The sequence below is a fragment of the Amblyomma americanum genome, chromosome 8 (assembly GCF_052857255.1).
Source record: "Amblyomma americanum isolate KBUSLIRL-KWMA chromosome 8, ASM5285725v1, whole genome shotgun sequence".
Taxonomy (NCBI): Eukaryota; Metazoa; Arthropoda; class Arachnida; order Ixodida; family Ixodidae; genus Amblyomma; species Amblyomma americanum.
The window spans coordinates 70,277,290-70,348,633 of record NC_135504.1 but is presented as its reverse complement, the minus strand read 5'-3'; the positions used below and the strand labels follow the sequence as shown (position 1 = coordinate 70,348,633).

General features: G+C 46.8%; 2 protein-coding genes and 1 pseudogene across 5 annotated transcripts; 2 read left to right on the top strand and 1 right to left on the bottom strand.

Moving 5' to 3' along the window:
- The first annotated feature begins 13,259 nt into the window (after nt 1-13,259).
- On the top strand, nt 13,260-15,873 carry LOC144101878 (uncharacterized). Its single transcript, XM_077635100.1, has 2 exons — nt 13,260-13,395; nt 14,475-15,873. Exons 1-2 carry the CDS (start codon nt 13,359-13,361, stop codon nt 15,425-15,427), a joined length of 990 nt encoding a protein of 329 aa, XP_077491226.1. The 5' UTR covers nt 13,260-13,358; the 3' UTR covers nt 15,428-15,873.
- A 110-nt stretch (nt 15,874-15,983) lies between these two features.
- On the bottom strand, nt 15,984-33,139 carry LOC144101881 (methionine-R-sulfoxide reductase B1-like; annotated as a pseudogene). The gene is made up of 4 exons (XR_013308083.1): nt 32,920-33,139; nt 25,423-25,571; nt 21,498-21,618; nt 15,984-18,926 (listed from the first exon to the last, which is right to left on the bottom strand). The product of XR_013308083.1 is annotated as a methionine-R-sulfoxide reductase B1-like (transcript).
- Nucleotides 30,892-61,454, top strand: LOC144101879 (ubiquitin domain-containing protein UBFD1-like). 3 transcript variants are annotated; one of them, XM_077635103.1, is made up of 10 exons: nt 30,892-30,913; nt 38,316-38,468; nt 44,096-44,266; nt 48,062-48,097; nt 51,162-51,308; nt 52,778-52,806; nt 53,074-53,139; nt 55,704-55,809; nt 57,213-57,295; nt 61,080-61,454. In XM_077635103.1, the coding sequence occupies exons 1-10, from the start codon at nt 30,907-30,909 to the stop codon at nt 61,176-61,178; spliced, it is 897 nt and encodes a 298-aa protein (XP_077491229.1). In that variant the 5' UTR covers nt 30,892-30,906; the 3' UTR covers nt 61,179-61,454. The 3 variants fall into 3 exon arrangements, with proteins under 3 accessions (XP_077491229.1, XP_077491228.1, XP_077491227.1); XM_077635102.1 differs by lacking the exon at nt 30,892-30,913 and adding an exon at nt 33,199-33,343; XM_077635101.1 differs by lacking the exon at nt 30,892-30,913 and adding an exon at nt 33,384-33,438.
- Nucleotides 61,455-71,344: the final 9,890 nt, after the last annotated feature.

The window sequence follows — 71,344 nt, the reverse complement described above, 5'->3', positions numbered from 1 at the left end:
TAAAATGACTCCATCTGAAATGAAACTGATTATCGTGGCGAAGTACAGTCCCAGGAAAGTAACTTGGCAATTACAGAAAGGTAATCGACTACTGTTGCGTCACTTTCTTCCCGACATTTATATTACCATAAAGGGCCAACTCAAAGGGGCCCTTCCTGGGCGTACGCGCTCAGCATTGGCGCTCTTGGCGTACGCCAGAATCGGTCTGCGCATGCGCACTGCAGGAGACGCCAGCAAACCTCATCTGACCATGCTAGATATCGGCGCCAGCGCACGGGCGCTCGCGTACGCGTCGAAAGCGGGTTCTGGTACGCGTCGAAAGCGGGGTCGCGGGGCTCTCGGTGGCTCTTTTCTTCATGGCTTTAAGCGTTTCAGCCCCCCCCCCCCCCCACACACACACACTTTTCTTCGCGGTTTAAGCTGTCCTTTCATCGCCCCCCAACCCCTTCTCTTCACGGCTTGAAATTTTCTCCGTCGGCTCGAGAGGGGAAGAGAGCCTGCGCCACGAAAATGGAGATGCATGCCTCTTTTCGACGCCCGTTCGGCGTACCCCAAGAGCGCCGACGCTGGGCGCGTACTTCCAGGAAGGGCCCTTGTAGTTTGCACTTAACACAAATTTACTGAGACTGGAGTGAACTACAGCGGCCTGCTTGATAATTTGTCCTACGCTGTTAATTTCCGAGAGGAGTTGTTTGTCGAAGCTGCGGTCGATAACCTTCCGATGTTTCCTTGTGAAGCGGTCAGCTGCTGCACTGAACACGCCCTCAATTCATGCGCTACACGGAAAAGCCGTACTATAAGTTAACATATGAACACCTTGCGCCGGTGTTGGGTGTAAGGGGGGGGGGGGGGGGGGGGTGTACAGGGCGGTCACATGATATTCTCGGGTGGAGAACTCCCGTCGACGGCGGTGGTAACCCGGATGTGGTCCGGACATGATCGTGCGCAATGCTTCTCTGCAGCCGGTTCGTTGTCACTCGATCACAAAGAAAACACGTCCCCTAGCACCAGTGCCGTCAGGAAAGCTGCACCGTTGGTTACAACTAATTTTTGAAAAAAAAAAATAGCTGATTACGTGTGATGAACTGCAGAAAAAGTAACTGAATTACCTGAAACATCGTTTGAAAGAAGCAATCGATGCACACAAGTTGGGCTTCTACCGCACGAGCCGGATTTAGGGTTGCTGGACGGCGGAACTTAGCTCTGATCCGCCTTATCTCTGATCCGTCAAGACAGCGGTTTGGCCCAAGACCCTTTTCCCAAGCATCTCACCCTATAAGAGCCGAGCACAAGGCCGGGGAAAATCTTGTAGCCATCAAAAAACAAGCTAGTACCCGGTGGCACTGCGGATCGAACCCAGTACCCCCCGAATGTTAGGCTGATGCTCTACCACAAGGACACCGCTTCGGTACGAAGAAAGCACATTCCAAAGTAACACGAAAATGCAACTGCTTACAAGTAATCAATTACATGTAACGCGTTACGTACAACTTTGGTACGTATCATCAGTTCTTCCATACTTTACGTAGTCTTCTAAGCGCGATTTATTAACGTCCAAGAGAATGTGACAGATATCAAAAGAAAGCAAATCTCAGGACAGCGAATCAAGCCAAATGTATTAAAAATGCAGGTACTTGTTTACTCTCAGACACGAAGACTTAAGCACACATACATATATTCGAAAAAAGATGTATGAATCGATGGTCTAATGGACCACAGGATGTGAGACACACAGAGATATGTGCGCTTATATGGACGCATTGAAATTTGCTCAATCAAATCATATATACATTTATGTCAATACATCCTAGCGGCAACTGCATTTGACGTCATCCTCGCGGAGCAACATGTAATTAGCAAGAACATAGATATAAAACATAAAACAGTTTCACAACGTCTATTTCATGCATTGTTTGCACATGATCTAGTATCCACACTGACTTGCGCTAGCATTACCACATCAGTCAAAAAGTTCGTAATGCGGGATAACTTCAAACCCCTGACTGTACTCGTACATGTCCACCGCATGATTGTCTAGTTCTTGTCCTGGACGCAAAAGCAAGTCTGTTCCAGACGGCGACACACCATAGCTTTGACGATGACGTGAAAATCCTTTTGTATGAAATTTCTCCAAGCAAAGAAAAAGGCAATTTCGAAAAATCAGCAACTTTTTCACTTCAGCAAAGACAGGAGCTTCATTTTCCCAGCCTATGTGTAGAACATCTGAACACCTGTACGAGCAAGCGTCGACGCTGGCATTTGCCACAGAGAACATTTTCACTTCCTGATCTGTGATGCCAAGTTCAATGCGCACGAACTCTGGTACATCTGCTGGCTTGACCAAGGACGCATGAGAAGTGCTCAAACTGTCACTGACGACCATAGCTGACTGTTAGTAGCATGCTCGCAGCTGATGCCTTTCGCACAAAGTACGACAGATGTTCCTGAAGTTCCTGCTGCGCGTGCCGATAGTCTTGAAGTAAGCATGCTTTGCTTCAAACCGCATGCTCCAGTACCGGCGTGGAGGACCGAACAGTGAAATGAATCTTGGGTAATGGATTAAGTAGTGAATCTTGGGAATGATATGCACATTTGGATATCTGGTTCCAAAATTCTTTAAAAAATAAGAAATTTGGACCTCCAAATAACTGCAGCAATCTTCAGGAATTTCTTCTGCTAAGACTATATTAACTATCTCCCGGAACTGAAGATATATCTCCCAGTCAGGGTCACCTTCTGGCACTATGTCGGCGAAAAACTGCGACAGTAAACGGAATAAGCACTGCTTCTGGCTTGCTGTGCCTTTGAGCACGATGCCCTTCCGAGAAATGCTGATTGCTACTGGGCGATTTCTCTTATCATTTTGTTGGAAACTATAGTTACAAATGTTCTTCAACTGCTCGGTCTTTAGCACACCAGAAGACAATAAGCCCTGGAGCACATGTTTAACCACGAATCCTATTCCTCCCTCCAGAATATCGTGCATACAGTCGGGAAGCAACTGTTGTGTGACGTCGAAGTCAGGGATTTTCAGGAGGGAAGACTCCTCATTAACGCCATACAGTTGCGCATTGTCTCTGTCAAGCGTTACAGCCGTGAGGTGGCTGCTGTGTGCAGCTGCTGTTCGCACAGTTACATCTGCTTCCGACAGTAGTGTGTTCAACTTCTTTTTGTGAGCAAGGCAAAATCGGCAGACCCTGCCGTTTGCAAAAGATGCGCGGAACCCGCCTATCTTATGCAGTGACAGGTTGTCTCCAGTAAAACCAACTACAAAAACACGGAGTGCAATCTCGGAACTGTTGAAAAGAAATGTTAAGCCCTCCTCGTAAAGACGCTTTATGTCATTCACTAGCGGAGCGATTACTTGACATATGCCAAATCTTCGCACACCGGTGTATTTGGCAAGGAGCAGCAGGTGAATAGAGCTCAATTTGCTCCTGTATTTTGGGTGGAGATTCAGGATCGAAAAATACACTGCCAATATTTTTTGCGATCCGGCAGCCGAGCCGAGAGGATTGCAGATTTCGAATTCGTCAGTATACAATAACAGAAGCACTGATTTCGCTGAGCCTTCTATGAGTAAAGCGTGCTCTTTAACAAAAGCGCCGTCAGAAAAATCCCGAAGCTTTTGGCTGGAATCAATTCTTGCCTGATGCAAAACTGCTTCAACTACTTCATGAGACGTCAGCAGAGCTTTAAGGGAACGTTCCAAGGGTACATAAAAGCACACACCACAGACTCTCGGGTCAGTTTCTCCTGAAAGCTTAACTTCCTCTAGCTGAACATAATGAAGCCTTTTCTGCACGTATGCCAGAACGGCATGATCACTTTGAAGGTCAGCCCACAGAAAATCGACAATGTCAACTCCCAAAGTTTCCACTTCATCACACAGACTAGTGCGGCCGTTCTGCCCGGCCTTCAAAGTGCGCCGCAGAACTGCAGATAACAGAAGTTGCACAAACACTTTAATATCATCAAATATGTCATGCGCAACACTCCGTGGCAAACAGCGCGTCTCTGTCGTCTTCAAAAAAAAGAGCATCAAATAGCGCTTAACTTCGTCGAGATCATATTCAGGGCTGTCGTCAGTAGGTGGATTTCCATTTGCTCGCCGAGTCTCGTCGGACGTGGTCTCGATGGAGTGAGGTGATGGGCCTTCGTCCACGCCGGTATCCGATGCTACGTTGTCACTGCCGCTGCATGGCTTGTAAACTTCGGCGGTCTTGATAAATTCAGAGTGCTTTCTGTTGAGGTGCTGGCGGTATGACTTGTAGGAGCCGTAGACGTTAGGACAGCCTTCTATCCCGCACACTACTTTAAAGTTCGGCTCTTGAGAGTGAACCTTCCCTATGTGGTTCACTACGCTCGCGTAGCTTGACGCATAGTAGGGACATCTCTCACAGCTGAAAACCATGACTACTTTAGCATTCCACAGTGCTCGACTTGTACATGCCTGTATTGACCAAAATGATCGTCTCAGCGAAGGAGAAATACGTTCTGGGAGTCAGCACAGTGCACGGACAGCAAGGTAATCGCACGGAGAGTGGAGAGCACGTAGCGGGTATGGGGGGTGAAACTAAAAGGCTCTCATGAACAAGAGGGGTTAGCATGGCTCCCAAGCTGCGCGTCCGCGTCTCTTTCCCTCCTGTGCTATTCTTTAGCGATAGAGTGCTTTGAATATTCGTTCGTTCTTTATTCGCCCCATCTTTATCGCTCGTCTTTCCTGGGAGATTTTCGGTGTCACTGAAAACTGCTGTTCCAAATGTGTTTTCTCTGGAAAATGTGTAAAGATTGTGAGAAGTCCTTCATCGTGGCGACCAGTTGTATGTAAGTGATTATTTATTTAAAATAACAAAAGGAAGGTAAAAGATGTTTGCTCACCCCGGCATCTGCCATCACTAATCGGTGGCACCTGAGCTGGGGTAGCGGAAATAAAGGATAGCAGGTAGTTTGAAGAAGTGAAACGAAAGAGGTGAGGGGATAGTAGGAAAGAGATAGGGGTGAGGGCGCCAATGAACATTGCGACCAGTTCTGGGAACAGAAATTTGGCCCGTTTTGTTCTTTTTCCTGCCTAGCCTTGGCTGCAGAGCCACAAAAAGCTGTCCAGGAGTACAATGGACAACTCGCAAAACTGCAGGAATGCTGACTTACAGGAAGATATTTTCCAGCCAAAAACCATTGTTCAATTACCGCGTTTTCACTTCCTGCTCTGCTGACTGAAAGAGTTAGCGCGAGGGCAGATGAGTCACCCAGTCGCCCTCCACTGTATTCTTCGTCCAACAGGTGAGGGGAGAAACGGAGGAGAGAATCTGAAGCACGACGCTCGCCGCCAGATTTGGAAATAGAGTGTAAAGGCATACGCCAGAACAGGCGTCGAAAAGGGGTATGCATCTCCATGTTCTTGGTGCTGGCTTGCTTCGGCTCTCGAGCAGCCGGAGAGGATTTCAAGCCGGGGAGAGAAGGGTTTGGGGGCATTGAAAGGACAACTTAAACCGCGAAGTTCGTGGAACCTGAAAGAGCTTCGAACTGTGACGAAAAGAGTCATCGAGAGCCTCGCGATCCTTCCATTGCTGTAAACAGGACCCCGCTTCAGTCGCGCTGGCGGCGCGTGTCCCCAGGGAGCGATTAACATTCTTTCGTGTCTATTGAATGTGCCACGCCTCGAGTAGAAGCCTTCACGGGCGTTTCGAATGCCTCGAATGCCTTCCAAACGAATGTCATTCGACTCGACTGCCATAGCTGCGCTGCTACACGACGTCTTTTAACGGCATTCGGTTCACATGAAATTCGAGTCGACGGAGGTCCGCGGAGACATTCGAAATTTTGGAATGCCTTCGAGGCGCAAGCGCGACTACTCTCCACCGCAGCGTCTTCGCGCCATAGGTGGCAGCATAAGTTTTGAAGAGCAAATACGTTCGTTAAACAATGAAATTCTAAATACTATTTATATACACTACACGGATCTTTTCCAGACGTTTTGTTAGCAAGCAAATATTTTCCGCATATTCTCGTCGCAGCGTTTTGTTCAGTCTATCATGTCTTATCTTAATGTCACGAAGGCATTATAACCCTCCCCTCTCTCTACTTCTTTGCATCAGCTCACTGCGAATATCCTGGCGCCAAACCTATCTTCTGTGCGTCAGTAAGCAAAGAAGTCGTGGCTGCGTGACGCCAACAAAAGGCGGATTTTTCTCCAGTAATGGTTTATTTGCGTTCCTTTTCGTATCGCTTAAAAAGAATCTACAACTGGAGAAAAAGGCTCTTTTCATTTCCGCCATGCAGCCACATCAGCAAAATTCGTCACACTTGTTTCTGGGACACAACGTCGTATAGATTACTCTTTTTTTTCCCCTCAGCTTTCGATGCAGTGGGGATGAGAGCTTGTCAGTCATGTTCACTAGCCAGCGTCTTCCTGCGCGCTTTACCTCAAACGTGGTTTTCCTACTAGCCCAGACCCATCTACAGCCCTGCCCGACGACTAATCGAGTTCGGCAGTAAGCCAGCGTCTTTTAGCAACTGGAGCAGACGGCTCCGCGGAAGCGAGTAAGGCGGCCTGTGTTGCGTCGGCTTCTCTTTGTTAGTGTAGCCTGGCGGGGACAACGGTATTCAAAATAAGTAGTTATCAGAAGCTGATTTGGGAAGTGTCTTTGTGAATCAGTCGATTTGAATGATTTTTCTTCGTGTTTTGGAATGAAAAAAAAATTGTTTAAATTTCCCTCGAATAAAGCGACTTAGTCGCTTCGAATTACGAAGACGTCGTCGCATCGCATCATGAGTCTACTTGTAGTCAAAACCATCCAAAGGGAAACGCAACCATCTGAATTATTTTGTTGCGGTACAAGCCGCTAGAGAAGCAGTTAAGAAGATATGGTCATTTGGTTTGAGACGCGTCCTCAGTTTGAATTCACTCCAGAGCAGTGCCACGACGGACCACTTGGAAGAGAAACTTGACATTGTTACGTGGAATACTTTTCACATACAGTGCAGTAATAAGACAAATGCACTTCAGATAAATCTGGAAAAGTGGGTGTTAACTACGCAAAAGTATTACATTTGGCAGGTCATCCTCCGCGTTGCTTGTATAAACGAGAAACTCGGGGCTTTGCGAAAAGTCCGTACGTTCAAAACAACAAAAGCCGCATAATTTAATGGAATTTGGTGACCCTAATATAGTCTATTTTATCACTATCAATGAAGAACAAATAACTGCCGTCGATTTTCAATGCAGCCATTAAAGAAACACAGCAATCCGTCATATCTTGTCGATTGTCATGTAGTCGGAGCGAGTGCAACATGCATAAAATACACTCAAAAGTGCTAAAACGCTACTGCCACTAGTGAAACAATTGTGTGCTATTTCCAGTTAAGTCGCATTATTGAAGTCGCCATTCGCATAGCGCGCAGTACGCGACCTGCGAGTGGGAAACATGCCGCGGCGAGGGGGGAACGGCGGCGCGGGGTGGTACAAAGCGCGTCCTCACCCTAAAAGCGGAGGTGAGCGGGCGTCCAGGCACCCTACACAAAATGCTCTACGAGCGCCCCGTCGTGACATACGAGCAAACTAATCTTCCCGCTGTTTTAGGGGCGGGAACGGACGCGCAGTTATCAACACTGGTAGGGAGGGTAAGTAGAGAGTAAGTTTTCTAAAAGGGGGTAAGTGATCAGGAGCATGCTATTGACGGGTGCAAAGTTACTCCTAGGGTCCTCTAAAGGGTGTAAAAGTCTTTTTTACCCCCTTCTCACACCCTTTTTTCTTAGAGTGTGGATGCAGTTAGGCTGATCACGATGATGGCGGCGTGGAGGGTCCCTTGCAGAATGGGTCCTCTGATGCGAACCTGTCCAGGGCAGTGTGGTGCCGGAGGCAGGCACGTAGACAGAATTTTTTTCGGGAGGGGCCCGAGGCAGTTGTATAGGGCGAAGGCGGGGGGGAGTCAGTTTCTAAGGGTCAGCGGTCGAAGGCGCTGGCACCGCCGCGCCCTGTGTCGACTGTAGGTGGGACCCCGAGACCTTCCTTGTTCGTGTTTTGGGCGGCCACTCTCGAGCGGTTCGTTTGAAGGGACCGAAGTGGTGCTACAATTGTTAGGCGCAATATTGGACATATCAGCGCCTCAGATTTAGAACCGTGCAGCCTGCTTGTGATTGTCCAGTTCGGTTGATGTGCAAGGCTATATGCCTCGAAAACGCCACAGAGAAAAGACATGGTAACCGAGTACGTTTTCGGTCCTGTGTCCTTTGTTCCGGTGTCGTTTTGTTAGTGTGTAGCGCGTTATTCAAACCAAAGTGTACAACTAGCCCACATTGCTGCCTTGCTTACGTTTTTGGTGCCGACTCGGCACGTACTTCAGGGTTGGCTGGTTGGGAGAGCAGGAGATGCGCTTTTAACCTACTTTTGTCCCACTGCCACTCTTTCGCGACAGGGCCGATCGCCGCGAACAATGCGTGTTCACGGGGCGGACCTGGCGCTGCGAAGGCTATGCGTGCATATACGTGTATACGCTGATGGAAGGGAGCTTACCACGAGAGACGCCGAAGTGGAAGGTTGTGGACCATTCTCGATTTCCTGCAGCTGTATAAAGTGCATTGGCATCGCACAGCACACGGGTGTTTTTTTTTAAAATATATTTCGCCTCCACCGAAATTCACTCGCCGCGGACGGCTGGGGTTCGATCCCGCGACCATGAGCTCGGCAGCCGACCGCCTTAGCCACTAAGCCACCGCGGTGGGTGTTGCCTGCAGTGTTTTCCACACTTCTGGCTCTCGAATTAAAGCATTTGAATCGTGCAGCGCACAGCAGAACATAATCGCCATGCGCAGCTGTGCTGTGGAAGGTTCTGTAGGCGTTTGTCATACATGGCACAATGTTTTAACTCTGCGCCATTTATGATGAAGAGCGAAGAATACAGGGCGGGCGCTTACACGCAGCTGTGGTTTATTTGGAAAAGGGGAAAAAAAATCATGGAATACGTGTGGACGTCATTGCATGTGTCGCGTTCTATTTTGGGAGTGAACATGGTCTCGCGTAGGCTTATTTTTACGTCTTGCTCCTCAGCACGAGCTGGCGACTGCACATTTGGCGGTGATATGTATCGTACTGTGAGGTTGCCATAGCTGCAGCTTTTTAGCGCGAAAGCGATACTTCACTAGCAAAACTGAAAAACCCGAGGTATATGCGAAGCCTAAACCTTTGACCATTGACGGGCCAGGGGCGGAGGCCTTGCGCAGCTGCTCTGTCAACGCGCGGAACTGGCACCCCCTCCCTTCCCGCGCGACTGCTCCCCGCCGCTGCTCACGCAACGCCGCAGGACCTCCTTCACCCCGCGACGTCACGAAAATGCGGTGGCGCTGATGTTAGCAGCGACTTTCGCATGGTAGGCAAAACAGGTTCCGCCTGCCCGTGCCTACCGCAGCTGCCGCAGCTACCGGCGGCTGCTTCAAGCCTGTGCACTGCAGAAGCAGCATATATTGACCAGCTGCGTCACTGCTGGATCCGCGTAGTAGCATAAAAAATATTAAATTAGCCTCGATAGGTTCCTCGCGCATAAATGCCGCATTCGGAAACTGGCTAACAGGCATTGGGCCACGGTAGTAAAGCGCGAAGTCTGGGAGTCGATAGGCACTGCCACTCAATGCACTTAATAGCATGGAAGTTACTGCGTTCATTCACCTGAACTTCAGGATAGTAGGCTGATAATTGCTCAAGGAAAAAAAAAAGACATGTAGCTGCACACGTACTTATCACCTTGAGCCGGAGTGTACGGGGCGCCGACAGGTTCACTCGCCCCCAAGGAATGCGTTTTTTTGTTAATAGCACACCATGTTTAAATGGCGCGTTTTGCGACATTTAATAGTTACTTGAAACTGTTTCTTGATATGACGACGTAATTATTTCGTTCGAGTAGAAAGAAGTCTGGTAAGTTGTGTCAATCTTGCGCGGTCGCGTTGGTGTGCTTAGAATAGCGTACCTTAAGTGTGCTAAACGCCATATGCTTTTTCATTGCATCATGCATGTGTCATGTTTCATGAGGTAATAATACATGATCGCGAAGCTTGTTTGGAAAGAAGCAGCCGCAGGCGTGCTACTAACAGACACGTGGCGAGATTGAGGGGACGCGGCATGAAAAGTGTTTTCGTTATTCATGCATGCGATATGTAACTAAACTTGGTGCAAATATGAAATTCCTACGCTAGTTTCAGTCATTCCTTTTATTTATACCTATACCTGGCGCAGTTCTGGGTAATTATAATTAACACCGTCGTCAAGTCCCCCCAAGCTAGGTCTCAAATAATTGAGTAGATAGTGCGCAGTTTTTTTTTATGCCAGCATGTGCATAAAGCCCTGTTCTGTATGATGACGCGATTAGTTGTTCTTCTATATGATCAGTACTTATGCATGGATAGTTACATGAAAACGTTTCTTACAAAAAATAACTAACACAATACTGCACGTGTAGGGAAAAAATCGAGAGATTTATTACGCTCCTCAACGTCTCAGGAATAGTTTGCGACAAATGGAATCATTTGATTTTCATGCGAATTACGAAGGTGAGTGATCCAGTCGCAGAAAATGTGAGAGGTCAGAAAACGAACCTTAAAGTTTATTCCCTCGTTTATGGCATCTTCGCTTTCGCTTTGGTCAAAGAAATGCGGCACTGAAATCAAAGAAATTACCTGACAATTTTTGACGACCACACTTCTAAAAAGCGTAATTTATAAATTTGTACTCAATATTTTGCTATAATTTTTCGTCACGAAACTAGACTTCAGGGCTAGGAAAGGAAATAATTCTAGAAATCAAAAATTTTCACCAAATCGACCAGCTTAACAAGAGGACAAGTCGGCCTGGCTGGTGCGTGGTCATGCGGCTAAAAACAGCGCTAAGCGAGACAGGAGATCGGGGACACGACTCTGTCCCCACTTTTCGCGCAGCGCGACACGTACGTATGTCAGCAGACGATGAGCGCATGTCTGCTCCGGCGAAACAACGCCAGCACTTCCCCTCACTACTGTCCCGAAGTAAAATCATTCCGGCTAGTGCAGAGTGTCAAAACTTGTTTTGTTCAATGCCTAGCGCGTAAATAAACGGCAGGAACGCTTTTTACATGTTTACTACTAACCATATATACAATACACAGTGGCAAACTATTTCTCTTTATAGGCCGCACGTGGACAACGCGAGCTCGTGTACTTCGACAAATTACTAAGTTGGAAGCATCGACCATTGCTGTGATTCGCAGAAACCGGAAACGCGCCTACAAGCCTTGAAAACCCGCGCACAACACCTATCCGCGACGCCACTCCCCGACCTTTTGCCTACCACGAGCTCGCTAGCGACTGCAGCGCCACCTCGTTTGTTTACAAACATGCAGGAGGTCCATACGAGAGGTGTGGGGGGAGGCTCGCGCTGCCGCCGGTAGACCGGCTGGGGAGCTTCCTCTTCCCTCTCGCGGTCTGCCCGCCGTTGCTTCACGAACGCCTCGCGTCGCCGGCGCGCTCCGCCGTCCCCGCTCTCGACGCCGGAATCGCGCCAGCAACTGCGCGGTGGTGATGGACGTGCGCTGGTCGTGCCGTTTCTCATGCGGTTTCCTTTGAGGCGATGTTGCATCGTGTTTTAGCGCATCCTGCTCGGTTTAACCTTAAAAAAAGTTTTTTTTTTCGAAGGGCGCTTATTTTCCCCTGCTATTGATTTTCAAGATTTTATGCTCCCGAAGCAGAAACCCATTACTTTCATATGATAAAGCTGCATTGTTTCAGGAGTTCTGAAACCACCAGTTTCTAGGTTTCACAGCGCTGGCTGTTTTAGCTTCATTCCTCGGGTTTCGCGTAGTCATCGTCGCCGTCCGTTCGCTGGGAGGGGGAACGTGGAGAGGGGAGCACAGAGTGAAGAGGACACTGGCGTAGCTGCTGGAGGCGCGCACGGGGAGAAGGGTTGTGCACGCAGGTGTTGCCGATAGGCGGCGCTGGCTCACCTCCCGTGGCGCCACACGTGACTAGCAGCTGTGTGTTCTTTTTTGGGCGGTAGCGGTGGCATGTACTATAGACTAACAGAAAGTTGGGATAGTCGGCTTTGCGTATGCATAGCGCATGAAAACGAGGACAACCGCCTAACGTGACTAGACAAGCGCTAACTTGCAACTGAGGGTTTATTCGCACAGAAAGGGAACATGTACATGTTGGAGTGGTGATGATATCCAGAGATGCTCATGGAATGCTAATAGCAGAATCTCAACCTCCTGTAGTGCGACAGAAGGCATACTAATGCACGTGGTGCCAGCCTTATGAATGTGATAAGCTTCTGCTATGTTCCCTTTCTGTTCGGACAAACATTCAGTTGAAAGTTAGTGCCTGTCTCGTCTTCTAGTCTATTGTCCTTGTTTTCGTTCGATGTATATGTTCGCGACCCCACCTGTTGACTGGTAAACTGTGGGGAGTGCTTAGGGGAGCTTATTCCTAACTCTTCCTGTACTACGAGCACAGTTGTGTCCAATTGAAATGGCGGCACACCTCGACCTGTTTATGAAAAGGTTTGCAGTGGCTGCCGCAGTGATTAACTGCTAGTGGCACGGGCCGGGACACCTTTTTTTTTTCAATTCCTTTTCTTGGTCCCACTATAGTATTAGTGATAAACCGCAAGCAACCACATGTCACGTCAGTTGCATTGCGAGCAGGCCATGGATGCAGCCAAGACGGAATGCCGTCATGCTCGGAATGCTGCACGTACGAGTTAGGCCAGAGCCCGAGACACGCATGCGGCGGGTGGAACAGAGGAGAAGCACGCTCGAAACGCTGCCCGCAAACGCGCGACGAGATTTGCGAGCCCGCGCCACACATTTCTCAGACCATAAACCACTCATTGTAACCCGCTCATAACCTAAGTTATGCCTGTCATCATCGTCGCTTTGTCATTTCGCAAAACCAGCTGGCACAGGTCGCTCGTAAGTGTCGGGGCATTTTTTATTGCATGTGTTCAACAACTCGACGCCCGCCGATGCTTTGGCTGCGCCAGGATAACTTTTGTAGCGATAGCTACACTACGCCAGCCACTTCGTGAGGTCAGCGTGGCTGCGCGCTGAGCCGTGGCACCAAGGCTCCGCCAGCTGTGCGCATGCGCGGAGTGGTGTCATAACCCACTGCTGGTGTGTGCGCCTCGCCGCTGCGCCGCAGACGCCGCCCGCCATGTCAGTTGTGCGCATGAGCGGAGTGACGTCAGAGCACGCAGCTGGTGTGTGCGCCTACATTACGCAAGCATTTCGAGCCTTCGGCGTGGGGCGCCATGGCAGCTCCCGGCGGCGCGCCGGCGAAACCGAGTGGGGAGGAGTGAATCCACGTCCAGAGACGAAGATGAAGGAACGCCCAGCAAAATGCAGCGGCGAAAGACTGACTTTGCAATTCGACTGAGTGAGTTCCACTCGGCCAGCTGTAGCTATCGCATCACTCCAGGTTTAACCACAGCCATTTTTTATTTTTTGAGTCAATGAAAAGAGAGGTTTAACGTTGCGCGATCTGCAAGGGGCCGCCACGGTGGTTCCGTGTTTATGGCGTTCGGCTGCCGACCCGAAAGACACGAGTTCGATCTGGCCGCGGCGGTCACGATCCGATGGAGGCGAACTATGCTAGAGACCCGTGTACTGTGCGATGTCAGTGCACGTTACAAGAACCCCGGGTGGCCATAATTATCTGGAGTCCTGCTCTACGGCGTCCCTCGTAGCCAGAGTCACATTGGGACGTTAAACCCCATAAGCCAAGCTACCGCAGTCCGTGCCACACCAGTGCACACACACATTGGTCTCGACGCGGCAGGCGTGCGTGTGCAGCTGGCCGGCACCTGACGCCCTTAGTGTGACCTGCACATGTGCAGGGGCTCCTTGCAGAAACCAATCGCGGTAGTGGCCGCGGATCGTTTTGTGCTCAGTCTATACAGAAATGCCACCACACACTGGTTTGTTTGCGCAAAGCAAAAGGAGAAAAATGAAGGTTTTAGCACAGCTGTACTGTAACACGTTGGCGTTAATTGCACGGTCTATGATGGTGCGCTAAAACTAATTTCTCATGCGCACCGTCCATAATGAAAGGAGACCAGCAGCTGTGATACTGCACTGTTGTCATGCACGTCTCATGGTGCAGGGAGTCATGCTCAACTGGTTACAAGATGAGACGAAAAATACACAATGGTGGTACAGAGCACACACTCAAAACTGATTTATTGCATTGAACAGAGCTCATTTTTACATGTAACATAGATGTGATAGGAGGTGCAACACCAATGAAAACCAAAACAGTTTGACCAGCTTAGCGTGTTTCCCTGCACCATGAACAACGAACTAGACTCTATTCTTGACTTGTTCCTTGTCCCAGCCTACCTGAAGGGGAGGGACTTAGAGAAGAGGTGACAGCAAGCTCAATGAAAAGTACTTTCTTGGTGTGACCATTTGCGAGCATGGCTTTGGTGAAACCTTACTTGATGTTCATCGCCACAGGTGCCAGCGATCCGTGGGTCCCATCTGAGTACACGAAGATCTGCAGCAAGCATTTCAAGCCTGAGGACTACCATCAGGGCACCAAGAGGCGCCTCCTGTTGGCACACGCAGTGCCTTCCCAGTTCCAGGAGTCTACTCTGCAGGCGCGCAACTGCAGGTTCCGGCGGAGGAGGTGCCAACGGCCAGCGGAAGAAGACTGCGGTCCTGCAGTCTTCAGTGCTGTGCCTGGCAGATCCACAGAGCACGGCAGCAGCAGCGGGCGGCAGCGGCGAAGCACTGATGGTGTGGCTGGGCCTCCTGTCAGGGCCACGACCTCACCAGTGATCATACGACCTCTGAAAGCCAGTTCCTCGAGATGCAATGGTGAAGGCCAGCAAAGCACTGGCAGTGAAGCCGGAACTTTCATAAGGGTCACGGTGGCACCGGTGGTCAAACAATATATGAGGGGAAATTCTTTGGGGCGCAATGGTGAAGGGCAGCGAAACGCCGGCAGCGAAGTTATACCACCCGTTAGGGTCACGACCTCACCAGTGGTCATACGACCTCTGAGGGACAGTTCTTCTGGGTACGATTGTGAACGCCAGCGAAACACTGGGAGTGAGGTGGGACCTGCTGTCAGGGCAACGAAGACGCCGGTGGTGGTGATACGATCTCCTGAGAACAGTATTACGGGGCTGGATTGGGAAGGCCCAGAGCCCGAGGAGGCGGGAGGTCAGAGTAAGGCGAGTGACATAGGCGTTACGCCTAGCAGTGTGGCCAATGAGGTGCAGAACTGTGTGGAAGCTGTCCCTGCAGGTGTCATGGCGACGTCGTCTGTTGCCTGCCAGACTCAGGTGTCAGGGTTGACGATAGCCGAGTATGAGGAGCAGATAAAGGCACTGAAGAAAGAGTGCAAGCGCTTGCGGGGAGAACTGTGCGAGCTGCGAATACTTCAACTCAGCACAGAAACGTGACATGACGGTGAATTCTGTGCTGCAGCTGCAGCGCGTCAGCATCACTGATTAGTCCCGATGTGATCGAGGGAAGCAGTTTTGAAGATGTTGACAGCTTAGCCATCATGGCAATGAAGTACTTTATTGCCGATTACAGTTTTGAACATGTGATAACACATAGGTGTAGGTCACCGTTTAGTTTCAGTGTTATGCTCCATAATTTTTATGGCTAGGTAACAGTCTCAGTGGGAAAAGCTGCCTTTATGTCACTTCAGCCTGCACAATGTCTTCCTTCTGGTGCACTATGATCCTGGAGTAAGACCTCAGACCAGGTGCCATATTGCGAAGCATTTGGCTTTGAGTTTGATTGACGGGAGCTGTTACCGCGCCAAGGTGCGCGCATCAACTCCCCCATACGATGACATCTACGCTGCCAATAAATCACGCAAGCCAGTTACGACCAGAAATTGCGCCTTGCCAGCTCTGTGAACCCAGGCAGTGATCTTTTGTGGTAGCTTTAATAACTAGACACTCACACGCATCCCTTGAAGAAAAAGAATTTCGTTTCTGAGACATCTGTGTGCACAGGAACTTTATTCTGATCACCAGCACCAAAGGGTGCCAACACTGTGCAAAAGGTAACAAGAGTAATTGCCAGCACTCAAAAAAGACATTTTGCTCTCCAAACGCCTGAACACTGCCACGTGCAACTCATCAGCAGCACCGCGCCTGCCGTTTCGAAGGCTTTACCAGCACCGCATCATTTGTGCAGTGACCAGGGTGTGGTGCAAGACTCTTTTGAATGCCAGGACATTTTAACATGAGAAAGACAAAATGGGGCAGGTATAAATACATAAGGTTCTTCAAGAATACTTGTCGAAAATAAGGGGGCAGGTCCTTTGGCAAAGAAGGTCAACATGCAGGCCTTGTTCAACCTTGACTATACATGCAATTTTAAATACAACCTTTGTCCGTAAAGTTCCGAGACTGCGCCCATTAAAAAAAAATGCGTTTAACATTGAAATCATTTGTGGAGCACCCCTTCGAAATAGTCTCGCTTGCAGTCTATACACAGCTTCCAACGCTTGTTGAGGTCTTGGAAACAGTTGGAAAATGCTTCTTTTGGCAGGGCTGTCAGCCCCTTTGTTGTGGCGTCTTGAATGGCCTCCACGCTCCCCATCTAGCGACCTTTTAGGGCTCTCTTCACACGAGGAAACAGGAAAAAATCGCATGGGGAGAGGTCAGGCGAGTATGGCGGATGGGGAAGTACAGTAATGCTGTGCTTGGCGGGAAATTTTGTCAAACTGAGAGCAGTGTGCGGCCTTGCATTATCGTGGAGAAGGCTCCATTGTCCAGATACCCATAATTCAGGGTGACGGCATTGCATTGCATCACGCATGCGTTGGAGCACACGGATGTAAAACTCCTGATTCATCGTCTGCCCTTGTGGGACGAACTCGTGGTGTATGACACCTCTGGCATCAAAAAAAAAAAAAAAATCAGCATAGTCTTTGTTTTGGTCTTCTGTCGTCGCAGCTTTTTCGACGTTGGAGAGCTTGTGGACTGCTATTCAGCGCTCTGCCTCTTTGTTTGAGGATCGTATTGAAAACAACATGTTTCGTCTTCAGCAATGATGCTGTCGACGAATGCAGTATCCTTGCAAATCAGCGCTCACTGATGCCCGCATGTCTGCCATTCAGCTTTCGTTTCCCCAAGTTCTCAAGCAAAATTTGGTGGCATGCTGTCTTACTAATGTCGAGAGCATCTGATAGCATGCGGACTGTAATGGTGCGGTCTTGCTGTACGATTTCCCTGATCCGAGCCACGTTGTTTTCATGCTGTGAGGTTGAAGGGCACCCCTGCCTTGTGTCGTCTTCCACCGACGGTCTCCCCGAAATGAACCTCTTGTGCCACTCGAAAACTCGCGCCCGCGATAATGTCTCGTTGGCGTAAGTGTCACGAAGGAGCTAATACATCTGTGTGGCTGTCTTGCCAAGCTTCACACAGAATTTTATGCTTACACACTGTTCGAGGTGGACGTCCATCTCTCCACATTCACTCACAGTAGAATGCGCAGACGACTAGTGACAACGTATTTTTCTACATGCAGTACCATCTAGCAGCTGCCACAGCAATTAACATAAATAGCTCAGGTTAGCCCGAAAAGATGGCGCTACATATACCGACAAACATTTGTTTTAGAGAATCATTTCTAGAGAAGAAAATAAATCAGTCTCGAAACTTTACGGACAAAGGTTGTAACTTCTTTGCACGGCACATACTACATAAACGCATCTAAGAGTCTTGTACTCTTGCAAGACACGCTCAGAGCTAAGAACAGATGAGAATTAATTCTTATTCCAATACCACCAACATGACCTGTTAAAACTCTATGTGAGTAAATTATTTGTTTCTGTGTTCATTGTGGGTTCTGCACACGATTTCATGGTTTCATTTCAAGTTGGTCATGACCTTGGGAAATTTTACTAAATCAACCAGATGCAAAGTTGAAATTACAGTAGTCTTTCAAAAGCAACGGTAAGTCATTGGAATGTAGTGTCTAAAGTTGCTAAAGGTGTACTCTTAATGACTGCTGCCATCGTACCACGTGGATGAAACAGCGGAGCGTTTCCACAACATTTGAATGTCATTTTACACACAACGTATACATAGACACTAGAAAATATTTTCATTAATAAAGGCTTTTAGCATAGCAAAGATGTACTAGCATACATGCATACCGGTTTACTGGACACCAATTGCACACGCGCAGTAACCCCTCCTGGGTGCACCCCTACCACTGCACGTGTGCAGCCAGTATCCAGTAAACTAGTATACATCTACATTAGTATGTACCCGCTCTGGTAAAAGCCGCCAATGTTGCTCAAACAGGCAGCACAATTATGAGGTATATTACCTTTCATACATTCTTTTAATCTCTGCTGGTTTCGAACATAATCAGTTGTCCAAACCTCAGTTTGACCTGTATTAACACGTTCACTGCGTTATGGGTCACGTCCTGTAGGCAAGCTGTGCAGTAATGAATGCTCAGTCATGCAATGAAGCAGTGGGATAGCTCAGGAAGTTTGACGAACTCGCGAAAAGTATGGACACAAGGCTTCTATAGCCATTTGTTGATGGCTGGGTCATGCTGCATCCAAGAAAACTTAAGGGTGGCCCACCGGTGCACAGGAATTACATGGTGCACAGGACCCTGAAAATCACTGCCGCAGTGAACGTGTTAAGAGGTAGACAAGGTAGCATATGTTGATAAGTACAGTACTTGGCATACACGTCTCGTGAATGTTGCAGGCACATTGTGAATAACTTTCATGCAGGGCTTGCCGTTGATTGGGCAGTGGTTGACATTTTTAAGTCACACTGCACTCACTGTGGACGGGCTCAGACAGTGTTTAGGACAGGTTGCAGCGATACAGCAGACCCAGAGGTTTTGGTGTCTGTTGTTCCAAGTTGCCACCATTGGGCACGTCCTCCGCTTTTGTCGCATCAGCGCCTGGCACTGAAGTGAAAGTGAGTCATGGCTTGACAAATGTCCAGGCAATCACGGTAAAGTGGAAAGGAGGGTCAGGAAGCCTCTGGAAGTTTAACGCACTGCTACAGACATGAGGCCATAGAACACCAGGCCATTGAAGGGACCTCCAGACATTATTTCCAGCTTTAATCTCTACTTAACGAATCAGTATTAGCCAATCAAATTTAAACTGGTGCAATTTAGTTGGAAGTGATTATTTACCAATTTAATGCACAAGATTTCCCACCAATGACATCAGACCACAGAATACTAGATCATTAAAGGGTTCATGAAGCATTCTTCTCAGCCTTGATCTCTCGTTACAAAATCAGCATTCCTTAATAAGAACTTAAATTTAAACTGATTAAATTGTTGAAATTGGCAGATCAAAAGAATTAGGTTTAACTGTACCATGGGACAAGGTTTTGAATGCGTAGTTCTTGTTACTATCTCGCATATCTTGCCAGTCAATTATCCAGCTGGCAGAAACAACGAAATTGCAACATATCAGTACATGTGTCACTGTCTGCAGTTTTGATTTGCATGCTAGTTTTTGTTTTGGTATCAGTAGCGAGAAATCCCCAAATGAGGTGTTCTGCTGCAATATTTGATTAATATAAGCTAAAGAAGGTAACATGGCAAGTAAAGTCACCTGGAAATGGAATGGAAATACTAGGAGATCATTTGCTACCCACACCAGATGTTTGTCTGAAAGCAATAACCCTGGTTACTTGTACTGAAGGGGTTGCAATGTGACATGTACTATCTATAACACAGCAATGTAAAATCTGAGTAGTAGTTGCAAAGGTACTCAACGCCATCAGGCAGTGATCGAAGCCAAGCATTTGCAAAGGAGGTTAAAAATTGCAAGTAAGCCACTGCTGTGAGAGAGATTCTGCCTTGCGATATCTGCGACACTGCATTCTTGCATAAGCAATGGACAAGCCACAAGCTTGGACAGAAACAACATAGCTCAAGGACAAAACACAAGATAAAACACAAAACTATCAAGTAAGCGCCCCCTGTCAACTTTCTGTAGCTCAACGGTTTTGCCTCAAAATGCAAGTGTACAGTAACATTATGAAAAGAAGGAATCAGTGCTAGAATGACAAGCTCTTTGGCCACTGCAGGGAGAGCCCTGTGTATTTGTTTCACCACTGAATAATTTCAATAAATCTTTATGGTTGCAAGCTAAGCAGCTGGGGAGGAACACTTCCTTAGTAAAAGCAAGTTATGACAAACTAGATATACAAAAACACCACGAACATAATCATGCAAACAAATGTGTCACAGCAAACACTATCAGTTGCCAGGGCAAACCTTCAGGTAAATGACTATGTGAGAAGCAATTCTTTTATCACAGGGTGCATAGATCCAATCAGGTATACTCCACTAGCACTTTCATGGATAGTGCAAAAAATCAAATAAATAAATAAATAAATAGAACATAAATAGTGTGTTTCATGCATTGTTTGAAAGCACGGCAGCACAACTTGAACACTCACAAGGTTTCCACATTCAGTACTTGGCACCCACTGGATTCTTATTCTCCTGCTCATTTCATGGCGAGACCAGCATGGCTCATCAATGGCAGATTTAAAGGTGTACTTTCAAGACTACAGACATGCGGCACGGACGGTTGCCATGACAGAGCCATTCACCCCTATCGTGACAAACATTTATGTGGCACAAAATGCAGCTTGACCGCTTTCAGACCTCTAGCTTCCAGCTCTCTCTGCAGTCACACATGCATCCAGAATCACAGGCCATGATAGTGCATGCACAATGAAAACTTTACGAAACAGTCAAGTCATTTGTTTTGTAAGCTAACGAAACCGATTTCAAAGAGCATCACAAGAAGGAACACTTTGGGTGAGTTTCCCGACAAAGCTTGGCAACTTGACTTTCGGTTTCAGCTGCGCCTCCAAGAAAAAGGTCGGCACTATAAAGGCAGTGTGCGAACTGCTGAATACACCACTGCCATGCACTCATGCCATGTCCCCACTTCAATATGGACGGCCCTATGTGATTCAAAATCTGCCCTCTGCTGACTGTTCCTTTCGCATAACAAGCCAGGATGCATAAATTGTAATGTGCAACTGACAGTGTGCTTTGAGATTCATTTAGCTAAACTGATTTCATATACCCTGTCTGAAAATAGAAATGTGAGTGTTGGACTAGTGAAACACATGCAAGCAGCATGAGCAATTATGTGCACATTTTATATTGGAACTCTTATAACGAAGTCCTATGCTGCTGTTTGACTATCCATTTTTTTCTTTCACACTGCATTCCTAACATAATACCACGAGATAAGTGATAAAACAAGCCTTGACAGCATTGTTAGTGCTTCTCTGTGTATTTGTGAACAGCATGTCGATTAAAACTTCTATAAAAACTAGTACGCGGAAGCAAATTCTGATGCTACCTACTCCGAGACTAGAAAAAAAAAACAGCAGCAGCCTAATTGTGGTAGTGTTGGAAGGGGGAAAGCAAGGCACGTATACTTCAAGCACGACAGTCGGGCTCCATTTTAGGCCGACCCTTTGGCGCAGTCACCTGAGTCGCTGCTGGGGATGAGCCGCAGCGACTCCGAGAAGATTCAGAAGCGTGATTTGCCGTTGGGCCCGTCTCGGAGGAACTCATGGCCCAGGCCCTGGTTGCACTTGCCACAGTACACCTGGAACCATAGAATACACAAGAAGTGGGCAGTTGCTCCTCGAAACACAAAATATGAGCTGAGGACGGCGGGAAGCTGCTCATCGTTGCACTACAAAAGAGACACACCATATGTATACAAGCTCCATCCCTCTATAAATAATCCATAACAGTGCGAAAGACGGGACAGAGAAGAGAGGACACAACACAGAGCGCTGACTCACAACTAAAGCATTTATTGGCCACCAGCCAGTATGGATTATAGATTATCGTGAGCACGAACTCGCCCAACAAATGGTATTGTCCGTCCCTCTTGTTTGGTGAATGCATTTGCAAGGGAATTTCATTCTGGAATACGCAGGCACAGCTGCAGCCCACTCTTCACAAGCGTGGTCAGACTGGTTTCTTAATTTTGTCAGTCATGCTTAGACTGTGACCAAAGGAAAAAAGGTAAATCCACAAGCTTCCGGCTTTTATTGTACTTTTGGTAAATAGACAAAACAACGTGGGATGCAGCACTGGAAACACCACTGGCGACAAGATGTAGACACCCCATCCAAACGTCCGCATTTCTGTTGACCTCTGGATCTTCATTTGCTCTCTGTCAGTGAATCTCGGCATACACCCCATTCAGATTACACTCCCAACAACTGCTCTGGCGTTACCTATGAGCAGGCTACATTCATTAGGTTTAACGTTTTGCACTTCACAAGGAATATTTATTGGTTGAGGATCATCATGCAAGACCTGGAGGTTCTGTTCATCAAGCATCTAGTCTGAGCACAAATGTGCTCCAGTGAAACACAACTGACAAATCTTTCACTGCAAACGAGGTCGCCAATAAGTTGCAAAGTTCTTGGTTTAGGGAAAACAGGTGTAAGTCTGCCTGCTCCCTTCTCAACCAATCGCGTCTTGAAAACTGAAGCATTGTAGAAGTGTTGGATTTATCCGTATTGCTGAAAGAGAGAACACAGTCCCTACAGTCGGGTACAAATAAAGAACAAAGTGGCTTTTCCCCATCAAAGGGCTCCTTCCAGCTAATGATGTCGGCTGATTCACATGAGCCTGCTAGCGTGACAACGCAAGGAGTGGCAGATGAAAGGGGATAGTCTTTTTCCTGCATTGTCAGGCTAGCAGGTTCACGAGAATTGGCCGGCATCACTGCCTGGAAGGGGGTCCTTTGATGGCGAAAAGCCGCTTCGTTCTTGAGTTGTATCCAACTGCAGCTGATTGCGAGTCTGCCTGAAGGCAAGCAGAGGTGTCCCTGCGGGCTCTGCGCCTCTTGAGCACATATGGTATAACCGGCATCAAAAAGATATGGAGCGCATCTGTTGTGGATCTCCTTGCAGCTGTGGACTGCAACCTGAGATTAAGTTCTGTAGCCTGCACTTTGGCATGGGTACTTTTTCGACTTGTAGCGACATTTTCTGCAAAATAGTGTGTATATTACATTTGAAAAAGTTTGTACGCTGATGAGCACTGTTCATACTCGGGTGAAATTTCTGACTGCCATGCAGGCGTTGTCATCATCGTGACATTTGTATAGTGACATTAGGTATGTAGCACTAACTCCGAAAATAATGACACTAGGAAACTTAAGGCCTTAAGCATTTACTGCCATTTCTTGTGCACGTGTGGCACTGGTATTGAGGTCCTTACGTGCTAAAGGCTTTTGACCTTCGGCCTAAAAACCTTTTTCACAAAGGCCTTTGACCTGAAGGCATTTACCTTGAAGGCCTTCACCCAGGTACACACACCTGGCAGGTGAGCCGCCTGCCACAAAGCAGGCTTCAGACATGTGCAGTCTTGGTCAAAAGTCTTAAGGCCACAGCATTCAGCTGCAGCGAAATGAATTTTCCTAGAATGCACCGTGTAACGGATCATTCAAAACACAAGTCAAGCAGGAAGCTTCTCTACTGCAAGAAGAGGCCTTCTGCTAGCATTTCAAGGTCATTTGGTCTTTACTAGCGCCGTAATGGCTCTGTTATGTGGTTGAAGCAAAAAGCCTTTGGCCTAAGACTTTTGAAAAAGACTGTACGTATACACGAAACTGGGAAATGCGCCTAGCAGTGCTACCGCACTAAAAAATTGGGGACACACACACCCACTTAAGCTCCGCCTTGAAGGGTATGACGTGGTAGCGTTAATGGGCTAATGCTCATATATGTGGAATTAGTAATTCTTGACCGTACAATCATAGGTCCCTGGGAGTCCCCATACCACTCTTGGCACAGTGGTGCATCAGTCTTATTTATTTATTTAGAGGAACTATCAGCCCAAATAGGGTCTGGATAGGAGTGGCTATATACAATATAATGCAGGAATGAAAGGAAAAATAAAACAGCAAAAAAGTGCAAACAAAGAGAGCAAAAATACTATACCATAATAGAAGTGGTTTCGTACAGTGTGGTGTGAGAACGGAGTGGCAAGAACAGTGCAAAACGCTTCACTAAACTCAATCAGCATCCCATTTTAGACAGATCCATTAACAATGATGAGGACACTTCACGGCTCTCCGCCGTTACCGCTTGTTTCGGCAGGTTGTTCCAGTCATGTGATATTAGTGGAATGCAGTGCAAACAAAAAAATGTGCAAGATACCGCGATACACAGTAATCAGCATCCCATTTTAGAAAGATCCAATAACAATGACGAGAAACTTAATGGCTCTCCGCCTCTACCGCTTGTTTGGGCAGGTTGTTCCAGTCATGTGATGTTAGTATAAAAAAATGAATATTTAAAGCAATCCTTTGAAAGCTTTCTCTCTTGGACGGTTCTAGTATGCTTATTTCGCGTTATATGTGACAGAGCTTCACTGACGTACTTACATTTGTCTACAAGTGTTTTGTCATTCATATTATAAAACAGATTCAAGCTTTTTATTTTCCTTCGAACCTCTAAGAGGGGGAAGTCAGCTCGGATATACAATGGGGAAATTTGTTCCTGCCTTCGATACTTAGGAAAGATGAAACACGGTGCACGTCTTTGCACATGCCCCAGTTCAGATGTCACGGACCTAGTGTGGGGGGTCGCAGACTTCACAAGTGTATTAAAACATTGGGCGTACTATAATTTAGTAAGCTATTAGTTTTGTTTCTGATGTGGCAAGTCTGAGCGAACGTCCTAAGTATCCTAATTTTTAATTTGCTTTCCCTATTAAGTTGTCTATACGTGTGGTCCAACCAAGTTTCGTATTAATTGTAATACCTAAGTAACGTGCCACGATTGATGGACTTGTGTGGCCTAGGTTGCTTTTCCTGAGCAACCTCTCGGGAGCAATCATTAATTCAACTGCCACCTGCCATGGTGGGTTGCTTCTCGGGGGACTTGCTCGTGGATTTTTGCTCACGGTCAATGGCACCGGCGCAGCCTTTTTTGCAACACGAGTTCCTTAATTTTGTCGCGTTAAATCCAGTTAGACTGGGACCAATTATTTCAATTTGGAGCAAACCAGAAGGTTTCCGGCTGGTTCACGATGAAATAATTACAGGTCAATACATTCCCATTCCTAAATTTTCATTTAGGATGTCATGACATCACTTTTTACCATCAGCAATGACCATAAGATACTGAGGGGAAGGGGTCGGTCTGGTGCAGGCACGTATCCAAGGGGGCCAAGAGAGCCCAGGCCCCCCCACCCCTTCAGAAGCTCAAAATTACCTTGGGCCCCTCCCGGAAAAAAAAAAAAAAATCCTTGCTACGTGCCTGGTCTGGTGCCAAGGTCAAGTGGCTCTACTAGTCATGTGATTTTGTCTGCTGCGACCGATGTGATGTCCACTGATGGTGTTAAAAAGAAGGATCCATGCAACAGGCATTAGATCGTATACCTTGAGGGCACTAGGTCGGCCGATCTCGGGGCGTTTGGCGACGCTGTTCTCATGTACTGTCTCAGTGAACGACGGCCAAGGAGAGTGGTGGGCGAATTTCGTTCGGCTTGAGAACAGCTCGTGGCCGCACTGGGAGCAGACGTAAGTACCTGCAAGCAAGCTCCCATAAAGTGAACAAGCAGAGAGACCGCGCGAGACACAGAGATGGCTAAGAAAAAATGGCTGGTGGTTTAGCATTACTAAGCACAAAATATTGTGTGAAATCACAGTTCTAAACGTGGGTCAACTCAATTTTCAAAATTTCGGAAGTGGGCAAAACCCATTTTTGGAGGTGGGCCAACTCCATTTTGAGACTAGGTCAAGCCTCTGTTCCACCTGAGAACATCTAAGTTCACCTGCAGTCAAATTCGGCCACGGTCATTTCATCTCAAATCAAAGGTCAAGGGTCAAAGGCTCCAGAGGCCCATTGGCTTTTTCAGGATTACTAGTGAATTAGCGCTTTCGCACTAAAAACTGCTAAATCTGAACACTTCATGAACAGGTGCACCATGCGCGACTGGGTGCGTCGCCTGCCGCACGTCGCTACTGGCGGACTTGGCACGGCACGTTGCACCTGCCACCTGAGTCGAGGTGTGCGCAGGTCTCACATCGGGCACACGAAGGAGGGAGAGCGCACTCCCGGCTCCCCTAAACTCATTTCCTTCTGAGAAAGGGTTGATCACTCCCTGGGAATAAAAGGCAGCTGTGAGCATAGAGACTGTCTTTTCGCCTACGAGGCTCGCCTACACACGTGATCACACGTGGCACACACGTGGTCGTACGGCACTGGCAACACAGAAATTAATCACTCCCTTATATGCTCATTTGTTCACGAAGCAGACAATCCTCTGCAGTGTGCTGCTGTATCCATCATTAGACGTGTGTCTCCAACATTCTCTAGCTGTTAAAAAAGCTTATTTCGCTTGGACCATCCACGGCTGCAACACGAACACGTTAGCAATCCAGCACCGTCTGCGTGTAGTCAGCATGGAAATGCTTTTTCAGGCTAATAAATTCTTTAAATTATTCCCCGTAGAAGATGCACTCTGAAAATATGAAAGTACAGCAAATGTTCCCCGGAAGGCGCACCAAATTTGCACAGCAGGGATTGCGGAAAATCAGTGACAAAAAGAAAAAGCACATTCCACTCAAAGCGACGTGCGAGGCCAGCGCCCAGAGATTGCAGCTGAAGAGGAATGTGCATACAATCACTACCACGTGCAGACAGAAGAGGTGCGAGTGGAAAGATACTGAAAGAAAAGACGCGCGGGGGGTCACAGCAAACGCGGCAGCCGAAGCGACGACAATGCAGCTGCCTCAGCCACAGATACCCCATCTCACGTTACCCGTGAGTGGGTAACTGTTGCTGAGCTAGGCAGCCTTCCCAGTTAACAACCTTCTAAGGAAGAAGAACAAAACGCGCACAGGCAGTAAATATTTTCACCTACTTGTCAACGACTGGAACGCGTTTCACTGCAGCGATTTTCAAGGCGACGCTATACATGTCGCTGCAAGTGCACCCTTTACATTCTTTAAAAAAAAGAATATGAGACGACATTTCCTGTCTGCAGCAAAAATGCAGAGCAACTGAGCCTGGCATGTGCATGACCTTTTTATTTTTTTGATGACAGTGTAGACTTTACACCCTTCTGAATTTCAAGAAAGCTTTTGATAAAGAGTTCCGCATGTGCTGTCACTCCACAATTTATACCTCAACTGGGATTACCTCAACATGTTATCAACTGGATCTGCAACTACCTCTACTGTTGGATGCAAAGTGCTCTGATAAGCGGTTGTGAATCCGTGTTTCCATTGTGCTCGGAAAGCCACAGGGGCTAGCCTTAGGACCTCTGCTATTTTTGTTGTGTACATATATAATTAAGGCCTGATCATTTGCGGGTTTTATTCTATTCAAAATTCAGAGCAGGGGGTGGGGGGGTGGGAGGGTTATTAATAAGGTACCATATACAGGTTTTTCAAAAAATACTTCAGTGACTCAAATTCTTTAGGGCTGTTTTTCTTAGCGAAATTATGTGCTGCTTATTTTTCAACACGTTGCCGATTACTATATTTTTGCGTATTATTTAACAAAAAAGTCTGTAAATGATAAGTTACACCAAGAAAGTGTTTACTAAACCTGATGATTTTTTTTGTTTTGCATTTACTTTAAATTATTTTGTTGCCTAGATTTCCATTTTAATGCGCAGAATTTGCAGATATACACCAGACTTTATCGCCTTTGTGTGTACAGTGCGAAAATGTTCAAAGCCACCTAGAAGCAACAGTGCCAATAAAACCATGTCAGTACCTATGTTCTGGCCGCTTAATTGCTTCTAAGAGGCCGTTTACGAGTTTATCCCGGGGTGAAGTCATGCCATGGATAAGAGGCGAGAAAGAGAACTATGAAATCATATAAAATTCATTAAAAACACCGCCATGTGGAAAATTCAGTATATCCGCTAGTTTTCGTGCAGTACCTTTAGATTTTTGCATTGATGAGCTGCACTTTCTGGAAAGACTTTTTGAGTAAAGATCGAGTAGAAATTGATGACAATGCAATTTTATGTGCTGTGCTACGAGTCAATTCCTGCTGCCTTCAACAATTTTGACACGTCTAATTCAGATGTGCTGTATTAAATACAGTGAAGTGTTGGGGCTGAAAAATGCTTATTTTTCTCTTTCACCTGCTACAAGCACACCCTGGTCCCACCAATATAGTTTTTCAGATAACTTACAATTAATGGTGATTACTTTTAAATGGATCTAACTCGGACAGGCTGAGTTTGTTTCCTCTAGTGTGCTGAACTTTAGAAAAAAAGAAAAAGTAACTTTAAGAATTCCTGAACAATATATGCAAACTCCTGTACCATACTAGACGTATGCCTGAAAGGTAAGGGGCCCTCAGTTCAAAAGCTGATGTATTCTTGAATGAGCTGATGACAGCCACGAAATAAGATTTGTCACCAAAGATACAAGGAATAATTTAGTCCATCCCAGTGCCATGCGAGAAGAGGTATATCGGTCAAAAGGGAAGGTGTATCAATATCCGTCTCCAAGAGCATCAAAACAACGTTAAAAGTATAGCCATTTCTGGGCACCTGGCTAAGCACTGTAAGAAGTGCAAAATCACAGAAGACGACCCTGAAAGAATCTGCACCCCTGTCTTTAATCGCTGGCCACTATCGGCCGAGGACGAGATAGGTTGATGAGGGAAATCGTCGAAGCCCTCAAAAATCCATTATGCCGGTGAACAATGCGCAAGCACTCCATCCCTCTCCTTGTCAAAAAAAAGAGCTGAATTTTCTAGGCGATTTGATGAACACCTAAGGTTTGTTTTGTGCCGCATACAGCTGAATGATTCAATAATCCCTTGTAGGTACTGCCTTTATCTTGCTTTATACTCCGCAGCGTCTTACAAGATTTTAACGCTTTTAATTCTCCCTTTTTGGGCACATTTTTAACTTCTTCATTTTTTATGTACTCACTTGCATATTCTTCTCTGTGTCCTTCATGGTTTTAACGCATTCCCCGTCCTTTGGGTAAATTCATTGTTTTTGTTATTGTTACCTCACCACTTTTTCGCGGCTCTTTACACCATCTTTTTATCGCTTATTTTTCTTTTGTTCCTGTGTTTTGCCATCTTGCGACGCGACCACACTGATTACCGGTTATCGCTGCAGCAGCCCTGTTACCCACCCTCTCATGTCTTCTATATAAGCATCTTTCCACCAGAATAAAAATTCAGTTGTGAGTCAGCGCTCGTGTGTCTGTGTTTCATCGTGCTGTTTCTTCGTTTAGATATAACTTAATTCACAGCTTCATTCATGAGAACACAATATATAAGAGCGAATTTCTTCAAATCATCACCATCTGTACGAACAATAGTGGTGCTACAACACGCGTATTTTGAGGTCAGGATAAATAAGGAATCCTATCGTGTGCTTCCTTACTGTCATGCATGTCGATGGCACCATGCTAGGAGAATACATGGCGTGCAATGCTCTAACAATATTTTTTAAAGGTTTATTCTTTCTTCATTCCACACTGAATAGAATGGCTTGCCAGAGAACATATCTGTGGAAGCGAATTTCTGTTCCATGCAGTAACGTCAGAATTGGTCTGACGTGCGTAGCTTTTCATACTGAATTAGCTTCAGTATCTTCGTTACCTTCTTTTTTTTTTTCAGCTTCTGTAATATGTACCCATGCACTTTCTCCAGCAACACTACCCAGACAGAGCTGTAGGTTGAGTAAATAATTAAAACTTCAAGTTTGCTTTCTTCCACCATGGACCAAATGGCTTGGCAAAGGGCTTAACTGCATTTGTTCTGCAGAACAGACAGTACTACATTTGGCCCCAAATGTTACTTTGACGAGGAATTGGAGTTGACATATTACCATTACACCACGGCAATTAATACTAGATGCTATGAAGAACAACTGCTTTTGACTATACTAATTATGATTAGACAAATTCAAGGGCAGCAAGAAATGGATATCTGCAGAATAACTGGCCTTGTACCTTCCTTGAAGTGGTAAACACAAGTGGTTTACTCAAACAGAAAGCCGAGTTTGCCATCACTGTCATACTGAAAAGGAACCCGAGGTCAGATAACAGCAGAAGCAAACAAGCAACCCACATGCTGATAACACTAGCCTGACAGTACCAGAGAGTGAAACTTGATTGATAGAAACTTTAGTAGTATGACAGCAACATTTATCTACCTCCACGCAGTGCATACAGCATGACAGGGCACTCTGTTTAACATGGCATGTTTAACATCTGATTTAACATGACACCTAACTATCATACTGCATCCGTTATATTACTCATGCTGAGGAACAGTGGAATATTTAGCTCTCTTTGGGTTTACATAAATGTACCAATTTCCTCTTACTTTTTGCCACGCAACTCAAGCTACAGGATGCTGGTGCAATACCATTCTTGAAGTTACACGAACAAGGTCAATATTTTACTTTTTTCAAGTGTGATGTAGATAGCCACAAAAATAAACACGCCCGCACCTGCCACTTTTACTAGCTGCAAGTTTTTTTTTTTTACTTCTTGGCTCTTAATATCTCACATCAGACACATATACACCGCATGCCAAGGACTCATGAGGTGGGTCACGGCCTGTCAATGTTCATCCTCAATGACAACAGCAGCCTGCTTCAAAGGCACTCCACGGAGTGAGTACATAATCACTTTCGCTCCACGCTACGAAAGGTCTACGATAAGATAAGCCAGCACATGGGCAAAAGATTAGGAGATGTTTACCGTGGCCTTTCCTAAGACTCCTGGTGCCTAGAACCACCATCCAAGCAATGAATCGGGCATTGGTGGCAGTTGCGCAGATGAGCGGAAAAAGTCAAATAAAAGCTGTCCGAGTGGCAGCGGCGCAGGAAGTGTACGCAACCGAGTGGATGTACTTGTGCCTCGAGTGGGATGGTCGGTGAGTGTAGGAGAAATGGGGCTGTCAATCAAAACCAGTTCAAACAGCTGCTGGGCAGAATGCTTGTGCAAATATTAAGTCTTCGGCATGTTGACTTAATGAAAATTTCCAGATAGAGAGGTATAGCGGCACGTTTTTCGGTTGAACAGTCCATGAAGACACAAAGAATAAATTAGAAATTGTGGGGTTTAATGCCCCGCATCAACACATTGGCTATGAGGGACGCCGTAATGGAGGGCTTGAATAATTTAGACCACCTGGGGGTTCTTTAATATGTGCTGACATCGCACAGCACAAGCGGGTATTTTTGTATTTCTCTTCCATTATAATACGGCCACGCAGAATAAAGACATAATAATTGGTAGCTATGTTTCGCTAACAAAGAGAGTTCTAAACATAGGCCGAAAACAGATAGCACATGAATCCTGCCTCCACCACGCACAAAAGTGTCTTGTAGTAAACGTGTCAGTAGGAGCTTTGAAATCGCTCAAGTGTGGTAACTAAAAATAAGGGTCAAGAATTTTCGTACCTGAAGTGGCAAGTTACCCCTCTCAGCGGCAATACACTTATCGTGTTGCATTACTCAGACCCTGTTTCTCGAGAACAGGTGACACATGGTACCAGTTGGCTGCACAATGCAACGAGGCATGCCTTCGTCAGGTCATGCATATTTTACCTTGGTATGCGCCATGTTTACCTCAATAATGAATCCTAATATTTCCTTGTGCCTTCAATAGGGGTACAGGCGACGTCATTTGAATGGGCCAATCTAAGTTTTCTGAGCGAAGCATTTAGATGGCTAACTCTGGTACTTTTCTGATGATAGGATAGCAATACTTTATTTTTGTTCAATCTTCAAAACACAGAGCACGAAAAATACTGGGCTGGAAGACAAAAAAAAAATGAATAACAACAGACAAGAAAGAAGCGCAATGTTATGGACATGGCCTTTGGAAGATGAAAATAAAAAAGAACTGGGCAAACTTACTCTCTATGGCCGCAATTAGAACCCCTTAAGATAAAGGTAAAACAATCTCATGGCAACTAATTAATGGATTGAACTCATATGAAAAACAATCTCATGGCAACTAATTAATGGACTGAAGTCATATGAAACTCATGTGAACACTGTGAATGTTTACACTTTTGCATTTCTTGCAGTATATTGGTTTGATTCAATTTCATGGACTTGTTTAGACGTGCATACTCATGTAACTTGTATATTCCCCATCGTTGTATTTTGCTCTACTGTATTTATAATTTTACGACGCAAGTCCTGCATCACTGCCTACATGCACCTTGTTTTTTGGACCTCACACTTGTCCAAAATTAACAGTGTTTGGTAATAAGTTGTATGGCATAAAGTAGAAATAAACTGAAACTAAAGATGGCCTCGGTATAGAATACATTTGCTTCTCTGGGAGTCCCTGCTCTAGCTCACATTTATGTCCTCATTATACGCTCAGAATATTTGTTCTACACGTTAATTAATGCACTACAGTCATACACTGAGCATTTAAACTGCATTTGGGACATGCCAAACAGACATCTATGGACATCGAGAGGACTATTGTTGGAGCAAACTTCCTTGAGCAAAGCTCGACCTCGGGGCTTTTGAGAGATCTGCCTCAACAAGCACAGAACGTCATAAAGCCCACGCGCGTCCGTGCCTGCGGCTTTCCGCCTAGATCTGTCGCGCGATTGTCGAAGGGTGCCGGGAAACAGCGCCGTTCCTGCCGATTTTGTTCCGCGTCAGTGCATCCGCTCGTGCCGAGGTTTCACAACATTCCTCCACCCAGGTATCGCGAATTCGCGAGCCAATATCGTGCACAAGTTACGCTAGCTGACCCGGCTTTTTTTTTTTTAAATCCTTGTCGCCAAGATGTTAGTGACAGGCGTGGGACAGCTTGACCTTAGCGGGGAAAAGCTATCGCAAGCGCGTCGCGATGGCAACCACCACACCGACAAGGCCGGGCACACGCAGTTTGGAAAGAATTGCCGCTTACCTGACACAAAAGTATCTCGATACTTCTCGGCGCCGTTCCACATGCAGTACGCCATCGTGACCGGGTGACAGGGCGCGAACCCACGAACGACTTCAAGTCCAAATAGGAAAGTTACGTACAGTGCTGCTGCTACCGACCGCACGCTACGGACTGCGCCAGAGGTTACGCAAATCTGAGGAGCAGACAGCCGGGAACCGCGATTGCCTGGCAGCAGACCAAATGTAGACCCGCAGCAAATGACAAAAATTAAGTATCTTTAACTCAGTTAAAAAATTAGTTACAGTAATATAGGAATAAATATATTTAGACCTTGACATCAGCGTCTTAGATTTTGTTTTACTTTTAAAATGCGCGCAACCAGAAAAGGTAGCGCCGCAGTCAAAATTCAACATGGCATCTGAAAACAACACAACCGACGGCGAAAGTGAGTTGCTGGCCCGTTACTAACGGCTGCTCGATATTAATTAGCCGAGGTTGTGATGGACGCGAGCCTTAAGAGACCGAACGATTCCTCAAACCGTAAGTTCGCGCTTACGGTCGGTTGCGAGGACGAAATTCGGCGCCGTCGACGCGTCGGTTTGCGTGAACTGAGTCATGATGCTCAGCTGTTTTGCTCCGCACTGTTGACTCGTGGGCCATACGATGCGGCGATGCGCTCTGGGCGCCTTTCCTAGCTCCGTACTGGCCTCCGCTCGCCGCGCTGGCTAATTCATTAATTAGCCGGTCGATAAAATTTGTCTTGCGCGCTTTTTCTTCGTTTGAATCTGGCACGGGGTGCTTTGTTTTGAAAAAAAAAAAAAATGCGCATCGTCATGAACGGGGTTTGTTATGGTTTGCAGGTAATGAAACGTGCGCACGGGTTAGCGGTGTCGAGTTTCTCGGAGTATCGTATCGTCGTCGCTTTTTGTACGCAGCGGCGCGTTTTCAGGGACTTCGCAGTGTTTAAATGCGCAAGTCATTTGGCGGTCTCCAGGCTCTTCGCTGATTGCGCAAATGTGTGTTTTGGCGCAAACAGTGGAGTTGCGCAAATTCTTTGGCCGAATCGAGACGGATTCTCGCTTTCTACAGCGCTGCAATCGGAGAGCATACCGCGTGCGGTGGAGAGAGCGGGTCTTTACCGCCGTGTCTTTTAATTGCCGCTGTGGTTCAAAGATCCGGAGTGAGTGGGGCTGGTGAAAGAAAGGTAGTTCAAAGCGTGACAGTTGTGCTTCTTTTGAGGAGCACCTCAAGAGCTGAAGAGGTACAATGCAAAAAAAAAAAAATGCTTTGTCTTGCTTCTTGCGCGTGTTATATTTGAATGTGCTGCGGCTGGTTTCTCTTGAGATAGTTGGAGAGAGGGTCGTGGATTTTTTTTTTTATTTGGTACCTGCATCGCCTTTCAGCATTACAGCAGGGGGGCACTTTCACATTCAAAAAACAAAAAATCATGCACTTAACGCGTGAAAAAAGGCATCATTAGGTAGAACATTAACAGTATGTGGCGGCAAAGCATTCCATTCGCGAACTGTTCGCAGAAAAAACGAATAACGGAGTACGTCACCTTCAAAAGGAATTTCATGAAGCTTTAAATTGTGGTCCCTTCGCTTCGAGACATAGAAAGTCGGCTTCAAATATTTTGATCCGTCTATGCCAGTCTTGGAATAGAAAATGTTATGCAAAAATTTTAATCTCAGGTTTCTTCTTCGAGTTTTAAGTTCTGGCCACTGAAGATTCCTTTTGCTTTCCGAGACACTGAGTGTCCTGGAATAGTTTCCAAGTACAAAGCGGACTGCCCTATTTTGAATTTTTTCCAATTTGTCAATAAGTTCTTGTGTGTGCGGGTCCCAGCACACTGATGCATATTCGAGTACTGTGCGGACGCGAGTAAAATATAGCTGTTCTTTGAGATGCTGTGGAAGGTGGCTGAAATTTCTTCTTAACAAACCTAATATACCAGCAGCTTTCTTTACGACGTAATTAACATGCTTTGACCACCTCAGGTCAGCAGTAAGATAAACGCCTAAGTATTTAAAATTCTGTTCTTTTTTCAAGGCTGCATGGTTTATAGTGTAGATATAAGCAGGGTAGGAACGCTTCCTCGAAAAGGTGACGTGTACACACTTTTTAGTATTCAAAGTCATGTCCCAATCATTACACCACATGGCTATCTTATCTAAGTCGTTTTGCAGGCTTTGCACATCAAGTGAACTATCTATAATTCTATAAATCACGCAGTCGTCTGCGAACATTCTGAACGAAGAAGTAACATCAGCATTAATATCATTTATATACAACAAAAAAAGAAGTGGCCCCAGAACAGAGCCCTGGGGGATGCCTGAAGTGACAGAACCATAGTTCGAGGAGCGACCACCAACAACTACACACTGCTGCCGTAGGGATAGGTATTCAGAGATCCATACAATGACTCTTTCACCCGTTTTGTTCAGAACTAAACAGTGGTCACTATTTTCTACTGAATATTAGTTTTTGAGGCTAAACTCTGAGCTTTTCGGGTATGCTCCCTTCTTACCTCGTACCAATAGTTTGCCTAATTTTGCTTGAAGCATTTGCTCTAGGGAGTCCGATGCTCCCTTAACAGCTGGTGGATATATTGAAGTGTAAGGGGTAATCATTTGGTGAACTTTTCATCAGCATCAAATACGAACAGGTTTTTGAGTACCAGTGCCACATGAAAAGGAGCTAAGACTCTTGCTGTAAACAGGGTCTGTTATATAATGTTGCAGGTTTCAGCATTTGCTAAATGTAGTTCTAGAGCCGTACTGTTTAAAGCGTCAAGAAACAGTCACTCGTGCATTCCAAATTGCCGCATTTAGGCCGTCTTGTTCAATATGCTGTCTTGCCTTAAATATTGCTTGCTAACCGTTGGCGTTTCTCACATTTATTGAGGAGGAGTGAATTATTCCGGTAGGGGCGCTCAAAAATTAGTTAAGTGATTGTTTTGTAACGTGGAATTACTGGTTTGATGAGCAGAGATAACTTGTATTTGATCCAAGTCCCGAATTGCTGGTTGCATGCGATTGTGCACACCCACATATTCTTTGGCTTTGTAGTTTGTGCACTTCACCAATCAAAGCAATAGTTCAGGGAGAGCAGTCATGCTCAACCACGAAAATTTAGACACTACAAGCACTGTACATATTTTTTAACAGCTGCAGAGATATTGGTGAAGGTTTCTTAAAATTCCGTCCGTGTCCTGAAGAAGTTGTTTGGGTTTCTTCCTGTCTGTGTAAATTATTCTTGCCGCAGTGATAGCAAAGGATAACTCTTGGCGGGGACAGCACGCAGATACCAGGATATCACTCGTGGACACTGGAATACGCCTTTGCTTAAAGCACTGGGTGCCTGCTTCCATAGATCTTTGCACAGGCATAGCAACCGCTTCCTTTTGCAGCTGTAATTCTCTATAGTGGGTTTCAACATGCTGATATATGCTGGAGTAATACTGACGTTTGAGCTAATTGGTATATGCAGATGTATGCTGGTGAGCTGGACTGGCAACAGCCAGACTTGCACATGCGAAGAGTCAGTGAGAAGCTTATGCTTTAAAATGCACACTGCTCAGTGTGCTGAATCACTGCGAATTTACTTTTGTGTGACCTTTGGAGCGGGCTTTGCAGAAGGTTGGGTTGGATGTTGAACACACAAAGAGAAGGTGAACACGTGTGCATGATTGTGATTGTGAGATGGCAAATTAAATAGGGAACCCAGGGATAGTAAGAATTAATGGTAAATATTATTGCACTAGATATTACAGGATAGGAGTACAGTTAAAACTCTATTTAATGAAACCCGATTTCACAAAGTGCCTGATCTAACAATCAAATTTCGATTCCCTGGTAAGTGCCCGAAGGTTTTAATGTTCTCAGTAACCCAAAATAATGAAACAAAGGACCGCTAAACACTACTTAACAAAGTCTTTGTGGTAATAAATGAGCAAAAAACGCAGGTAATTTGCATTTATTTTGTCCGCCTAGCCTCCCAGCTTATTGGCAGTGTGCCAGCAGTAACATCTTGGCGCCCAAGTCATGGCCCCGGTTTTATTTTGACGGGGCTGCAAGCTGCGCTGCTGCACAGAACAGCGGACTCTGCAGTCAGCGGTGCTTCCCACCTTGGCTTGCATTCTGTTTTACCATCTGGTGCTTTCACGCACAAGCGATTCGGGCCGCTTTCGATTACTTTTCATATGCGCAGGCATGGGTTGTTGGCAAATTTCGATGCCGCGGTAGATTTTGGGTGCAGCTACATTACAAGTTTAAATTTCGAAGAGTGGAAAAATGCCTTGCTCGATTTTACTAATTTCCAGCTTTAATGAAATAATTCATGGCTGTTCTTCTGTTTGTTAAATTGAGTTATAAGTTTATATAATAGAAGGTCATCGTGATTAATTATAAAGCAGCAGATAAAACAACCATGCCGCCGGTGGGATCTGAACGCACGGTGAGGTGGAGCACTAACATGGGGCTTTTTGCACAAGTATTTCGGCCCACTGATTAAATAGTATTATGTTCTCTCTACTGTTGCCAGTGCGCATTATGTTCTGGTTCTAGTAGTACAGTGTACCCTTAGAGATACAATGAGGACTAATTGAAGTTGGCCTCTATCGATAGACTATGGCTTTCTAACGACAGACACCACATTCACTGAAAATGGAGTTTTTATGAGCTAAAAAAAAAACAATGCAGGTGTCACCGTCCCCAGTTAATTTTGCAAGTGAAATACATGCATTGACACGGAATTTTTTCGCGGATTCCAGAGGCCATGCAACACCACCATTCCCTTCAGAATGGCTTTTCCTCGCTATGCATGTCACAAGTTTGAATGGAGGGGCGGGAAAATTTCCAAATTTCAGTTTCTTTTGTAGTCGGACGCAACTCAAGATTGAAGTGGCTTTTCTTCGTCATAGGACCTCCTTCCTACCAATGGTGTCGGCCAATTATTGTGACAATGCAGGGAGGGCCAGACAAGAAGAGATAGTCCCATCCCTGCATTGTCACGCTAGCAGGGTCATGATAACCGGCCGACGCCATTGGTTGGAAGGGTGACCTTTGGTGAGAAAAAGCCGCTTCGTCCTTGAGTTGAGTGTAGCCGTAAATGCGTTCTTTGCTGCTGGACACATGTTTACATACACAGAAAGAGTCAGATAATCATTTTTTGCTGGGAACAAAAAAAGAGGCGAAAGGGTGGTCGTAGTACATAGTGGTAAACTTGTTAGCTCAAGTTCTGACTCAGTGGCTACAGCGTTTGGCTGTTTAGTTTGCAGCTATCTCCAGTGATTGCGGTTAGATGGCAGTAAAGTACATAAATGCCCGAACACTGAGGTTTCAGTGCCCGTTAAAGACCCCACGCGGTCTATGTCTCTAGGCATCTGAACACCGTGCTGCATGTCTATTTCGCAGCTGCCATGGCTGGCCAGCGGAGCAACAGTGGGACTAGCACCCAACAGCAGCAGCAGCAACAGACAGTGGACAAGGAGAGCGGGGAGACAGAAGCCAAAATACCCAAGACCAGCTGTGAGGAGAGCAGCCAGAACGGTGCCCCCACACCTCAGGGTGAGCCAAAATTCACCGCATTGCTCGCAGCACTGCCTGAGCAAGGATGCGTTGAAGTCTGACTTTGAAACAGTGGCCTCTCACATGCAGAAGTGTGGGTTTTCGAATTGGAAACTTGTGGATGTTTGAAACAAGCTGCTCTGCTGCAGAAGAGATAGATCATCAGTGTTCAGTTGAAATATGCAAAGGCTGCGCTGTTCACGTGGGAGGGCTTGCGGAATATCTTAAGGCGAAAACCTGTAATGGCTCATACTTTCGGCCATGACCTTGTCCGTTCTCAGGTCATGTCCGGTCTCGAGGCATGTCACACCGATCACTAAATTAACTCAATAAGAAAAAAAAATCCTTGTGCACGGCGGGATTCGAACCACCATCGTTCCGTTCCTCAGCCGAGCGTGCTAACGACTATGCGACTTCCTGTGAACGCATATCAGCCCATTACACTTAGTGGTACGGGCAGGGACACTTTATTTTTCGTTCTTTTACAGTCCCACAATAATTCTTGTCTAGCGTAAGGACGCTGGAGAGTGTTTGCGGAAAGGCGTCAAATCAGATGGATGCCTTCCAAACGCTCTCTAGTGTCTCCAGCATTTGAGATTCACAAACAGTTGTGTACTTAACATCTTAACCACACATCAGTGACACAAGCAGGAACACTTTGCTAAAAAGGCTTTCACCTCACCACACTTTAGGTCAACAAAGTGCCCCCTGAATTTTTTATTTCGTTTGCCTAACTGTTAGGCCAGCTGTGCTGCAGTGCTGAGTGCCCACGAATGGCAGAACTGCCAACTTTTTTTAAAAAGGCGTAAATATACTCTCGTGCTTACTATGTTTTATGACCCAGTGGATGTTGATGCGGCTCCTGCGATGATGTTGCACGCATGCCTGGCATGTGCTAACATGCGTATTCAGGACTTTGACAGCCAGTGGTGTCGTTAGCGGGGCAAAGTGAGACATTGGGAAACCGACTTAACAGCTAGGGAAAGGCTCAAGAGCAGTGATATGCTTAAATCAAATGGGAAAAAGGGGGCAACACGTTTATTAACAGGGATGCCCAGTGAGGCAGGTATGTTTGTGTGACTACATCTGTGACTTGGCAAACAGAGAGGCCATCTGTGTTGTGATGGAAAATTATTGTTGAATATGTAGTAGAAATTTACAGCGTGATGCTTTTTATTTGTGGTTATCAAAAATTAGCGAATCGTGCTTCTGATTGCCCCGGCGCATCATCGATTCCGTGGCTTTCCGACCATGGAGCACCACCATCCCTACTACCACTTTGCAGAGGAGAGATCAAAGCTGGTTCAAATGCCGCATTTCTTCGACTGAGGCATACGAGACAATAAATGAGGCAAGCAAGTGACTAAACTTCAAGGTTGATCTTTTCGGCTTCCACTTTTTCTGCAATTACTATCGCTCATCCCTTCAGCATTTCGATACAGATGATGGTGGAATTTTTTTTTTTTGTGAATTAATCTTAGGTGTTGGGATGTGCAGTAAAGCCCTGAATTTTTCTATGCGTACGTGCAGTAGGCTTTGAACAGCATTTTTGGGAGAAATGTTTTCATGTTAATATTATAACTGTGTGAATATCAAATTTTTGGTTGTGGAGCAATTACAAATTGTAAAAATTGGTTGCGAATGGAATCAAGTAATTTGTAATATCAATATAGGTAGTTTAAAATGAAAAACACTTTTTCACAAAGCTCAGAAATGAAAAGAAACTAATGTGTTTAAAATTTTCTTTTCACCTATCACGAAGCATAATTTAATACATACCTGTAAAGCCTACCAGGCATTATTTATCTCTTTCAGATATGCATTATGCTCTGCTGTCGTGAAATATTTGAAAAATGCATGTGTGTATATATTTAGAACCCCCATTTCACAAAAACGACACGAATGGCTCAAGAACTTTGAAAATCACACATGCAGCACTTTCCATACTTGTGGAATTGCAGTTTATTCTGTTACCCACATTTAGGCACAATATTTTCCTTATCATCCAAATCTGTTTCCGCAGCGAAAATTCGGCTAAGTTTCCTTTAGTAAAACATTCCACCGCATCATGGAATACGAACTGACAGCACTAGACCGTATTTCCTCAGTGCCATAGAGTTTCGCAGTGGCCATCTCTATTTCTAGAAAAGCAATTTTTTTTTTGTAGACACGAAATGGCCCTGCTGTTCTGTCCTGCAGGAATTTAAAATGTTGCTGGCATCTTGACTCCCTGAAAACAGCGCTAGACGCTTCTAAAAAAAAATTTTGGGAAAATTCTGGTGTACAATTATAGACGCTGTACCGCAAAGGATTGGGGGAGAAGGATTCGTTTAGTAGCAGTAGTAATAAGCTTGTTGTAGACTAGCTAATATCTGGTTTACAGTTGTTTGAACAACATAATTTTGTTTGCTGGACAGTCTTGCTTGAGGCAGTTTGTCTTAATGTGTACGTGATAAAGGAGGTTACTGAATGATGTAATACAAGGTGGCCAGATACTTCCTTACTGGACAGATGACGTCAGTGGTTGATTATTGGAGGGCCAATATGCTGAGACATGCTGGCGAGACGCGACATGACAGCTTGCAAAACGGACACAAAACGGCAGCTTGAGCTACAACACGAGCAAGACCATTCCTTTTGTGCTCCATGGCAAGAACGAATGAAAAGCAGTGCCTGCTGTGCAATGCCGCTCCGGACAGCGTTCAAGAGGACGCGAAGCCTGCTTAGCTCTCGTGTGTTTGGTTTCGCTGGATTGCAAGCCCCCAGATGGGCCCAAACATTGTCGCGAACCAAAGGCGCGAAAACGAAACCGTGCCGCGTAATTGGCGCGTTAAGACTGGTTCACGTGCAAGTGACTGAGCGAATTGAGCGGCACATTGCGGAAAATAATTTCCAGCTTGTTGGAACCTTGCCGCTTGAGCCGCCACAGTGGCTTGAAACAGATTTTTGTGCTGCAGCGGCAGGAATCGCGAGCGTTCTTGCATGCATATGAAACAGGCTTTACCCTGCATGCGGGCTGTGCTGCCGTGCGGTTGCACGAGCTGTCCTCGCCGTTTGTTTCTCTCATAAGCTTTCTTCTTGATCTCTGTGGGTAAAGACATGAAGTTTCGACTTCGTAGTAGACCAGAATCATCAAGGATCAAAGCATTCGTTGGGAAACAACCGCGGCAGCGCACACGAAACACAGCTTTAATAATAATAATAATTGGTTTTTGTGGAATGGAAATGTCGCAGTATCTGTCTCATATATCGTTGGACACCTGAACCAGGCCGTAAGGGAAGGGATAAAGGAGGGAGTGAAAGAAGAAAGGAAGAAATAGGTGCCGTAGTGGAGGGCTCCGGAATAATTTCGACCACCTGGGGATCTTTAACGTGCACTGACATCGCACAGCACACGGGCGCCTTAGCGTTTTTCCTCCATAAAAACGCAGCCGCCACGGTCGGGTTCGAACCTGGGAACTCCGGATCAGTAGTCGAGCGCCCTAAACACTGAGCCACCGCGGCGGGTAACACAGCTTTGCCTCGTTCCGCTGTTCTCCGCAAGCCTCGCTTCAAGCATGTGCTTCAAGCTATGAACACACTAGCAGAAAAACATGCGGTACGCTGCTGGCGGCATAACCCCTGCCGCGGTAGGGATGGCCATACCGGCGGCGAGGATTACGCAGAAAAGCTGCACCGCGCAGATCTCTCCATGCCAAACTGGTTGAGGTCCATGATTCTAGAGGAGCGAGCCCGCACCCCTGCTGCACCCTCTGAAATGCAGCTTTAGTAGGAGCGAAGAGGTGGCGGCACAAGCGTTCCCCACGTTACTAAGCCGGGCGCCCCTCATTGGTCTCCCAGTTTCGTGGCACGCGGCAAGTCACCGAAAATGGCTCCTCAGCCCATTCATTGCGCGGCAGATCAACCCACTGCCACAGCAGGTTTCACGGCAAGCTACTTGCTGCTGGCTGTGCGCCATATGCATTTTTCTGCTAGTGTGTTCGTACCTTGACTTGCAAGCGAAAACGTTCGCGATTTCTGCTGCTGCAGTGCAAAAACCTGTTTCGAGTCGTCGCGGCATCTTGAGTGCCCAGCGCGATGAGGTTAATAAGTTGGAAATTTTTCACTGCGACGTATTGCTCAATTCGCTCAGTCGATTGCTTGTGAACCAGCCTTTGTCGTAGTGATTAAAAACGAGAAGATTGCTGGTGCCTGTTTTCTTTCGCTGCTGGCATGTTTGCAGCCAGTCGTTGTGTGCATCGTGGCAGAGGTGGCTCTTGATAGCTGTCAGCACATTGGTTTTTTGCGAGACTAAACATTACCACACGCGCAGTTTTGCCGCTTGCTGTTTGTTGATTTTATGAGGAAGTGGCATGTAAACTGATGTGACTATAATTCCAGTTAGTTTAACTAGTGGGTGCCGTTTGGATCTGCTGCGATGTTTGGCTGCGAATTGCTGTTCTAATACTATAGGTGTGGTGTGGATCGACTCAACTGATAAGTGCTATTCACAAGCTGCTTTAATTTTCTAATATAGCAGTCCTAATAAATGTGCATGCTGTTGTTCAACTTTTATTTTTTTAAGTACTGGGCATCCAAAAACTATAGTACACAACAGGGCTTTGGGAACATGCTGAGATTAAAAAAACAAACTTGTGCACATTTTCTTTAATGCCCTGGAGGCGACTGTACGAGGGTGTTCAATGTAATTTGCACAGAAACTATAAGAGCTAGCTTAATATAAAATGCAGTTCTGATTAGCATAAAAAGTTCCATATTTGTGGAAATTTTGGTTGCATATCATCTGTAAATAATGAAAATAGTTTTATTGCAGCATCCCCTGTTGTGGGAGGGAAGTGCAGCTTTCAGCAAAAATTTTTGTATTTCTTGATGCATTTACATTAAATTTATTGTGCATTTTACCAATAATTTTGTGACTGCTCTCAGAAACTTTCACTGTTATATCTCCAGAGATTTTTTTTCTAATTTTTTGTCCGATTCACGTGAGAAGGCTGCAGAGCTAATAAAATGTGGCAGAAGGCTGGTTCAGCATTCATTGCGTTGCTACTGGCATTCTGGGAATTTGTTTCTTTTTTATTTTTTGCAAAGCGCAGATTTTGGTTTTTAATTTTTGTGACGCAGTATCCGATGGCATATCTAGAGTGAGAAGAAAATTTTGGACAAGAAAATTGAAATTAGCAAATTTGAAAAACAAAGAATGTCTTGGCCTGCACAGTGGTCCTAGGAGTGCAACAAAACAAGTGGAGTCAAACAGATAAGACAGTCGTTAAGAACTCTGCTCCCTGAAATGCAGAGCTGCCACATTTCATTAAACAATTTTTTTTAGAATACTTCCCGGCTGATTTCAGCAGTGAAACTTTGGGGCAGCATAAAAGAAGGGGAATACGAGTGGATACAAAAGATAAAAGAAATTTAACTTTTTCGAGGGATCTCAAAGCCGCGTCCCCACTTGAATACAATTGCAATAAATGTTTCTTTTGCTGCCAGCTGAACATCAGCACAGACAGAAAGAGCCATACAGTCAGGGTTTACTGAAATAAAAAACTAGACAGTGTGTCTTTAAAAATCAAACTTCAGTTGAGCCTGTGTCACATGCTGCGTCATCTGAACTGTCCTGTCATCTGCAGAAGACGGAGATGCCGAGAGCTTGGTGAGTGACAAGCAGCCAGAGGGGGAGGAGGAACAGCAGGACAGTGTTGTGCCCCTGGTGGTGATGTACAACAAGCGGCGGTACGACGTCAAAGTGGCACTGTCAGCCAAAATGTCTGCGCTCAAAGAGGAACTGCAGAGGCTCACTGGTAAGCTTGTGCCTTCCTTTGATCTTTCGGAGAACTCTCAGGATGGTTACGTAACTCTGTGCAGCGTGAGATTCAGCTACAGCTGTTTTCAGTGGAAAGTATAATATAGTTCATTAATTATTACAGTCACCGACCAAATTTTCGGACTCGAAGGGACCCGGAAAATGGTCCGAATAATCAAACAGTCCGAAAAATCCGTGAAGTAAAAAAAAACACTTTATTGAGATGAAATCGGCTTAAAAATGTCACTGATTTTACCTCGCGACAAATTTCTCTTGTTGGCGATGATTTGCGCCTGTATTTGCGCCAAACTTGTGCTTTCACTGTACACGCTAGACAGCAAGGTCACCGCGTTTAGTTGGAATACTTCCCATGCTTCTTTGACGGACCTGGTGGGGCCATGTTGTCCACAATACTAGTGTGCACCACACCACTAGTTAAACACACGCAAAGATAAAGCACTTTTCGTTCAAAGCGGCGGAACCGCCGAACGCAGTCACATAACGACGAACAGATGTAACTTCGTGAAGACTGAGCGCCACTCGGTCGACGCAGCCAGAGAAACCCAAGTGACGAAATGGCGAATGGCGAACGTATGAGACCCGCCGCGGTGACTCAGTGGTTGGGGCGCTCAGCTACTGATCCGTTGGATACCGACCGCGGTGGCCGCGTTTCGATGGAGATGAAAGGCTAAGGCGCCCGTGTGCTGTGCGATGTTAAAGATCCGCAGGTGGTCGAAATTATTCCAGAGCCCTCCATTACAGCACCTCTTTCTTCCTTCCTTCTCTCAGTCCCTCCTTTATTCCTTGGGCCGAGATGCGAGATAGCTCCTGCACAATTTCCTTCCCCCAACAACCAATTTTCAACGTATGGGACAAGCAATACCGTGACAACGTCAGCGACAAAAACAAGTTGACGGAGATGACAATCTGGCTGCCACCTCGAAGTGTCAGATCGCAGGGACCTCTACTGGTAACAATGAGGTACAGAAAGTATGTCAAGCCAATCCAACTGCAGCGTAAATCCACCTGAATCCAAGATGGCACCTTTTGCGCCGCGAAAAGCCGATAAGATGGCCGATTTTGGCCCGCAGGCAACAACTGAAATTAGTCCGAAAAATCGAACTTTCGGACTTTTGATGTCCGAAATATCCTTCGCGAATATGTATGTGCTTCTATGGGGTGACTGACGGTGCCTCATCGAGGTCCGAAATATCCTACAAGTTCGAATTATTGGAGTCCGAATTACCCATCGGCTACTGTATTTATCTCCTCTACTAGACTGCGAGTGGCGCCACCATGCCCTCATTGCTAACATCACTGCATGCCGACCAAGCAGTGTGGCATAGGGTTACAACATAGGCACCGCAGAACCGGAAAATGTGTGTGCCCTTAACAGCTCTCGCTGTAAAAGGGAAACATGCAGTCAGCAGCATAAGTTTACAGGACGCAGGTCTGCAGAAACCAAGCTTTTGCCATGGTCACACAAACCATTCGCATGAAACGACTGATGGTGTGCGGAGCCATGCATGCTCCATCTGCTAGTGTCAGTACCAGAGAACTGCTGGGTCGTGAGGTAGTGCTGCAGTGAATTTGTTTCCAAGTGCACGCATCCTGTAAAGTTTTGCTGCACACTGTATATAAATAAAAAAAGAGGGGGGGGGGGGCGTGAAGGGAGCATCTACACACTTGGCGTTTTGTTGGTACTGGCTGTTTTTAATGGGCATTTTCGATTGTAATGAGAATAAAAGCGAGAGTGAATATAAATCTGCGTAATGAAGGAAGCTTGCTATGCATTAATTAATGTCAAGTTGCCCATAATTTAAAAATAGTATGAGTGGATGTGTAATGGTAGGTCCGTTCGATTTGCCTGCACTTCGTGAACTGGTTGTCGCGGTGCTGCACTTCGCCATTCGTTTCAGCAGTGCAAGATGGTGCCGTCTGCACGACGCCATTCATTTCAAAAAAGTGCAGATGTTGTGCACGTCTAGTTTAGGAAAGTGCAGGAAAACTGTGCACCTCCTCAATGGTCGGTGCCGAAATGGTGCAGCTGTAGCCGCCATGGAAGCAGACGACTGCTTTCGCGACGATGGCTTGCACTTTGCGATAAACGGCGGACATACTCATTATTCCACTCGTCGATGACAACAGTGCCTCACACGGGCCCGCCGACTCTCATGGAACGTGAGTGGCCACCCGAGAAGGCGACGACGGAGGTGGGGACGGCGGCCCTCGCCGGCACCTTGCATCTCTCGACCATCGTGCTCTCGACGGACCCGTAACCGGCCGTCTATCGATCCTTTCTACTAATAAAGTTATATTAGTACTCGAAGCCGGTTATGTTAACTAAAAAGTAAACACGTGCATGCAGCGCATGATGCACGTTGTTGCAACAACCGCTTAGCATGCAAGTCAGCGCACGCGCACTTCAGTCGTGTTCAGTAAAAGAACACATGTGCGTTTCGCTTAGCTGCCGCAAGGTTGCATCGAGACTGATTCATGGCAACACTTCGCTGCGATGTGCTGTTTGAAAATTCTTCACGCGGTTCGGGATGTTGGCGGCCGTTGATTTGGGCGCCACACTGCTGGCTGCAATTTGGTGGCGACGCCAAGGCTAGCAGACGACCAGGCCTGCACTCGACCATTCGTTTTGGAAGTAAGCAGCACTTGAACTGCTGGAACTGGCGCTGCACGCTCGCGGCACCGCTGCGGAACTTTACAGAACTGGTGCAGGGAGTGCAGGCGAATCGAACGGACCTGGTGTGATGTTCCCTGTGCAGACATTGCTTGGTGAAGCTTCAAGGTGAATGGCAATAGGCAAGGCAAGGAAGGAGTAAAGTGCACTGAAAACGTGGTGCATAAAACAGCGGCCTTCTTTTGCCCCAGCTGTCTTTTCAACCATATCATTCAAGCACAATTTTAGTATGACTTTTGCCAAGGGTTAGGATTTCGTGAAGCATTTCAAGACGTGCATCTGCTTCAGAAAAAACTTGGTTGCCGGTGCACATGCAGCCTGACCTGCCTCCTGTTTTGTTGTCCAAATTGCAGTTTTGTTTTTTTTTTAAATTCAAGAAACCTCTTTATGATGGCACCACAAGTTTTAATAGAGCACTGACAGCCACAAATATTTTATTGCTATGACCGCTTAGGGCACGAGCCGCTGCCCAGTTGCTTTCCTGTCATTACAGGCAAAAGTTTTCCGAAAACAGGATGTTGCATATGTCTTCAGTGGGGAAACAAGTAGCCGTGTAGTGTGTGTTACCAGGATTGCATAAAAAAAGCTTATTCCATTGGTCACTGTGGTATTGTCAACACCTTCTTAATCTCTCAGGGCAGCCACAATAAAAGGCATGAAGGAGGCCTGTCTGATGGTGCGGAGTCAAGCCAAAGCAGAGAATGAAGACGCTGGCTCCAGAAGTTATGTTTTGGCCGCCAAACAGGTTGCATTTCAGAAATCAGTTTTTGTTCTGCCTTCCTTGCAAGCAAGGCTCCTACTTGAGCGTTGATACGTTAACATTCTATTCCATCATTGTGGCATTCTCATTATCCGTCATGTTGCGTTGCATTGCGAATGTGGACCACTTTGGGTTTTTTTTTTTTTGCTCAGCTGCCTTTTTTTTTATTGCAGATAAATTATGGATGGTTCAGATTCGAGATCCCCGGAAAAAGGTCTCGGCATTATTGTATGTTTCAGATTATAGCTATGGTGTCTTGTTGCACAGCATAATTCTGGGGTTTAGCTTATGTGGCCTGATTCTTCAGTCCTTGTAATACAGTCTTCTTTTTTTTTTTCTAGGAGTGCCACCAGCCATGCAGAAGCTCATTTACAAAGGTATGTAGTGTCGTCGTAGATGAATTCTGTTCCTTTCTTTGGGTCTGAAATATTTTGAAAGCAACTTTGCAGAGAGGAGCACGGAAAGTCTAGAGAAATATAAAAATGAACCTTCACTGCTTTTTCATATTCTTCAATTTTGCATGCTCTTAAATACAGCCAGTGTTGTGGAGACATTTGCAGATAAGCTGCACCCTGTGTATGACATCGTCATATGCAGGTTCTAGCAAAATTGCATTAGTTCAAATCTTAATGTGCACTCACTTTTTGGGGAGTGTCAGATATGTCCTGGGCCTCAAGGGCTCAGTGATCGAGAGAGGAAAGAAATACCTGTGTGGTAAAGCCAACTTGCAGTTTGGTGTGAGGGTGGTATTTGTACATTCGAACCCCGCTACAACGAATGTTGCTTCAACGAAATATTTCCAATTCCCCGTCAGCTCGCCATAGGAAGTAATGGAACAGATTTTTCACCACGACGAACCATTTTTGGGGCGTGTTTCTGCTAACGAAATTTTTGCTATGCAAAGCTGTGTTTAAAAATCTATCTTACAATAAACCAAGCATATCGCCGCCCATCTGTGTACTTCCATAGGTCCATGCTGCTTTCTTTCACTAAAGTATCGCTGGAACCAATTGATCCACTCATTCAAACGCACATGAAGACCGCCATTGATTGGTGGTGATGACAGTCGGGCTGGCTGCCTTGCGACAAGGCGCGGGTGCAAGCTCCCGTTTTCTTCCAAGCCAGAGCCGCAACCAATCCATCGCCAAAGGATGCAGCAACCTGGTAACAGCAGGAGCGCATTTGCCCTAGTTTTTTTCACTCGTGCTTGTGCGCTGCAATCGACACGAGTGTGGCGACTTTGTCTAGGAAGCGGAAGTTCCTTTCTCTTGAAGAGAAAGCACGAATTATCAGCGCGGCATACAGTGGCAGGAAAAAGGGAGATGTTGCAGTGGACTCGGGTATCTCAAAGAGCACGCTTTCAACGATGTCCACTAAACACTGTCCACTATACGGACGCAAGCCAAGACGACTGAATTTTTTAGAAATGATATTTTTGAACAGTGCAGTCAGATCTTAGTTTTTGGGGCTGATTTCGCCACAATGAAATTTCCGCTTCAATGAAATTTTTCGCCCACTCCGTGAATTTCGTTGTAGTGGCGTTTGACTGTACTGCAACATCGGCAATCATGAATGGTTTCATTACCCTGTGCCAGATTTGTTGCAAGAAACATCAAGGTGTTTGTCTTCTGGGGTACTTGCAAGATGTGACATCTTGGGTGGCGGTGTCATCACCATGTCTTCACTTTTCATCTTTAAGTTTTTTTTTTTTTTGTCACCTTGTGGAAGGTTGGCACATACCAGCATACCAGGTTGGCACATACTGCTGTCATTTGCATCTTTTAAAGTCAGTGCCATTGCCTGTAAAGCAAACCATGTCAGGTGCATTGGGGGTAACCTTGAAGAGTAACTCTGAAGACCTCATTGTGTTAAACATGACGGAAGCCAACAGTCACCGAAGCCAAGTGTGAGGGGAAGACTGCAGGTTAGGTTACCACACGTTACACGGAAGAAGTGGACCAGGCGGCAGGTGGGAAAAAAGAAACTCTAATGTAAGCTTTAATACGAAAGGAGTCACGAACACATGAACAGGAAAGCAAAGAAGCAAAGACAACACTTGCGGAAGACAAAGGAGAGCGTGAGGAGGGGGATGGGGGAAAGAAAAGTTCACTCAGCGTTCGATGTTCATACTCAGCATTTGACGTGTGGGCTTGGCAGAAGGTTCGTCGGCCAAGGAGGTGTAGCGGGGCATCGGTGCAGTCTATGGGCTTCGGTCGGTCCTGGCCCTGAATGAACACAGGCGCGGCCCCCAGGTCAGGTAGCCCGGGCAAGCAACGGTGGAGACAGAGGCAGCCCGTGCTCTGAGGCTGCCGGATAGGAAGGGAACAGCGGCACCTGCGCCTGGCGGCTCAGGCCCTCGACGATGGCTGTTCAGGTCTGGTAGCCCGGACGTCTGCAGCTGAGGCCCAAGCCTGGAAATTTGCCGACCGTGTTCCACCTGTTCTCCATCGCACGCGCTCTTCGCCACGTTCCACTTCCTCTTTTTCTTCTGCCCACGCGGCCTCGTGCGCTTTCTGTCGCCGCAGTGTGGCGCTAGCTGCTTACACCAAGAAGCATAGGGCATGTTTTTTTTAATAATTTGTGGTGTTCATCAATGGGCTCTAATTATTTTTAAAGATAGTTGATTAGAAAGCAGAGGAAAAAACAACCACACACCGCCGGTGGGAACCAAACCCATGACTTGGGAATTTCGCAGGGAATCTTTCTGTCGGTCTCCCTTTCTGTTCTTATCATTTCCATCAAGCTGCACAGCCACGTGCTGTTTCGTTTCTTTTTGAATTGATTGTAAATGTTAACTGCTTTGCAGCCTCTGGTTAGGTAATTTGTGTGGGCAGCGCTGTGTTTTCGGCATCAAATCGGCATCTTGTCTCCTGCTCCATGTTTCTGAACAAGAAATAAAAGTCCTTTTTTTGGTTATTCAAACCACTTTGTGAAAGAAGTCGACGTTTTGGCTACTGTCACTAGTTTAGCCGTTTAATCGGTGCACATGACCTTTGCCGACAGCATTTTTGATGTCATCACTGTGTCAAGCCAACTGCTGTCTCCATCAAGAGCAGTCGATTTTCACTTTCGCTTGTTGTTTTGGTTTTTTAAAAGTGTTGCTCAGGATTCAGTAAAAACCAGAACGCTCTGTTGTAGTGGTGTAGTGAAGGGACTCTCATGAGTGCAAATACTGAATTGCAGACTTGCCCCTCAAAAAAAAAAAGAAGAAAATTCTGAACATGGTGTAGCTGGAAAACTTAGTGAGACCTGTATATAGTGAATCTGCACTTTGCATTTGTGGGGCGATCTTCAGTCACGCAGGTTGTGAAACTTCATTTGGTTTGTACATCAGAAACTACCCTACTGCTGGATACAAGATTGCGAGTCCTTTCAATTGTTGTGCCGCTTGTAGTGGCCGGTGTGATTTAGAGAGAACTGTGGCTGTTTTGTGTCGTGCAGGGGCACCCAAGCCGGATGACGGAAAGACCCTGCTCGAGCTCAACCTGTCGGCCAACGCCAAGCTCATGCTGGTGGGCTCCACCCTGGACGACGTGCTCAACCTTGAGGTGCCCACGCCTGAGCAGCTCAAGGAAGAGACCCCACAGGGTGTGTTTGTTGCGCAACCTTTCCCTGTTTTTTGCATGTTTCTGCTCGTGCTTGCACCTACAGTTTGTGTCGGCACAGACCAACGTTTTTGTCTGTTATTTTCCTTTCATCTTTTTCGCCATTCTCTTTCTTCTGTTCTTACCATTAAAGGTGATATTGGGGTTTTGGTTGTGTCTTTTGTGTCTGAGTGAATAGCACATATACAGTAAAAGCTCGTTAATTCAAACTCGGTTAATTCGAACTGATGCCTGGGTCCCGGCACAGCTCTGTGTATTTCAGTCGGGGAAAACTCCCGATAATTCAAACAAGTCTGCATCCGCTACGGTTAATTCGAACTCGGAGCCACTGGCTGGCACTGCTCCTCGTGGATAAAAGTTGACCCATAGCGAGTAAAACATGCTTCAAATTTACCACAGATGTAAAACAGTCGAAAAGAAAAAAAACCCGAGTGCATAAGGCTCACGGGGCCCGCGTTTCGGTGCATGCCGTAGCAGGTTTTCGCTTCCGGGGCATTTGCCCGCACTGCTGATGCTTTGGCGCGAGCCGTTCCAGGTTTTCATTGTGCCGCGGTCGCTGGGTCGCGATCACATGTTGTAAACAACATTGTATGGCGGTTCCGGCGCTGACTGCTTTTGTTGGTGCCGCGAGCGCGAGCTACGTGCAGGGCGGAGACGTTGGAGCTTGAGGATGTTGCTATAATTGAGGCTGCATGCTCCCAGCAGATGTCGCAAGGCTCACACGCGCTGAGAACAGCTGACAGTGATGATTCCGATGGCGGCGACAAGACTATGCCACCACCAAGTGCACATGAAGTAGTGTCGGCGCTCGATGTTGCAGCACACCACTTCTCTGCCACTGAGAACTCTGACGTTGCGCAGGAGCTTTGGGCAAGCTGTAGATGATGCTGATGGAATCTCGGCAGAAGAAACGCAAGCAAATGCACTTCGAGATTACTTTTAATTTTGACAACCCTTTCCCGTAAACAAACATGTTTTGGAACATAAATAGCTTCATATATTCCAGCACTAAAGCTTGCTGCTCACGCGAGTACATTTGAGTACTTGTTTGTGGTGCGTAACTGGCCGACCAATTTATTTCATTTGCCATTATGACTGGATGAATTTAATTCTCAGAATATGCCCGCCACAAATGTGTAGTAGTGCCTAGCTCGCGAAAATGAGTCTAGATGTGGCTGCTTCGAGTTCTGCCTGTGCGGCGGGGCGCTATAACCGCTCATTCTAGTGCCCAATTTTCCATTCCTCTTCGAGTTCGAATTAACGAGCTTTTACTGTACTACCGAGTTGTGTGGGTTGTACTGAGGACGAAAAGCCACTGTTGCTTCACAGTAAACCTTTGCTGTTTTCCTTCACAGCCTTTGTTGTGAGTTGCTAGATGATATACTCATGCTAATGGCTTGTGAGGCTAGCATTATTTTGTATGCTCATCTCTTTGCAATTTTCTCTTTCTAGCCACAAAAGAGCCCATCTGCAGACAAAAAGTGAGCCAGTTTTTATTTTTCTGTTTTTCTTTTTCTTTTTGCTCAAGCTGCTCCTTTGCAACATGGCTTGCTCCCACTTTGAGCATCACGAACTGAGAAATGGTACACATCTGTGTACGTTTTGCAGTTCTTGCGCCAATAAGTTGTACCACTTGTTCGATTGGTTCTGTCCAAGCTCTTGCCTAATCTCTCATTGTGTTCTTGGTATTTTTTTATTGTCACACACACTTCCGTTTTCATTGTGCTGTTTGTGGTGTTCTTTTGCAGCTTCACCAGAAAGTTGTCGAAAAGGGAGTCCCCGAGGATGCCATCCCAGGAATCCGCAATGTCAGAGTGAGCCAAGAGCTGTTATTCACCTGTGGCATGACAAAAAGATTGAGCCGATGCTTTATTGCCGTGCGGTTTTGATTTCCAGAGAACCTGGGCATGCCAAATGACCTAGACTTTGCGCTTGACCATCTTTGATTTCTAAAGGAAAAAAAATAATGGCTTACGAATTTATGGTGGAAAACACTTTTCCAGCAGATTTTAAGCAAAAAAAAAAAAAATTGTCATGCTGTGGTTGGCATCTTTTGATTTCAGCGGTTATGGCAGAACTTATGCCAACAAAAAAAATTGTAAAAAATTAAGCTTTTCTTGTATGACTGTTATTTTTTTCTTGAGAATAAAGAAATATGTGCTTCTATATACAGTAAGACCTCGTTAACGTGGCCCATGTTAATTTGTAAATTCGTATAATTTGGGCTGCTGCCAGAATCTCGCCAAATGCCTATGCAAGTCTATGACATTGGAAGCCCGTTTATTCGGACGCCACGGGCATCACATTGGCTAATTTGGATGGGCCTCTGAAAAGGCGCAGTCGACAGGCGATCGTCCAGATGTTCGTTCACAGGTCTCTCGCGCCCGTAGAAATGTGCACGCTAAGGCAAGCGTGTTGACAGTCGGAAGGTTCCTGTTTATAGGCTGGGGGAGAGAGAGTGGCCACCTAGTTTCATTTTCGGAGCTTCGCCACTAGTCCGCGGTGACAGCAGCCATCTGCTGCGTATATCAGCGAGCCAGCCAAGCCGTACATTGTTTGGTACGACGATTGCCTTGTTGCTGATCTTTTTTTGGAGCGAAAAGGTCCACTTCTCGCATGCAAAGCTGTTGGTCAAATGACGTCTGGATTTGACCTCTAAACTGGAGGCTCGCCGCAGGTGTGGCTGTGACGTCATACCACGTGATTTGTTGCAGCTATTGCCGCTCGTTCCACCGCTGTGCCAACTGCTGCTCTGACTGCTCGCTTTCGCCAGTTGTGTCATGTGACCAACAATGTGATTCGCCCTTGGTGAATAAAGGCCAGCGCTCGCCGCATCGACACAGCAGAGACTTGAAGACAGAACCGGTCACCAGGATGAGTTCTTCGACTGAGCATTGGAGGTGCTGGGCTGCTTCTAGCGATCCCTGTAACAGAGGGCATCACGAAGCTCCGTTGGCTAGAGATAAGTCGCGAAAGCGGGCTCGTCAACTTGTTGAAAGCTATGAAGTACGGGAGGTACTTCTGGAGAAGCAGCGGCACAGGCAACAAGAGTATCTCAAGCGGAAAAGGGCACCGGATGAAGCCAACGTCTCCGCGCTGACATCGGCCACTGGTTTGGTTGCCTTTCGCTCCGTATAACCTGTCTCAGCCGAGTTGAGCCACAGCCATTTTTGTTCGTTTTTCGAAGGCATCTTGCCGCTCTGGCGCCACTGCGCGCGTCCCTCACTTCCATCCGCACGATATTTCTGTTCTTCCAGCTGGCTGAAACTCTGCGCTCCAGCTGTTCCCTCGTAGTAGCAATGCCCTCTTTTTTTTTGTCTCTCTCTCTCTGTGAGCATTTAAGATTTAATTTTGGAAGTGCATAGTAAACTAAATTTTGTTTTCAGGGTTCAACCACACAATATTACAGATAAGGTCTCTGGTTTTCTGCGTTTCCGTGAAAAAAAAAAACGTGGATTTTAGCGGTTACATGCAGTTTCTTTTTATAATTCTGTTTGTTGATGCCAGTAACAATAGAAAGATGAGGATCTGATTAATTTAACCACGTGAATTTTCTTGAAAGAATCTGCTAACAAAGTCCCGCGGATGCCTTGATGTGTTTGCTGCCTCGTCCACATAGCAAGCTAGTGTGTCGAGTGCCACGGCTGTGGCAGCAGCGTGCTTGTATGGGAAGAGTCAAGATACTGGCGTTTGTCTTAAGAAATGTGACCGTGTTTGCATGAATATGACAAGAGCTTTTTTTTTAATTATCTGTTTCAGAAAGCACCATGCATTGTATTTGAACCATGCTATGAATATAAGGCGAGCTTCTTCTTTTTTTTTTCACGCTGTACTTTGAGAGATTCACAGCGAGCTCAGCCATTTGGCTTGCTAGGTGCGAGGAAAAGCCAACTTCTTGACGACCCTGGCCATCAAAGAAAAGTGTGCAGCACGCAGTGGCGAGAAAAGGGAGAATACGGAAGGGAAAAAAAGTATGGATGGGCACAGAACTGTGTAGCATGAAACATGAGGCAGCAAGGCAAAATTCGGCGGCAAAACGGCCGGCACTGCGCGAAAGGCTGTTAGCGTTACTGAGTGGGAGGCTTCTCGCAGAATATATTGCAGATCACTCGTTCATAAAATCACGGAATTGAAGATTTTCCACCTTACAAACTGAGATGCTCGATTTGTATATTGCTTTCTCCACACCCAAAGTTCTAGAATTGCTCTAACGCTGGCTCAGTAGCCCGATTGTTATAAGGGAGTATACTGGATCATTATGCTGATTGTAATAAGGGAGTAATTACTCGTCCCCTGAACTTGTTGGGATTGCCAAGATAATTTGGATGGTTTTTTGCATGTTTGAACAGAGTCGTGACTGACTTGTTTCTTTCTGCAGGATTCACTGCCGGCTGCCCCATTGTCGGGGATGCTAAATAAATCTGGAGGGAAGGTCCGCCTCACTTTCAAGCTGGAGCTCGATCAGGTCTGGATCGGTACAAAAGGTGAGAAGAGGAAGTTCCCCATCATGCTTATGAATAGGCGATTGGTCAGTTCCTTGGAAAAGCGATGGGAGAATCATTGTGCGCACTTCCTCATGGAAACATGTTTTGCAATCATAAAATACTTGAAGCATTTAGCAACACACAGCGAATCTCTCACTTTTTACTGCAAGACAGCCATGTGTAGAGAGCCATTTTAGCACTGCTACTTCTAGTTGGCTGGTGATGTGTTGAATTTTTTCTAATATAGTGGGCATATAATATATCAGACTCAATTGGGATCGCGAAATAGCTCGATATATCGATAACTTGATAAGTTAAAAATGGCAATACTAGTTAAGCTTTTTCTGTAAATTACAAGCGAAATGCACTGCACCCACGCTGGCGGCACACCAGGGCGGGCTAGTGACATGCCCGTTGGTGTGCTCGCAGCACATTGTTTGAAACACCATCGGTAGGCATAGCCCGCTGGCATCGAAACTGCAACGGACGGTTCTTGGAGCTATCCACTGCCTTTAATGAGAGGTCTAATCCTGTTAGTAGTATGCTATAATTCGAATAATCTTGCATTAAAATTAAAGAACAGTTGATTTCTGCAATGCCTTTGGGGAGCAAAGTGAGGGAAGTACGTCAGGCGAGGGCAGCATCTAGGCTTCCCTCAGTTAGGGTTCGGTGCAAGACAAGCTGTGCACCAAAAGCTGCCTTTTCTGTATGGCAGCGATTTCGCTTGGGAAATGTTTAAGAGAGACCGAAGGCTACCCTCACGCACCCACATTCACCTCTTTGTGTGGTTTTACAACAATAGTACTAGCGCAGGGGATGTTTCGACTCTTTGATATCAGTAATTCTCTAATCTGGGTTCGACACATCCATGATCGACTGTACAGTGTGCTCCGCTGTGGGAGGGAACGCACTTATGACTGCTTTTCCTAGTGGTTTCTCCTTGCATGATTCAGAATGTGCACCACATTGTTCTCAGTGAAGTGATCCAGTGTGTATACTGGACGGCATTATGCGTGTGAAACAAAGTGCTTTCACTTTTGCTTATGCACGATGCGTGGTATGCTTGGTATGTTCTCCAGAATGTGCTGATGGGCAAGTTGGTTTGACATAGTTAAGCGTCCGGCGCCGAGACAAACTGATAGGGACAACATAGATGTAAGGTGCACTAACAACTGACAGTTTATTTCTTGATGCTCAGATTAAATACTCCAGCAACTTAATCTGTGCAACAAGAAATAAACTAAGTTGTCAGTGCATCTTACATGTGTGTTGTCCGCGTCAGTCTGTCGTTCAGCCGGACGCTTGAACTATGTTCCCCAGGTAGCCAGCTGATGGGGGATGGCTGGTCAGTGTGTGTCTTTGTCCATCCCCTGAGTCTAATGCTGAGGCCTTCTGGCTTTCAGAGAGGACAGAAAAAATCAACATGAGCTCCATCAAACAAGTGATCAGTGAAGCCATTGAGGGTCACGAAGAATATCACATCATGGTGAGTTTGACTATTTTTTTCGCGTTCATTGCAAAAAGTCAGTGCCATGTACAAAGCTTGTATCCAGTGCACTGCAACAGTGATTGGCATGGTACCTTTGGTCCCGTCTTTGCAGGCCACCAGACGTTGTAGGAGCTGTTCTGTGAATTGAAGCTGCGATTTGTCCTATTGATTTGCCCTTACACAGTGTGTGCTTAGATGCGAGGGAAAGCGCACAGATAGTTATTGACTAATAATTGCCGATCATATCGGTTTATTCGTTGATGGTAGTTTCATTAAAACGGTTATCCTTGTGATACTATTTCATCAGTGTGGGTGTTGGAAAAATGAGTAATATCTGAGTTTTGAGAGAGAACTCTTTAAATTGTCATTTTTATTTCTGACATTGTAGCCCTTGTCCGCTAATACGTGGCTTATCAAAATATTTGCCCAAGGGTTTTATGAATGCTTCATGAAAATGTTTTCATGAAAATGTGTGTAGGTGAACAGCCACAGATCGTTATTAATAGACCAAGTGTGCCATGATTTTTTAGCATCCATTACTGACATATAGGCTGCTGGTAATTGTACCGTATTTACTTGTGTATTGGTCCTTGTGTTGTATAGGTCAACTGCCTGAATTCGGGAGCATAGAAGAGAAAAAAAAAGTAGTAGGGCTTTTACGTAGCTAAACCGAGTAAACATGCAAAAAAAGCGTTTAGCCTTGTTGGCTCATGGTTTACCTTTGCTGGGTCATCTGCATGTTTGGCAACGATGTTAGACTTAGGTTAAGCTCTGATGAAGGTTAAGCTAATCTGATCTGTTCGCGCCTCGAATGGAAGTTGTTGAAGACGGCGATGCCCAGTGCACAGGGCGAGAGTGTGTTGCAGTTTAACACGCGGTATGATTGGCTGCAGCGATAGCGTAGGGCTGTCATCATCATAATCTGTTTGCGCTGCCGTGGATTTGAAACCCAGTTGCGGCAGTGTTTAACTTATTTCTGTACCCTCAAGGTCAGGGATGCCACAAGATTCTTGGTTGGGTTTGACCCTGGGAAATAGTGCAAAAAGTTGGAATGTTTTATTGGTCCACGAATGGTAAACTCCAAGCCGTTGACATGTAGTTAAAGCCACTGGCATGGTGCATCAGACATTGTGACTGCAGTGGCACCGTGAGAAACTTGTCACCGAAGAGGGTGCACTCAACGAGTGCGAATTTGATGCTTCATTCTGAGGAGCACAGGATACATGTCAAACATAGGCAATTATATTTAATCCTATTAAAATTGGTAGGCACACTCAACATGTGCAGTGTATCCAATGTTCAGCTGTAATGGCTAGTAATCTCTAATGGGTGCACGAAAGTTTCACTCTATTATTGCACTCGGAAAGGCGCTATTGCTGCCTTCCCCAGTATCTGGCAGAATTTTCAGTTGCGGAGCAAATGCGAATAATAAAAATTGCTTGCTGATTGCCTGAAATATTTTTAATGCTTTCTAATGTAACTATACTTACCCTAGCTTCTACAAAAAAGAAATACCATATAAAAGCGTGTAAGGGCCACACTTTTTTTCCCAGATTCGGGGGAAATTTCGGGGTGCGGGCCCATACACGCGACTTTCGAAAATGTTTTTTTTTTTTTTTCAAGTGAAACCAAATCTATCTAGAATGAGCGGCATTTATTTACCGTTCAGGCATCACTCACGGAGTCTTCAGACTCCGAGCTGGTGCTGTGTTCAGATAAATGTTCAGCCCACAGAAAGTCGTCTTCGGTCCCGTCTAAACTGTTTGAAATTCCGTCACTTTGAAACTCCGGGTTACAATGTCGGTCGACACGGAATTCCACGCGGACAAAATCCATCCAAGCACAGTCGCGAGCGGTGCCCTCTTAAGCCGCCCTGTCGGCGTCTCTTCTTCGTGATTGCCATTGGCCATCCATTCCGAATACTGCCTTCGAAATTCAACCATAAAAGGCCGATTGACGCTTACATCCAGGGGTTGCAGCTCGCCGGTGAGGCCGCCCGGTATCACGGCCATGTCTGTGCGGATACCGCACAGGCGTTCCTTAACCCTACCCGTCAAGTGACCGCGGAAGCTGTCCAAGACGAGGAGCGATCGTCGGGCCAGCATGGTGCCTGGGCGCTTCTCCCAAACGCTTTTTACCCAGTCGAGCACAAGCTCATCGTCCATCCAGCCCTTTTCTTGGCCCCAAACTACAATTCCCTTGGGGAAAACGCCTTTAGGAATCGTTTTTCTTTTCAGGATGACATAGGGAGGGCAGCTTCCGCGGTGATGCACAGCATAACGGTACACCGTTGGCGCTCCACGCCGGTTGTCCGCACGAAAACACTCTTCTTTACTTTCAGTTCAACTGTGCAGCTCTCAGGACAGTCGAACCACACGGGGGTCTGGTCGGCGTTCGCTATCTGCGAAAATATATAGTTGTGCTCACGACGCAGACCGATGACATACTTCTGAAAGCTGAGCACCTTGTCGGTGTAGTCGGGGGGGGCAGCCGCTGGCACAGCGTGGTCCTTCGCCGAAATGACAGGCCCTTCCTCTTCAGAAATCTTTGTACCCAGCCGGCACTAGCCTTGAAGTCCTCACGCGTTATACTTTTAGCACGCGCCAAGGCTTGTGCCCTCACGCGCAGCATGTCCGTTGTCAACGCGTAGCCGTTGTTCCGCACTTCCATTGAATAGCATAGCAGCTCTTCTTCTAGCTCAGGAAATTTGCATGGCTTGCCTCGGAAAGCGCGCTTTTTGTAGCTGGTATTCTTCAACGCATCCCTTTGTCCGCACCACCGTCGGACACACTTCTCGTCCACGTCAAATTTTCTGCCTGCGGCACGCTTGCCGTGTTCGAGAGCGAACTCCACTACTTTCAGTTTAAAGCCCGCCGTGTAGCTGTTGAGGTGCTTGCCCATCGTGCAACAGTGACAATGCTCGGAGGCAGTTCATGAAAAAGTGAAGAACGACAGCGAACGAGAGCAACAACTATGCCCAGCGACCACGCTAACACAACCACAAAAAAACCCATGCTTTGACAGCCAGAACACACCAAGTTAGACCTGGCGATACCGATGCCGATACGGATAGCGGAAGTACAGTAGCAGAAGCTCGCGGCAGAAGAAAAGATGATGATGATGGCCCGCGGCCTTGGGCGCCAACCATGGGCGGCACCTCGAAGCTCCTGTGCGGATGTATTTCGAAGGCTATTCTTGCGTGTTTCCTGGAAAGTTTGGGTGCAGCCCTTACACTGATTTTTTTTTCTTTCAAATATTTCCTTTGGGAATACCGGGTGTGGCCCTTACACGTGTTTATACGGTAGTTTTAACAAAGTAGGCACGAAAAGAAACAGATCACGTATTGCACATAGATTTTTCATAACTTTTTTACTATTTTTGCATTAACATGGCATTTAAGAAAAAAAGTACGCTAATACCGACAAGGTGGTTAATTTCAGGATTTTTATGTTTATGGGGATTAACGTCCCTAAGTGACTCAGGCTATGAGGGACGATGTAGTAGCAGGCTCCGGGTAATTTCGACCACCGGGGATTCTTTAACCTGCACTGACATCAGCTGAGCACCCTAGCCACTGATCCATTGCAGGAGCTGTTACAGGATTGTAGTCAGGATTGCCACTGGCCTAGTTATAACAGTAGGGCAATGAGAACTGTCGGCATTGTGGGCCCTGGTGGAAATTGTTGCTGGGCACAGTTAGTGCGATGACATTGTAGATAATGCTGTCTTCCTGCTGGTAAAAAGTACCAGAAGCTACAAAACACATTGTGCCCCTGTGCAGGCTCTTCAGCTTGGAACAACAGAAGCGTCTCGGTACTGGATCTACTGGGTTCCCGCACAGTACGTGGACGCCATCAAAGACACCATCCTGGGAAAATAGGCATGGTTCAAATGGGGAGGTAGGAGGAAGAAGAGGAAGTGACAACAATGGAGACACAAGAAGTGTCTGCGCCCTCCCTTTGTTGTCCTCTTCAACACGTGCAGTGTGGAATGACGTCTGAGAGTGAAAGAAACACTTGACGAGTGTGGTATTTTTGCAATTTTACACTTGGGGTGTCCCTTCCTTGTCTGTCCCCCGCCGTGTGAATGGTAATGAAACACAAGTGCCCCCAGTGGTGGTGTGCTGCGAGAAATTAAAAACAGAAAAAAAAAATGTTGTGACAGTGTGGCTGTGTGTGTCTATGTGGTGAATTCTGTGAATTCTTGGGGCTAGTTGCGATTCTTCGAAGCAGATTATCTTTCAAGTTAGGGTGGCATTCTTCTGCATGAGCTCGTCACATTCGTCCTGGTTTTCAATACAAAATTCTTCAGCCTTCAGTGCAAAGAGGATGCAGCATGGGAAACAATCCATATCCACAAGCTCTCCATGTGTTCTTGTGTTGCAGAACTTGGGTCAAAAGAAAATCCAACCGAAATTTTTTTTATAGGTTGGCCTCTTCCCTTTAGGGAAGGCTGCTAGTGGATTTCTCTGTTGCATTTTAGACATTTCAGTATTAATTCATTGGTGTGGCCATTTAAAAATTTGAGAATGCTGGGCTGCCTACAGATTGTGCTCATTTCTGTAGTAAACAGCAGTTCTGTCGGAATGATTAATGCAGGTAAGTTTCAGCCACAAATGTTTTCCACAGCCCTAAAGCCCAACAAATCCATGAAATGAGATTCTTGTTGTTCCTTTGTTCCAGACAGTGTCATGCAGAATTGTTTTGGAAGGCATGACAAAGGGCTACATTTAATCAGAATTGCTAAATCACTGCTGTTGAAGCAGTGGGATGTGCGCCACCCTTTTGACTGAAAAAAAAATTCTCAGCCACTGAGAGCATAATAACTGCTTTATGGAGTGTTGGGAACGGCATGGGTTGTTTTGTGAACGAGAGACTTGCTTGCGGAGTTCGCATTAATATGGGCATTTGTGTATGTTGGGATGAGCTCGTAATGCTTGACAAGGATTATAATAGACGAGTGGCCGATATGAACTAAGCAAGGAGACGCTTTCTAGGAAGGGTGTCGAGAAAGAGTCAATTTTTCTCAAGATGTGGCAGTTAGGCCAGAGCTGGAATTTCTCTGTGTGGTACCTTAGAAAGACTTTGGTCGAAATGAGGACTTCTTGCTTTATGTTGATTAGGTATATGCTAGCCCTTAGTTGTCGGTTGGTCGAGCCTTTGTAATTCTGCACAGGCTGTTGCCTAAAACTGGAACTGACATTCTGCAGAGATACTGTTGCTAGGCATCGCTACTTTGATGTGAACAATTAGGCGGAACCAATGACGTCGGTCTAAAAAAACTTGTGCGTATGCATTCCTAAAAAGGAGCACACAGCATAGGGTGTTGAACTTACTTGTGAGTCTACTCACTAGGGCTCACTCGCACTGACATTGAGATCATGATCTCGGGGGTGAGTCCAGGCTCAGGGTCGCATCGTGGTCTGTGTTTGCAATGACAGCGTGCGTTTAGTTCTTTTCTTCCTCGGAAGCAGAGGGGAGGCAGCTTGGAAACATCGGAAGGGGACCGAAGAGGATTCCACAGAAGCGAGGAAGACTGCTTTCTCTCATTTCTTTATTGAAAGTTTACGCGGGTGCGGTAATGAGCCGTGCGGGTATGTCTAAAGCTTTGTCAGAATTTCACCATGTCACAGCACGGGGCATGGGGGTCCTTCGCTGCTTGTCTCGGCCGGCTCAGGGCGTGCCACTTGGGAATTTCTACGAGTCCATGTGTATCTTGAGTCGAAACGAGTGATTGAGCCGAAATGAGTCGTGAGTCAAAATGAGTGAGTGAACCCATAGGAGTCGTAACAAGTGACTGGCCCTGCATGAGCTGTGTGCTTAATTGAGTCTGAGTTGATGAGTTTGGGGCTGTGTGAGTTTGAGCCCACAGGTTCACTGAAATTTTGTGATGTGAGCACTCGTGATTTTGCTAGGCTATGGCGCACAGGCTTGTAGAATAGTTTAGAAAAATGAATGTGAGCTGCTGCGCATGTGCTCTGGCAGGTGCGTCTACCCATGTGACCACTGTGCTCCAATGCCATTTGCGCCACCAAAATAGAGTGCGCCAAAGTGCGTCAGAGCGAATATCTTCGCCTTTAGTGAAATTGAGCAGCTCGCCAGAATTTTTTAGGTTTATTCCAGCGTCTGCTGAGGGCGTTCGCTCAACTCTCCCTTCATGTAACTCGATGATTGGCTAACCTCGTCGCCACTGTGCCTTACGCGTGCGTCATATGGTGCGTCGAACATTAGAAGAATAAGCTGCTAAAAAAGCTGTGCTTTCGAGCGCATTGACTTCACACTGCCTAGTTAGGCAAAGCTGTGTACTCTGGCATTTTCTGTATAGGGTAAGCATGCTGGTGCACGAATACCGCTGAATGGGACCGCCGTGGGTATCGTAATTGATATGAGCAGCAGCGCTGAATCGACACGGCATTTGTCACAGCCGCAGCCATAGTTAGCAGGTTACATGGCCAGCTTGCGCAAATCCTGCGATGGCCGTCCATCTGCTGGACCATATGTGATAGACAGGATGGCAGAGGTAAAGGGTTGAGCGAGCTCTCGTGAAGCTGCGGCACGTTTCTGCACTGTTTCCGCGCCGGTCGCTTAAATCCCACGCAATCATCCTCTTTTGGAATCCGAAAACTCCGCCATTTGGGTAATAATATAGAAGAAAAAAAGCGTGCAACGACAGAAACAGCCCCCTCAGACAATCCGCCCTCAGCTAGAGTGATGCCAGACTCTTGCGGCATAGTTTTTTTCGCGTTTCGATTTAGTGCGCTCGCCTTAACACGGCGATTCAACTTTGTCAGCAGCCATAACAAGATTCACACAAGTACTCGATGTGTTAACCCACCGCGGTGGCTTAACCCACCAAGAAACCCACCAAGAAAAAAAAACTGCGCACGGGCCACGTGACCACCTGGTCCCCACCCAACACCCCCAAGACACCTTAGACTAACCCTGTAGTCTAGGTAGTGTTGCCCCATCTCGGCAGGAGCAGTGAGCTGTAAACAAAAAAATTCGGCAGACTCACTTAAGACTGATTACGGGTAGAAATGCAAAAGCATTATAAGTGCTGTCGTGCGGCCTTTGCGGTTTTGCGCAGACAACCACGTTTGGTGCCGATGTCGAAGCTCTAGACGTTGATGGTTCACTGTTCATTTCACTAGCACACACACAACCAGCTGTTATGAAATCCGGCGACGATGTATGACTTCCTACGCACATGCACGCACGTATGGCACCACCCGGAACGCTGTACTACGAACGGTTGCATCACAATACCGTTCTTGACTAGCACGTGTAATCTACATATGAAACGAGAAATCGTATGACACTACGTGCAACGTTGTATGGCAAACAGTTGCTTCACAGTTTTGGTGCGCGAAGGTCTGGAAAACTGGCGTCACATACCCAGTGGCGGGTATTTATAGACGAACGACAGGTATTGAATCGTCTGAAGTGGCGATGCTTTGCCTGCTGTGTGCGTCATCCCATTGGACCACAGATGTCCGACGGACATATGGCTGTTCAGATCTCCATAGGACATCTGGCAAAATTCCTGGGACCTACTAAGGGCATCTGTTGGGTGGTCCGGCGCAAAAGAGTTGATGTCCATGAAGACGTCCCACGACCGTCTAAACAGGATATTCTGACATCCGAACGACGTTTAGAATCGGGAAAAATTCAGTGCAGACGCCCCTGAGGACAGGACAGCCTGATTGGATATAGGACATCCAAGGGAAGCACGTGCTTTGTCCAAATCCGGACTAAGCATGGATATCGCCACTGCAGGTTGTGGGCATGCAGCCATAGAAACCACTAGTCGAGGTCTATTTCTACGTGAACCTTAACAGCTTGCTGTACACCAGTTCAACTGGATTGCAGCTTTGAATGGCCTGTGGTTGTGTAGTTATAATCTTCATTTATATCCACTGGTATCAAGCAAACTACCTTTGCTTTGGCATATAAACCTGTTAGCGTTTACATGAGCCCGACAGGCGTAGCAGTTGATGGGTGATTGCCCGCAGCGATATTTAAAGTATCCATTGCAATTGTTGGCAAAATTAACTTGTTCCTGCGTATATATTCATGCTCATCCCGCCCTACACCAGATATCTGTAGCATGTCATGTTTAGAACACTACACTAGTCCATGAACGAGCATCCGCAGGACTTATGCTGGAGCAAGCAAACGAGACGCCAAAAAATTATGTCCGACGGTGGCACCATTGGTGTCCCATTCGGGACGGAAGCATTCGGATATTTGCCGGACGTCTGTAAGAAATCTGGTCCAATGGGATATGGTGGCTTTATGATGCCGCCCTATTTTTCTTGCAGTCGCTGGAATTTTCTGTATCATCTGCAAGTACACACACACCGCAGCAAGCAACGTAACTCTCTATGTGCTCCCGAAAAGGATGGAATGTCCTAGTCATAGTACTTTTATTAAACGTTTTAGACCTTAGAGGCAGGACATAGAAACACAAGCAAAAAGGCAGACAAAAACGAATCGTACCATTTTGGTCAATTGGTCCCACAAAGGTAACTTTGTATAACGTTTCCTTGCGTCGCAAGCTTTGGCGAGAGCTTTTACACTCGTCGTTTTGGGAGATGAAACAATAGTTTCGTTCGAACAGCCGAAGGAAGTGGTTAACTCCGCATCTCTTTCGGCGCATGCGTTTCTCGCACGTGGGCCGTCAGTTCCTAGCTGCAGGCAGACGACAGGAGTCTGCCTATTCATTGCGCCGCCGAAAGCGGCGGTCACCAGCGAGCCCGTCTTCTAGCAGTTCCCCTGCTGCCGCCCAACTTAACATGGCACGGCGGTCACTGCAGGCATGAGTAGACTATCGCCAGTTCGCCAGTCCTTGTAGTGACGCTGTCCAGCAGAGGTGCTGTAATGGCCTTCCGTCGCTCGCCTCGACGCACGGAAGCCATCGTGCGCCCTCTTTTGCGCAGCACACACTTGTTCGCGCGGAAGCTCTTGCTCTCAACACTGGGCTATCGTGGACCTCGCAGCTACAGACTCATGGCAGCTTTACCGCGCAGTTCCCCGTTCGAGCACACACCATTCTTTTTCGAACTGATGCAGCGGCGGTGCATCGCAAGTTTTTTGCGCAGTTCCATGGCCCTACGGATGCTGCTGTTCGAGGCAGTGATCGCGGGGGTGGAGTTAGTTGCAAAAGGCGACTCCTACCACGCATCTTGCATTTCTCAACGCCTCCGACGACTACAGTATAGACGTCCACTGCGGTCATAGGCAGGAGGTACCTTCGGAGACTCACCACCTTCTTGCTGCGAGTGCCCATTGATTACCCTGCTTTACCTACTTCACCGACGCCCAGTCAACTTGTAGCAGCGGTATAGTTTGTGTTGTGTTTGCGTCGCTAGGGACTCCTGCCCCCACCGGATTACTTGTGCCTTGATCTCGCTACCCACGTCAGACTGTGCCGCATGCACGGTCTGCTGCACCATTTTGTGCGGTGCGGCACGGCTCCTAACTCAAGACGTCCCTCCTCCCAAGCCCGTCTGGCTCAAAGCAGTCTTATTCACTTACTCGTAAGAAAATAAAGCTCGTAGGATCGTTACGAGGGTGTAACGCATATGCTTGATCGTTCGCTGTGCTACGAGAATGTGCAGGGCAGATGTCTGTGTTGAATTTATGGTTGCAGCTGTTGCGGCCTTCTATTTCGTCCCTGGGTATCCGTTGGGAGCGTCAATCCGCCTTTTAATTTTCGCTTGGAACAACAATGATTTTAGAGCCAAAAGCTCCACTCCTTCCATGCTGAGCCTTAAAGTCAGATGGCTCTTAGATTTGACCTCTAACGGGAGGCGCTCTGCATGTGCAAAATCGCGCGTGGCATGCACGTGCCTCGATCTTCTTCAAGCGGTAGCTGCGCGTTTGGCAGCCATGTCCCCCGCTGCGCTGGCTGCTGCTCTGCCGCTCCTCCTCCTCGGTTGTGACATGTGAAGTGTCACGTGATTCGCTCTTTCGCTTGGCAGTCACGTCGGCCGCTCTGGACACTCGCCCTTGCACTTCTCGCACGCAGTGCATCACGTGATCTGCTCTCGCTGAAGTGTTGAAGAATTAAGATGAACCGTGTCTCCGTGATGAAAGGTGAACCGTGTCTCACCATACCTAACAGAGTTATCGCTCTATATCATGGATCAGGTTTTTTTATATGGTATTTATATGGGGCGCTTACACCCTCGGGAAGCAAAACTCCACAGGTGGCGCTGAACGCAGCACCGATGGTAGAAGCGGCTGGCGGGCGATGCTCACACCCGCGATTTTTCTGCGGCGCTTGTGGAGCAAGACCTACGGAACTACAGACCTGCACATTTGGCGGGGTCCTATGGGACCGCGTGCGCCAACTTTCGTTAACGTTTTGGCCGTTGATGGCGCTCGGTTGACCTGTTCGTAGGTCATGTTTATCATCATCGTCTGCTTGCGACAAATAATTTTTCTCCTCTCACTGCCTCCCGGTGCATTTGTCCCGTCTTATTATTTTGAAACATAGTAATGAACGATGCAAATATGACATTTCTTTAAATTCCAGCGGTGAATATTCTGTTTCCGCGCATGCATGCGTGAGACACCTCGGCATCTTTGCTAAGGCAATGGATAAATGATAAATACTCAAAACGTAGACAAATGACAAAACTATTACATCCTTGAAGTAAAATAATCGACGCCACTTCGCTCAACAGGTTACATGGAGCGCTACGCCGCCCGTAGATGTCATTCCCTAGCGGCAAAAGGCATGAACAAAACGGTGCGCGTTGCAGCAGTGTCAAATGTGCAGGTCTCTAGTTCAGTAGGTCTTGTTGTGGAACGCCAGAATTCTTTGCGTTGCACCGCCGACGAGAATCACCTGATCAAAAATCTAGACAACGATATGTCTATAACGAATAGTGAGCTATGGGAACCTCAATACACCGGGGAGCCAAACTTTGTTACTCAGGAGGTTACTATTAGTGTCAGGTAACCGGCTTAAGCGCTCCCCCCCCCCCCCCCACAGGCAACAATGGCAAAGATAATAATATAGTTCGAGACATATTTTTTCAATATTATTGCTGCTGTGCATCTTACGTGACATCCGAGCATGGCATCCGGAATCAGGAGGGACAATAGATGGCGCCATCTGCAAAGAGGAAGACGAAACCGTGGCACGTTGGCGCCGGTGGCTCTCGTGCGCTCTCGTGTTCGACGCCATGCTAGGCTTCGTTCCCTCGGTTGATTCCCAAATGCTGTGGCCTCGGAGCATGCCCCCAGGGTTGGTCATCTAGTGTGCATGCAATAGAATCGGCACGGAAGCATCTGAAGATCCGGAGATCGTGGCAAAAAGCAAGAATTCTTGTTCCGAAAACGACATCGAACACTTTGTGAGCGTGAGTATCAACGCTTCTTCCAAGCGCAGCCTAGAACGCCGTGGAAGGAATATACCTGCTTCATTTGGTATTACGGCACCGACGAATTTTTTTTCCGGCAAGTTGAAACAGCGATACTAGCATGAACGGTCCAGGTTACTTCTACCCTTGGCGTTGGAGACTCGAACACCTGCTACATGGTCTTGGCAGCGAACGCTCTTGCTCCGCGGGCGAGCTGAAGGAATGCTGGCTTATTGGAGATGTAGCCTCATGGAACAGGGCGTTGCGGGCGACAAGGCTTGTGTTGACAGAGTGTGAACCGGGCAAGCTTTGCCTGCGCTCATACGACAACCGAGATGGCCGGTGGGCGAGGTATCACGATTCCGGCAATGAAAACGACGGCGCCTTCCTCATCGCCTGGCTTCCAAGACAGCACTCCTGCATCCGCGAGGTTCGCGTGTACGACCGCACACACATTGTCCGGCTCTCCTTCATCTCGTCTGTCATTGTTGGACCGGCGAACAACCTAAAAAGCATCGTACTTCATGCCAGACATATGCTTGTGCTTGAGAGCAGATTTCTCCAAGCTTTTGGCCCTCCGAAGTGCCTGCGTGAGCTTGACCTCACCAACGTTCACGTCAGCGACGACCTGGCGCCCGAGGTGGCTGATGTGCTGAGGGGAAATGAACAAACTCTCCGCAGCGTCAAGCTGATCGGCAACTCTCTGTCTCAGAAGTCTGGAAGCACCCTGCTTCTAGCCTTAGTCGCATGTGAACAGCTCGAGGAGTTGGCCTTCGAGGATAGCATACAGTCTTCTGCCGGCGACGCCATGGCAGAGGCCGTCAGGAGCAGTAGCTTTCTGCAGAAGCTCTCCTTGGTGGGTCTATGCGAAGCAGGTATGAGCTGCGAGCACTTAAGCGGAGGGCAAGGCTGTTTTTACTGTTTGACAAGTCTGTTCGGTGCGTTAGAAGGCATTCTATCACTTGAGCACCTGACTCTAGAAAACACATTGATTAGTGACACAGTGGGAGAGGCATTGGCAAATTTCTTGGTTGGAGCCAATCACTCAGTTCAAACACTGTCGCTGCTGAACTGCAGGTTTAATAGCATAGGGGCGGCATGTATTACCGAAGCGTTAGCTGCGAACTGCACTTTGAAGCACTTCAATTTGCACAACTGTTCCCTTAAAGCAGAGGCTGTGAGCAAGTTGTGCGCGGCACTTCCTTCCAACACTAACCTGAGGAGCCTCGATCGGCTGGAGATAAGCAGCACATCACGAATCCTACAGGAGAGAAATTCCACTTTTGAGTTGCTCAGACGGGAGTGTCCTGGCCGCGTCCAAATTTGCCTGTCTGTACACCGGCCCCCAGCCGAGTCCAAAGCCCTGGAACAGGCTCTCGGATGCGCTGCAAAGGTGAAGATCTGCCACCGGGAGAATTTGGGCGACTTCATGCGTTCCGTGTATGGCTCGCTGGCCTTGAATCACTCGCTGCGCTCACTACACGTTGACTTCAAGAGCGGTTCCACTGTCAACGATGCCTCAATACCCAGCAGTGCACTCTGTGCGGCGCTCAAGGCATGTGGGTGCCTACGGAGCTTTCAATTAGATGTGCACAGGGCTTACGATGAGAACGAGGAGACGGCCCCTCTGTTGGCCCAGATCTTTGATGCTTTGACTTGCAATCGACGCCTACGGAAATTTACGCTGGTCACCTTTCGACTGACCTTTAAGATTGCTCAGTTGCTGTCGGCCCTGGTTGGTCAGTTCAAGACAAGCTTGGTTGTGCTGCGTATCGTGAGCACTGGGAACATGTCCGACGCTGTCCTTGGCGTGCTTCAAAGGATGATCTCCAAGAATGTCTTCCTATCCAGGGTTAGTGTAAGCTGCTCTGCATGGAACGACGTGGTGGGGGCTTGTGCAGCGGTGGACGACGCTAAAGAGCAGAACCGGAGTGCGCTAAACAAGGCAGCGAAATTCGTGATGAACCTTGACCGAGAGGCAGCCGCTTCTGCTAAAAATGAACGCGCATCGGCCTTCGACGAATTGTGTGGCACCGCATCGCTACGGGAACACCTGGTGTCGCTCTCCGGAAAATCCGAGCTCCAGGTGTCCAGGGACGTGAAGGCGGCAAGGCGCCATGTGGAAGACAACTACATGATCTATGCTGGTGTTGTGCGCGCGACGGTTCTCTGCGAGGCTGGCGACGGCAGCACACAGTTTGATGAACTTAATGTTGCCTGCTGGCGCTCCATTGTGCAGTACCTGAAACTGAGTGATGTGGTTTCATAACCGATTGCAAGGACATTGTGGGCCACTGTGGTCTTGTTTGTTGTGCTTTTTTGTGTTTTTTTCATTTTTGACATTAAACACATTTATGCACTTGTTTCATTGGCTTTTTTGTGCCGTCGCCCAGGACGGTGACCAGTAGTCAATGTCAACTTAAAACGAATCCTCATTCTTCGGCTAAGCTTCTCTGTGTTCACGAACTTCTTGGGGATATTATCCTGCTTTCGCATCGAAGGCAATCGGTTGTTCGTGGATCCGTGCGAAATTGCTCCACTGATGATGATGTCCTCAGGCTTAATGTCACTTATCCACGATGGGAGATTGGCCAGGGTGCATTGATACAAACGACTCAGTAGTGGCGTAATTGGATGATTTTGCCGCCTGGACTCGAAAAAAAATTGGCTGTGGT

Bases quoted from the DNA above. Each gene is read 5' to 3' on its own strand.
- LOC144101878 (XM_077635100.1), top strand. From the start codon at position 13,359: ATGCAGCGGCGAAAGACTGACTTTGCAATTCGACTGA. The intron at 13,396-14,474 runs GTGAGTTCCACT...TCATCGCCACAG, and splicing joins TGACTTTGCAATTCGACTGA to GTGCCAGCGATCCGTGGGTC.
- LOC144101879 (XM_077635101.1), top strand. From the start codon at position 33,399: ATGGACGCGAGCCTTAAGAGACCGAACGATTCCTCAAACC. The intron at 38,469-44,095 runs GTGAGCCAAAAT...TGTCATCTGCAG, and splicing joins CGGTGCCCCCACACCTCAGG to AAGACGGAGATGCCGAGAGC. The intron at 55,810-57,212 runs GTGAGAAGAGGA...TCTGGCTTTCAG, and splicing joins GGTCTGGATCGGTACAAAAG to AGAGGACAGAAAAAATCAAC.